Consider the following 70,728-nt stretch of genomic DNA (forward strand, 5'->3'; position numbering starts at 1 on the left):
CAGACCGGGGCACGAACCCGTGTCCCCTGCATCGGCAGGCGGACTCCCAACCACTGCGCCACCAGGGAAGCCCCGTATATGGTTTTTATTATGCTGAAGTAGTTTCCTTCTATTCCTAGTTTGTTGAGTGTTTTTAAAAGGGCGTTGAGGGCTTCCCTGGTGGCGCAGTGGTTGAAAGTCCGCCTGCCGATGCAGGGGACAGGGGTTCGTGCCCGGTTCCGGGAAGATCCCACATTGCCGCAGAGTGGCTAGGCGCGTGAGCCATGGCCGCTGAGCCTGTGCGTCCGGAGCCTGTGCTCAACGACGGAAGAGGCCACAACAGTGAGAGGCCCGCGTACGGCAAAAAAAAAAAAAAAAAAAAAAAAAAAAAGGGCGTTGAATTCCGTTGAATGCTTTGTGTGCATCATTTGAGATGATCATGTGATGTATTACACTGATCAATTTTCACATATTGAACTATCCTTGCATTCCAGGAGTAAATCTGACTTGGCCATGGTGTATAACCCTTTTGATATGCTGCTAAATTTAGTTTGCTAATATTTTATTGTGAGTTTTTGCATTAATGTTCATAAGGGATATGAATCTGTAGTTTTCTTGTAGTGTCATTGGCTTTTTTTTCCTGGCTATTCTTGCAATATTATCCTCTCTTATGAATTTAGAATCAGTGTCTAGTTTCCAAAAGTATCTTTTTTTGTTGTTATTGTTGCTTTGATTTTGTATTAGCTATAGGGTGATCTTTATTTGTCATTTCTCCTCAAATTAGGGAAAGATTATGCTTAAGAGAAGTTAGATGGTTCTATTAATTCTGGTTTTTGACTATTAGGTTTGCACGTTAGTTTCTATTTTTTTTTACCATCTTTATTGGAGTATAATTGCTTTACAATGGTGTTAGTTTCTGCTTTATAACAAAGTGAATCAGCTATACATATACATATATCCCCATATCTCCTCCCTCTTGCGTTTCCCTCCCACCCTCCCTATCCCACCCCTCTAGGTGGTCACAAAGTACCGAGCTGATCTCCCCGCGCCATGCGGCTGCTTCCCACTATCTATTTTACATTTAGTAGTATATATAAGTCCATGCCACTCTCTCACTTCATCCCAGCTTACCCTTCCCCCTCCCCGTGTCCTCAAATCCATTCTCTACATCTGTGTCTTTATTCCTGTCCTGCCCCTAGGCTCTTCAGAACCTTTTTTTTTTTTTTTTAGATTCCATATATATGTGTTAAGCATACGGTATTTGTTTTTCTCTTTCTGACGTACTTCATTCTGAATGACAGTCTCTAGGTCCATCCACCTCACTACAAATAACTCAATTTTGTTTCTTTTTGTGGCTGAGTAATATTCCATTGTATATATGTCACATCTTCTTTATCCATTCATCTGTCGATGGATGCTTAGGTTGCTTCCATGTCCTGGCTATTTTAAACAGAGCTGCAATGAACCTTGTGGTACATGACTCTTTTTGAATTATGGTTTTCTCAGGGTATATGCCCAGTAGTGGGATTGCTGGGTTGTATGGTAGTTCTATTTGTAGTTTTTTAAGGAACCTCCATACTGTTCTCCATAGTGGCTGTATCAATTTACATTCCCACCAACAGTGCAAGCCAAAAGTACCTTAGTGATACTTTTATTGGGAAATTTATAGCTTAATTTAGTAATAATTTTGTCAATGAGTTGAAAACTCAACCTAAAAATCCTGGTTTTCAGGCTTCCCTGGTGGCGCAGTGGTTGAGAGTCCGCCTGCCGATGCAGGGGATGCAGGTTCGTGCCCCGGTCCGGGAAGATCCTACATGCCGCGGAGCGGCTGGGCCCGTGAGCCATGGCCGCTGAGCCTGCGCGTCCAGAGCCTGTGCTCCGCAACAGGAGAGGCCACAACAGTGAGAGGTCCGCGTACCGAAAAAAAAAAAAAATCCTGGTTTTCATATATACTACTAAAATAATAAAGGTCATTATAAAAATTAAATTAATACATAAGTATGTAAAGGCTAAAAATTAAGAAGGTCCTCTTAAAATATTTCCTTATCATCACCGCCTCCTAACTTCCCTTCACTGAGGCAATTTTTACAAACAGTTTGATAGTATGCTTTCATAATTAGCCATACATTTACAAGCTTTTATGTGTACATCCACACGCAGGGTTTTTCTGGTTTTGTTTTGTATGTATATGGGATCATTAGTAATAAAGGAGCCATAATACATACTCAGTGTATATCAATGTATTGTAATTCTCTATGGATGCACATTCACATTGTTTCTTTTTTTCTTCCACTAATAAAGCTTGATCAAAGTCTCGTGCATACTTTTCCACATTTGTTTATTTAAGTAGAATTTCTAGAAAGGAATTGCCAGCGAGAATGTAATGAATGCATAATTTAAAAATTTGAAGATACCAAGTTATCTTCAGAGAACAGCAGTGATACTCCCAACAACGATACAGGATGGGACTTTTTTCACACGCTCTCCTAAGTACTAAACGCACAAATCTTTTTAATTTTTGCCACTCTGTATATATGAGATAACATCTAGTTCACAGTATGTCTGTAAGGGTCACACATGTTAAAGGATCTCTCACGTTGCCTGGCTTACTGTCAGCATTCTTTTTTTTTTTTTTTTTTAAAGCAGCCCAATCTGACAGTAAAATACATGCTAGGGCAATAAAATGTCTGGGAATCTTAATGAACACAATTTACCATCAGACTTCGTTGAGGCCGTAAAGAAAAAAATCCCCAACCCCAATATTGCAAGGACAACATTTCCAACGTGTATGGTCTGAAGGGATGGATCAGCTCTAATGATAACTGGGTGTTGAGTTCTGAAGAAGTGGGGTGTTCCCTTTTAAAAATAGTCTTCCCCCCAACCCACTCCCCAAAAAAACAACCGAACTGCGTTCCCCAGCCTGCCTTTGTCTCCGGAGCCACGCCGAGCTCCCGACAGCTCCCGCCGCGGAAGGCCCCTTACGGACTTCCTTGTTTCCTCTTCACATGGGTAAGGTGGGCTTCTTTCTGCCGTCGGAGGCGCCGGGGCCGGTGTACCTAAGGGTTCGGGCTCTCCGTCCGAGCGTGCACCTGGGAGCCCGGGAGCCGCACGGACCTTGCTCTTTTCTGACATTGTCCCACCGAAGTCCGCAACTCTTCCACGTTTCCCATTCTGTTCATTGGAAGACTGGTTCTGGAGACTGCAGGCTTATTTGACCTGCGGCACGGAATGCGGAGCGAAGTGCCAGACTTCTCAGTCCCCAGCCCTTGGAGACGCCGCCACCGGGACTGGACGTGGCGCGGTGTCGGACCCAACTGCCGTCACATGGATGGCATTTTCGGTTCAGCGTCTTTAGCCTGGATTTTGGCTTAATTCAACCTAAACAGCGTCTTGGAATTTTATTTTTTTCCAAAGCCTACGAGGTCCCGCGAAGGGAATTCGCGTTGGAGAGGGAGCCCGGTGTCACCGAAGAGGGAGCCGGGCGCCGTGAGGGTGGGGAAATCCTTCAGGTCCAGCCAGCGGTGGGACACTACCTCACGCACTCGCCTCTCACCTAGCTTAGACCTCAGGCAGTCGTAGTTGTGACTGGTGGAATGAGGCGGAAAACCCGCTGGTCTCCACCACAGCGGGTCTGGATTGGCTTCGGCACACAGTCGCTTTTCTGTAGTCCAATCCTAGAGTCGCTTAGTGATAAATCCCGCTTTAAAAGGCATTTGATAACAGTGTTACGTGTTGTAAGGCATACGGTGATTGGCTGCAGGGCTCACGGATTCGCTCGGTAGTAAACACAGCGAGGCTCCTGGGACCGCGGATTGGTCAATGTTCCCGGGGCCGAATAAATTCCGCCGGATTCCGCGCGCTGGCTGGCGGCACATCTACCCTGGCCCCGCCGCTTCCGCTTCTGATTGGCTGTAGCGCGGCCGGAGGGGAGGAGAAAAGCCGCGGAGTAGGCGATCTCGTGTTGCGTCACTTCCGTTTACTGTGGGCAGCTGCCGTGGTATTCTCAGAGAGCGGCGGCGAACGGGCTGAAGCAGCCGGAGGACGAGAGGCGGGGTGGGCGGAAGGGGGAGGAAATCCCATCACTGGGGCGCCAGCCTGGACGTTCCCGCCTCCTCCGACACTGTCGGGTCCGATCGGAGAAGGGTCACCGCCTCCTCCAGCGAGAAGGGGGGCGGAGTCCGGCTCAGGTGAGGCAACCCTGTCAGTGCGAGGCGTGGTGGCGCGCGCGGGCGCGCTCACGTGGAGACAGTTGGGCTCTGGGGGAGCTGCATGGGCGGCGCGAGCAGGGTCTAGTCCAGGCGTCGGGGCGCGCGCAGACGCGTACCGGTTCCCCTCCATCCCCCCACCCCCGCCTACCTTGTCAGTCTTTCTGAGGTGGTATTGTTACCCTCGGAACGGAGGGGCCAGGCGGGTGGAAGGCGTGTTCTTCTGCGCAGGCGTCCCCCGTGTCCTGACGCCAGGCTGTCGGTCCAGCCGGTGGGGCGGGGCTCTTGCCCCCTCGGATCTGCGGGCCGGCGACGTTGGTTACTGGGATCGGGTGGGGAAGGCTTGGGACCAACAGCCTGGCGGGGTGAATAGAGGATCTGCGGGATGGGGTCGGGTGGCTCTCTCGCCCCCATCCTGGGTCTGTTTGAGCGACGAGGTTTCATTTACACCAGAGCAAGGCCGAGGCGGTCTGGAATCGGGAACTGGAGGCTGACCCTTGGAGGGGTGGAGCCAGTGTTTTGGAATGCCCCAACTTATCAGAGGACTACCGTGTTTATAGGCTATTATTGAATGGCCTCTGCTTCCAGGCTTCGTGCTAGGAGCTGTGGGGGATGCAGTGGTAAGAACAGCCTTCTGTCCTCCTCCCCTTGTTTGGAGGACACGCAGATTTATACTTAAATACTAACCTTAGGCAGTGAGTTAAGGGGGGTCGAAGGTTAGTTTTTCTTCTCTTCCAAAAAAGGTCGTTTGTTATTAAGTCAGTGTGCATTCTGGCATCGTGGAGGGTACTGTGGAAGCTAATTTCTGAATAGGACACAAATCCTAAATATTTAGTTTGGAGGAAAAATTTTAGGTAAAGGCGCAGTGAAATCTTGAGTACTAAGTAGTATGGTTGGGTTCTGGTTAATTTTAATGAATTGAAGTAAGAAACCCTTCACCTTCAAGAACTGAAGCAGAAATATTTCCGAAATATGTTCATACACTTTTCAGTTGTAGAAGGTAGAAGATATTACATACATTAGGATCTTTCTTTAGAGGTTGAAGAGAATGCTGTGCCTTAGACATCACTGATGATTTGTTATCCTTGTAGGGGCTGTTGTGCCTTAGATAATTTAAAAAAGGTGGGCTAGGTGCCTCACCGTTTTCTGTAGAAAGTGCATTCAGTGTTGTGATTTTGGTGGTGAGGTTGATAAGCTAAAGGATTAGCGGAGGGGGAAAAAGACCAGGTTGGGAGAGGAGAGAGAGAATTTTAGAGAAAAGCCCCTAAACCAAGGGAAGGCCTCCTACTATTACTTTAGTCCCCTCTGGAAATCCCAGAAAACTTGGAAGACTGGCCTCACCACCACTGTCAGCTTGGTGACCTGCCAGGTAAGACTAACTCGTTGAGGACCTGTTCGGGCTCTTGCGTTTTGCTAAGTAAATGAACCAGGACTTTTTAAAGAGTCCTGAAGTCAGCATGTTTTCTTGATTTGCTTTTTCTCTCCTAAAAGTTGTGTCAAAACATGGTATAGTTAGCTGGGGATACTGGCAAGCTGTATTCTTCCTATTTGAGGTGTCTAGCAAAATTCTGAAAGAGATAAGATTTGGAAAGAAAAGCATCTAGAGTGGGGTGTTTTCCTAAGCTTAGGGGTCAGTGCTCTCAAAAGAGACTTTGTCGTAAGGCTATCACAAGTAGTTGGTTATTAAAAAAAAATCAGTTGGATACAAAATGCATGTAAATGTTTAGTATTTAAAGTATTTAGCATGAATTATGTTGAACTGGAGTTCTATAGCGTGGGTAAGACTTAAAAATAGCTTGTGTACAGTGAGAAATGACAAAGTTTGCTGTAGTGCTGACAGAATCTTGAATCTGCCTCAGTTTCTCCTTGGAAAGGGAAAAGAAAAACCCAAGGTATTGATTCCATGTTAGTCTTCAACTTTTATTTTTTTAATATAAATTTGTTGTAAACAAATACTTTTCCTGTTTGTCAGTTTTAAGCATATGAGTTCTCTTTGACTGTACTTAACATTTCTCAAATATGGATGTTGTCTAGTAGAGCCAAATTTTGTTAGTGTAGCAGGTGGGATGGAATGTAACACCACACGGCACCTTTTGTCTAAGTATGAGGTGAACTCATGCTAAAAGACCAGCTGTTTCTGAGTGAACTATTGTTCTTACAGTTGTTTTCATCATTGTCATTACTGAACAGTGGCTTTTAATCTCCAGATTCCAATTTTGGGAGGTGCCTTTCATTTGATTAATTATACATCTATTTACTAAAAGCTTTGATTTATCTTTCTGACCGCTCAGATTAGGAATTGTGTTGGAGTACTGACATTTTATTGTAATATAGATAGATTACTGTCTTAGTATCTAAGATTATTTTATCTGTACATAATTTTCCTTGTGATATTCTAACATACTTGAATGATATGTTTAAGGTTCCAGTATTTCCTTGATTCTAAACCACATTTTGTTCACATTTTAATCTTGAGGACAGGATGCCATAAGTAAGCATTATACCATAGCTTAACTGGCATTGTTTTTCCCCCCCAATGTTACATGAGATAATGTTGCACTTGATAATCACTGGCATCTTAGATTTAATGAAACTTGGTGCAATTAAAAGACTTTTGTATCCAACTAATTTGTTGTTAATTGTAAGCAATTAATTTTCCAAATCTGCACTCTGAAGAAAGTTTGCTATTGAAAGGAATCCTACTGGAAGTAATATTTTTTCCTTATTGAGAGGGGAATTAACGAACTGTTTTGTTTCTTTGACAAATTTTAAAGGATGATTGAGTGCTGGGTCTGCTTTTTGGAAACTGTACTTGGTGTTTTGTTACTTTGTATACTTGATAACAGTTTACAAATGCTTTATTTCCAGCTTAAGTTTAAAATGATTAGGGTGAATTGTTCCCCCCTTTCTTCCATACATGATATTGTTAACTTGGTGTAATTGATTTTTCAGTACATCTAAATTAGTTATAATTTAAAATCTACTCAGCTGTCTTCCTCTAAAAATATAAGACCTTCAATTTTAAAGGTCTTTGAAATACAAGTCCTTCTGTTTTAGTCTACAGAGAGGATTTGAGGAAGGAGGACAGGGAGAAGAAAACCCACTGTTCTGGGGTTCAGTTTTGAGAGGAATGTACAGATGGTACAAAAATCTAAACACATGTAGTAACATACACTGTATTTTATTTTGAGTAGAATGTCAAAAGCAACTTAGCAGGTGAAGTATCAGTCACTTGCGGAACACTATTGATTTGACAAATGATTCAGAGGTGAAGGAATATACTACTTTGAAGGTAAACTAGGTATAAGAAATGAATTAAATCCATTTTTCATCTTCTCTTCTGGAAAGGCACCATCAGTAATTGTGTCTCCAATGCTTCAGCATGGCTTTCTTCTTGATAGAAGTTTAGTTTTTTTCCTTAAGAAATACGTACCTTGATCTGTCAGGGGTGCAAGGCAATAAAAGCTATTTTAAAAAATTGCTGAAAAGGTTGTGTGTGGTGGAGGCAACTGGGATGTGTGTCAGGCAGCATTTTCTAAATAATAGAGGGAAAATATATTTAGACTTTTAAAACATGTTAAAATATAGTCTCAAATATATAAACAGCTAAAAGAAGCCATTGATGGATGGTTTCTATAGATTTTTGGGTACCTTTGTGAAGTTTGTATGCTCTTTAGAGCGTTAAGTGGCTACAGATGTTCTTTTATCTGGACAGTCAGCTGGCTGGCTAGTCATTTTAAGTTTTAGGAAAATGTAGTACCCGAGACAGGGAAATTTCTAGAACAGTTACAGTGCAAGTGTAAAGTTCTAAATAGGATAAAGCACTGAAGTTTGTCATAAATTATTATTATTTTTTTTTTTTTGCGGTACGCGGGCCTCTCACTGTTGTGGCCTCTCCCATTGCGGAGCACAGGCTCCGGACGCGCAGGCTCAGCGGCCATGGCTCACGGGCCTAGCCACTGCGCGGCACGTGGGATCTTCCTGGACCGGGGCACGAACCCGTGTCCCCTGCATTGGCAGGCAGACTCTCAACCACTGCACCACCAGGGAAGCCCCTGTCATAAATTATTTTGAAGTTGAAGTGCAGTGCTGTCAGACTGTCATGTAACTGACTGTCTTGGGCATGCCCATCTATCAGACAGCATTCTGCCGGTGGGCCACCACCTTGGCTGACCACCTCCCTGACAGGTTTGGGCACACCAAGATCTTCCCCTTATTACAGGTGATCCTGCCACCAGGAATGCATTCTGTCACCCAGCCCCTCTTCTCCCCAAGGCTCTGCTCCCTGATTCTTGTTTGGCACCAGCCTCATGGAAGGCAGGGTTGGGAGGAGCCAGTGGTAAGGAGCAGTGGGAGGAGAAGGCAAAGCTTATCTTGCATCCTGCTGACCTTCTAAACTGGGGTCTGTTAGCACTGGTGAGGGCTTGGCGGTGTGGTCTGTGGTGGTGGTGGCAGTGGCATGTAGCATTGGTAATAAGGGAGGATTTGAGGAAGAAAAGAGATGAAAAGCCCCTCCTGCCAGCTCTTCCAGAATCCTTGCTCTAATTTTCACTCCCTTAGCTGTTATTTTACACACCTGTCTTTTCACTCAGTTCCAATCCTTGACCCTGACCCTGCTTTTCAGCTTCATCCCCTCACTCCCTCCAATTGCCTGATCCTTATTCCTAGCCTTTGCTCACACTAGTAATTGCTTACTGTCTCTCCACTGAATATCCTTTCATCAGCCACCGGGCCCATGTCTTCCTGGGGGCTACTCCCATTACTGCAAAGTGAAGTTTTGTGGATGGACCTAGGATCATATCTCTTATCCTTCACTTGTTGTACTAGTTGGGTGATGTTGGCCCTAGGCATGGGGAAGACAGTCCCTGCTTGATCATCATCCATAAGAGAGAATATATGTAAAATACCTACAGGACCTCGCTCTTAGTAGGCATTCAACCCTTTCATCCAACTAATCGAAGTATAGTGGTAAGTGTGGTGCAGTGTTACTTACACTGCACAGGTGCTTTGACCTGTTTGCTAACATAGTAACAGGTTAAAGGCATACTTTGTGAGTGGTCTTGGAAGGTAATATTGCTGAGAAAATGCTAAGTGATTTATTTTGCACACTTGAGTAGCACAGTGTATGTATAAATCAAAGGCTGCCTTTACGCTAAAGTCCCATTTATCCTATATTTTTAAAGAATGAGATTGCAGGGAATTCCCTGGTGATCCAGTGTTTAGGACTCCGTGCTTTCACTGCCGAGGGCCCATGTTCAGTCCCTGGTTGGGAAACTAAGATCCTGCAAGCCATGCAGTGCGGCCAAAAACAAACAAAAAACAACCACCCCCCGAAACTGAAACAAAACAAAAAAAGAAAGAGATTCCACATACATGCGCTTTCTATATATGTAAAAATTTAGGGCTAATAGCCCCAGTATGTGCTGCTGGGCCCCTTTTTTCCCTTAGTGCATCAGCTGTCTCTTTGCAGCTTAATTAATTAATAAAAAATAATTATTAAAAAAAGACTATGTGAGGGCTTGAGGTACTTCCCTATGAGGAAATCTTTCATACATAGGCTTTGACCTTTATTTTGGATATTCTGAGACTTTTTCTTTCTGGCTTTTGGCTGATTGTAGGGATAGTTGTGACTCTCAGAAAAATAACTGTTGGGTAATACGGTGTTACATTTCACCTAAATACAAAATTCATTCAAGATAATTTACTGAGTTGTATATCAGGCACTTTGGAAGAGAGAGAGAAATTATAGTCCCTGGAGTCAACAAGAAGTTTTAGTAGAAGCATTTTGACTTTGCACTAGAATATAAGTAGGTCACTAATAACTTTTCTTATTCAAGCTGAATTATGAAGTTTTAGGTCAGCTAATCCCTAGGAATTTTTTTAAAGAAATTTATGTATTTATTTATTTTTGGCTGTGTTGGGTCTTCGTTGCTGTGCACGGGCTTCCTCTAGTTGCGGCAAGCAGGCCTCTCATTGCTGTGGCTTCTCTTGTTGTGGAGCATGGGTTCTAGGCGCACGGGCTTCAGTAGTTGTGGCACACGGGCTCAGCAGTTGTGGCTCGTGGGCTCTAGAGCACAGGCTCAGTAGCTGTGGCACACAGGCTTAGTTGCTCCACGGCATATGGGATCTTCCTGGACCAGGGCTCAAACCTGTGTCCACTGCATTGGCAGGCGGATTCTTAACCACTGCAACACCAGGGAAGTCCAGCCCTAGGAATTTTGAACTGGAAAACAAGCTGGTAAAGTGGGAGAGCTGGAGGGTAGGGTGAGATGGTAAGGGCTTCTGGCATTAGCTTGACATCCCCAGTCATGCTCACTTTTAGTCATTGATGGATTTCCTTTTTTTTTTTTAAAGATTTATTATTTATTTATATTATTTACTTTTGGCTGTGTCGGGTCTTAGTTACGGCACGCAGGATCTTTTGTTGTGGCACGTGGGCTTCTCTCTTGTTGTGGCGTGCAGGTTTTCTTTCTCTAGTTGTGGCGTGCAGGCTCCAGGGCACCGTGGGCTCTGTAGTTCTGGTGTGCAGGTTCCAGGTCATGTGGGCTCTCTAGTTGAGGTGCTCGAGCTCAGTAGTTGTGGCTCGTGGGCTTAGTTGCCCCGCAGCATGTGGGATCTTATTTCCCTGACCAGGGATCAAACCTGCGTTACCTGCATTGTAAGGCAGATTCTTTACCGCTGGACCACCAGGGAAGTCCTGATTTCCTTTTTAGTACACTTAATCTGTCCAATTTCTGAGCTGCCCTGACACAGAAGAACCAGAGAGACTATAAAATTAGTCATGCTGACAGATGTGGTAGCTGGGGTTAACCTTGGACGCCTGTGTGCCTACCTAGTCCCACTTAGTTGATCAGACCAGAATATGGATGAATGTTCTAGGACTCCAGGACTTGTAACCCCATCAAAAATCCTAGCCTGCTTGACTGGGACCTTGCCTAGTTTTGTTCTCTTATATTTATTTTCACTTATGTCATCTCTACAAGTGGAGGCAAAGTTCTGTTTAGTTATTTTTCTGCTAGGGTTTTATCTAGATTAGGGATATTGAACGTTAAGAGTTCTTAGAATGTTAAGATGCTTCTTGCAGGTGTAGCCTTGGCAGGTCCTGCCTGGCAGACCAGCAGCAAATCACTTGATATGTTGTAGATGATGTTTGAGTATGGGTGTACATTTCTTTATGAACTAAGTATATTATTGAAAAGCATGTGGGTAGGTCAATATATAAGTCAAACAGTTTAAAATGTGCTATTAACTGGCTTGTTCCCCTAGAACACAAATGAACTTTTTTATTAGTCTAAGTAAAGCACTATTAGGAAAGTAAATCTTTTGAGAAAAGTCAACTCTTGATTATTCATGTTAATGTAATAAGCAGTGGTATAAGTGTATTTTCTTAATTATATTTAGTTTGCAAATTTCTAAAACTCTGTTCCTGCATAAAAAATATTGTAGTGTACACTTGCTTTGGGTCAAAGTTACAAATTGATAGATTACTTGCTGGATATTAAATAGCTTCTCTTAAAAGTCAGTCAGTATACTGACAGCAGTAGGTTGCCCTTCACTATATATAACTTATCCTTACCAGTCCATTCAGAAAGATTGGTCAATATTTATTTATTTTCCCCGCCGCACCGTGTGGCATGCGTGATCCTAGTTCGCCCACCAGGGATCAAACCCATGCCCCCTGCATTGGGAGCACCGAGTCTTAACCACTGGACCACCAGAGAAGTCCCAATATTTACAGTATTTAATTGCATTGCCTGGCATGTGATATAATAGCTATTTATCAATATTTAAAATTGCATTATAGGAAGCTTTCTATCCTAAAATGGTTTAAATAATATAGGAATTATCTTTTCCATAGCATTCAATAGATATTTCCTGTAAAACTACTTGGTGCTGGTGCCTCTTCAGGGGAGAAGTAATTCTTTGGCAGCTCTTTCTAATTGTGTGTGTGGCGGTGGGGACCAGTTATGGTCTGTTCAAGCTCTCTTTTTAGATTTTTAAAAACAAATTTTACCAAAGATATATATGTAGTTTGCTAAGTACACATCACTTAAGGAATCAAATAGTTCCACAGATTTTTTTTTTCTTTTTTTTTTTTAGTTCCACAGATTTTTAAGATGAATACTAGGCCCTGGCCTCCCTGCTCCCCATTTCTCTTCCTCAAGACTCCCACTTTCAACTCTTTCTTTTTTTTTTTTTGCGGTACGTGGGCCTCTCACTGTTGTGGCCTCTCCCGTTGCGGAGCACAGGCTCAGCGGCCATGGCTCACGGGCCCAGCCGCTCCGCGGCATGTGGGATCTTCCCGGACCGGGACACGAACCCGTGTCCCCTGCGTCGGCAGGCGGACTCTCAACCACTGCGCCACCAGGGAAGCCCCCACTTTCAACTCTTAACTAATTCCTTTGATATTTATATACATATGTAAAAAGCCATGCTTGGAGCTTCTTAATTTTTCAGTTTAGGCATTATCTATTGACTTCCCCTTGGTTAGAGATAAGAATTTTGTTTTTTATGAGTTTGTTAATTTCTCCTTATGATTGTACTGGTTTTGCTCTGTGCATTTCAATGCACACTCCACATTCCTCCATCCCCCAGTAGAGTTAGAATTTTCATTAGATCAGCTATTCTCAAAGTATAGTCCAAGGACCCTTAGGGACCTCTGAGAGTTTTTCAAGGAGTCTATGAGGTCAAAGCTATTTTCATATTGATATAAAGACTTATTTACTTTTTTCACTTAATTCTTTCACGAGTGTACACTCGTGTATGATATTGCAAAATCCTGAATGCAGAAGCAAGTATGAGAATCCAGCTATCTTCTGTTAATGCAAAAATGTAAAACAGTGCCACTCTTCTCATTATTTTTTTCCGGGGAGGGGGGTATAGTTATTTTTCATAAAAGTTAACATGTAATTGTTTATTTTTATTCTATTTTTAAAAAATTTTTGGCTGCGTTGGGTCTTTTTTTAAAAATTGATGATTTATTTTTGGCTGCGTTGGGTCTTTGTTGCTGCACGCAGGCTTTCTCTAGTTGCTTTGAGTGGGAGCTACTCTTGTTGCGGTGTGTGGGCTTCTCATCGTGGTGGCTTCTCTTGTTGCAGAGTACGGGCTCTAGGCGTGTGGGCTCAGCAGTGTGGTGCACGGGCTTAGTTGTTCCATGGCATGTTGCATCTTCTCAGACCAGGGCTCGAACCCATGTCACCTGCATTGGCAGGCAGATTCTTAACCACTGCGCCACCAGGGAAATCCCTGTCATTGTTTATTTTTATTTAAAAATTAATTAACAAATAAGTGTTTTTAAATGTTCTGTTTTAAATTCCCTAGAGCTTTTAAAAATTTACCCTAGTTCCTCATCACAGCCTACGGAAGGGCTCAATAAATGCTAGTTGAAGATGTCTGCACTGCCAGTGCACGTGTACTACAATACTAGATCTTTGGCCTTCTGTTATTTTGGTTCTCTCTTTCACTTTCGGGACGATCACCTCTTGCCCAAAAAAGCTATGCATTTCCAAAAGCCATTTACCCCATCACATACATGGGGAGGGGCTCTAACTGTCAGAGGAATGTTACAGTGGCTGTTTGTCACTGGCAGCTGTCCAGCCTTTTGAACACCCCCACGTTTCCATTTGGAGAGCCTGCAAATTGTGTGTCCCATTTCCCAAGGTAGAATCATCATTACAGGGCAGATGTGAGAACTAGGTTCCCTTGGTCGTAGGTACCTGAGTGGGGTCTGGATGCAGATGTGAGCAATATGGAATAATACTGAGCATTTAGAACTACTCTGTCCAATCCAGTAGACATTAAATTAATTAAAATTAAATAAAATTAAAAGTTCATTTCCTCAGTCACACTAGCCACATTTCAAGTGCTCAGTAAACACATGTGACTAGTGGACAGCATAACAACTATGCTGTTGATTTCTGTCATTGTAGAAGTTGTATTGGACTGTGCTGGTGTAGAAGGTGCAATGGCAGCTCTCTTCTGGGCAGCTAATCCAGAGCAGGATCCATGGAAAATAGAGGTAGTAGTGGCAGTAATGATTTCCACGATGTGCTTGGGTGCTCTGGGGCATTCCTGTATCACTCTCCCACCCTCCTGGAGATTTTGTGAGCTTCCTAACATCTTTTTACCATAAATCCCTTCCTCCTTAAATCAGTTGAGCGGACTGATTGTATCCAGTTAAGGGCTCTGACTTACCCTGAAGTGTTTTCTGACACTCTGGATATATTGGAAGGAGCAGTTGAATAATCTAATTGGCCAGTTTTATGGCTAAAATTAGCTTTATATTAGTGGATTTGATTTCTATTGCTAATCTAAATGATCATAAATTGATTAAATGATATTAAGATGAAAGAATATTGCCGTTAAGGAGAAATTAGTTTGGAGTTATGTCTAAACAGATAATTCAACACAGTTACTAACTTAGAGAATAAGTGTTTCTCCAGGTTTTGATGATCATCTCTAATGTCACCATTTAGTTTCACAACTTCCAGGCCCCCATAAGAAGAAAGGAATCCTTAGCCTTTGTACTGCCCTGATGAAGGCCTGACAATAAGGCATAGCGGGACATTCCAGGCATCCCTAAAGTGTTTGGAGAAGAGCCTGGAGAACTTGAGTTGATCTCAAGGACTGTGTCAGGGCATCTAGTGTAGGGCTGACAATCTCTAGGATGACAGGAAGTTATATGAACTGTTTACCTATTTTGCAACATTATTTAAACCTCTGTTTTCATTGGGGTCATGTTTAGCTACCTCAGTAGTCTCTTCTCATAGGTTTCTGGGCCCTGGGAATCTCCTCAAAATGGTGCTTTTGAGACCACAATTTCCTTGCTACTTATGCCCTTTCAATAGAAAGGGGGATTGAATATTAGGAGTTTGACATTTTAGTGAATGACCTTTTGTGGAAAAGAGTGGTAGTTTCTCTTATACTCAAGATAACTGACATTACAAAAAATAAGGAGGCTGTTTTTCTTCAGATGATCATATTTCTGCTGCTTGTTGAAGAAGAAGGACATTAGACAGAATGCCCATTTAATGCTCCATTAAAATACCATTTATTTGGGAAGTTAGTCTTTTATGTTCCCCTCATCTGTTAAGTCAGAATAGTAAGCCCTACCTGACAAGGTTGTTTTGGAGATTAGAGATAATATAAATAAAAAGTACGTAACACAATGACTAGCACATAGAAGACTCTCTAACAGTAGTCACTATTGTTTTATTATTACTACTACTGTCAGCACTGCAACAGTTCTACAACATTGGTTCCAGTCTCCACAGTAGGAGAGAAAGCAATAAACTCAGTGCCTGGTGCTGCTTGCTTTAACCTAACAAGGCTCCAGTTGACATGGTCTCTTAGTTCTCAGAGTGACTCTGAGGCTGGTACAGCTTCCTGAGACAACTCCTTGTTTTATTTCTTTTGTTTCTTGAACCAGAATGTTTCTTCCCTGTTACCGCTATAAAATAATCGCCTCCTTGGAACTTGACACTTACTACTATACGTGTTTACTTTCCAAGTCAGGAGCTATAGACTTGTGAGCAATAATTGCATTTTGTCTAATCTCCCCAAAGCCTTGAGCTCTGTGGTCCCTGGTTGATTGGGTGGGGTCAGGGGCGCATGTGCTGCTGCTTGCCATTGTTGGCCCTTCACTCCTATCAGGGAATCTTGATAAAGCAAGAAGGGGGCAGCAGGAAAGTACGTGTTTTAGTGATGTATTTGTTGTTGGAAACTCTTCAAAAGCTGAAAAAACACAGGATGTAAAAGAATAGGCCAACACGTGGCCCCTGCTTTGAGGCATTTTACCATCCATTTGTAACTTTCCAGGTGCAGCAAAGGCCTGTGCTTAATACTCTGTTAGCACTGTAGACCTTTGGTTTTTATGGATTTAGAGTTTGTCATTTTTGTTATTTCCCAGGGATCTTGAAGGCGTGTGTCCTGTGGTCACTTGTCATTTCACTCAGTCATTACTTGGCCTGCTCTGTAGGGCTGGGCCACTAAAGCAAGTGGGCAAGCCTGGTGTGCAGCTTGGCATCCATGTGGCCTTCTGCTTGCAGTAATCCTTGTGAAGTGCCATAATGGTACTTGTGAATTTGGAGATGTGCAAAGATCTCAGGGTATATGCCTTTAGAATGTCAAGGATCTACCATGTTTTGTTTTGTTTTTTTTGAGGTACACAGGCCTCTCACTGTTGTGGCCTCTCCCGTTGCGGACCACAGGCTCCAGACGCACAGGCTTAGCGGCCATGGCTCACGGGCCCAGCTGCTCCGCGGCATGTGGGATCTTCCCGGACCGAGACACGAACCCGTGTCCCCTGCATCGGCAGGCAGACTCTCAACCACTGCGCCATCAGGGAAGCCCTACCATGTTTTTTAAAATTTCATTTAATGTTGGGAATTCCCTGGCGGTCCAGTGGTTAGGACTTTGTGCTTTTACTGCTGAGGGCGTGGGTTGAATCCCTGGTCAGGGAACTAAGATCCCACAAGCCATGTGGTGTGGCAAAAAAAAAAAAAAAAAAACAACCCAAAAATTATTTTATAAAAGTTAAATATATGTATGTATTTATATTTTAGAAGCCACATAGTTCCATTAGGTTTAGAGCTAAAAAAATAGCAGTCTTCTGTCCCCCGTTTTTCCCCTCCAAATTCCCCCTCCTTAGAGGCAGCCATTTTCACTTTAGTTGTTTCGTCTGCTACTGCTTTCTGTATTTCCAAACAGCGTTCTTATATTACTATTTCTTGAGGTAGTATTTAAGACAGCATTTCTTGACTAATAGGGAAGATGAGAATTTAACTTTCTTACACCACTTCTCCTCTGCCTCCCCCTCCACACGTATTGGCCTTCCCTTACCCTTCCAGTATCTCAAATTTGGCTGTGTTCACATTATTATGACTCTGTAAACAAAACACATAGGGTACAGCAACTAAACAACCATGTATTCTTCCTGGAGTTAATAACTGTCCCATTTAAAATTCTTCTTGGGCTTCCCTGGTGGTGCAGTGGTTGAGAGTCCGCCTGCCGATGCAGGGGACATGGGTTCGTGCCCCGGTCCGGGAGGATCCCACATGCCGCGGAGCGGCTAGGCCCGTGAGCCATGGCCACTGAGCCTGCGCGTCCGGAGCCTATGTGCCGCAACGGGAGAGGACAAAACAGTGAGAGGTCCGCGTACCGCAAAGAAATAAAATAAAATTCTTCTTGTTTTTTTATGACCTATCTTCACATTTTCATGGAACTGTTAACTTCTTAGCGCTCTCAACTATATCATGTGATCTCTCCATTCCTTTTTTCCCTTGGGGAACTCCTTGGAGTCCCTCATATTCCTGCTCCAGTCTGCTCCCCAGTCCTGCTGCCTAGCTCTCATTTCGGGCTTCAGCATCATCTTTCAAATTCTCTTTGCCTGTTTTCTAGGATGTGTGTGCAATTCCTATATTCTTCATCTTCCTTTTCTTGGTTTATTCCCAGCTTCCTGAAGCACAAGGTTTAATAGCTTCCTGAGAAGGGATATGTGGGAGGTAGACTTCTGCGTTCTTGCTTGTCTGGAAAATGCCGTAGTCTCCCCTTACAATTGATGTTTGGCTGGGTATGGTCTAAGTTGGAAGTAATTTTCTCGGAGAATTTTAAAGAACCTTTTACCTTCCAGTATTGCTTTTGAGAAGTCTAATGCCAGTTTTATTCCTGATTCTTTGTTAACTCCCCCCAATTCAAACTTCCCAGATCTTTATCCCAGGTGTTTTAAAATGTCACTGTAATGAGCCAGGTGTGGGGATTTGTTCATTCATATTGCTGAGCACTTGGTGGACCTTTTTAGTGTGAATAAGTAACTTCTTCAGTTCTGAGAATTATTCTTTGTTATCATTCTCCCCATTTTCTGTCTTTTCTCTTTTTGTATTCAGACTTTGGGCTTCATTAGTTAATTCTTTTTTTCTCTTGTTCATTCACTTTTATTTCTCCTTTGCCTTGTCTGTGACATTTCCTCAGCCATATTATTATCTTCCAACCCTTCTAGTAACTTAAAATTTTTTTTACAATTTTAAACTTCCAATACTTTTTGTTTCTGGAATATTTCTTTTCAAAAAAAATTAAAAACATTCCTTGTTTCATGGATATCGTATCTTAGCTCTCTGAGGATGTTAATTATAGGTGTTTTTCGCCCTTAGTTCTGTTTCTTCCAGATGCTTTTTGTTTGTTTAGGGCTCTGTCTTTCATGTTGCCAAAATCTTGGCTGTCTGTGCACAGATGCTGTACAGAAATTCTGAGACAGTTATGGAGGAGAAAGAAAGAGTGCCTTTATTTCTTTGCCAGGCGAAGAGGGAACACAGTAGGCTAGCACCTCAAGAACTGTGCTCCCCTCCCTGGGGAATAGGGAGAGGTCTTATAGTCGGGGCTCATGGTCAGGGGTATGCAATAAGGACGAAGGCAGTAACAGTCTTGCATTCTTCTTCTGTAGAGTTTCAAAAGGATGGGGTTGCTGACAAGATTAGGATGTGTGCAGGGTCTGACGGTCTCCTAATCTTCTCTAATCCCTTTAATCTTGCCTCAGGTTGTTTCTTACCTGCTCCTCCCTTGATTAGCAACTGTTCGAATCTGCCCTTTGGAACTCAGGGAAGGTCATGGAGGCTGGAGTTTTGCCTACAAGAAATGGGGGACAAAAAAGCCTCCGTGCCTGGGAGCCCCATAGGGCCACACTCGGTTTCAATGTTAGGGATTTTCCCCCTCCAGTTTGTGGTGCTTCTACCTGACTGATTGGAAGCTGAGTGAATCGGCCTTGAGGACTGGTGGGCTTCACTGTAGGGAAGTTTGATGGGGACCCAAGTGGTCTGTTGGAGGGATTCCCTGGGTATTTGAACCCTGGGCTGCTAGTCTTCTATTGGTGGGTGGAATGTCTTACCTTCTAGTGCGGACTTTAACTTCATGCTCCAGCTGTGGGTTGTAGCAGCTCGTCCCAGCCTCGCGTCCTGAGTACAGAGTTTCTCTGGTTCAGCCACCAGAGCCCAGCAGGGGACTGCTGGCTTCTTTCCCGAAGAGGCTTTCCACACCCCCTCCACCAACCCGTCAGAGGCAGGCGCCCTTTCTTTGTCTCCTGTAGCACCTTGTACTTCCTACCACAGCACTTGTAATACTTTATTGTATTTGAACGTTGATTAGTCTGTCACCCCTGAGGGCAGAGATGGATCTGTCTTGTTGATCATTTTATCTCTAGTGCCAGGCACGACTGTCTGCATGTGTTTGTATCCTGGGGTGTAACCATTAGATTCTGCCTCCCTCCCTCCCAGAGGACCAGAGGTTCCTTCGCTGGAGAGGATAAAACAGGGTTTTAAACTTTGTGGCTCCTTCAGCTTCTACAGTCTGTGGGCAGAAGGCACAGAGCAGCGGCACTTTGGGGGTTATTGACCCTGTTTTCTAACCATACAATGAGAGTGTGTCATGAGCACTAGTCAAGGAGTTTGACTTTGAATCAGCAGTCCTGTAGTTCCTAGGAAGTGTAGCAGTTTCTTAGGAGAGGACAAGCAAGTTCTTGTTGCTGATGAGTCCAAGAGATGAAAATGTACATATGTAATGATTCCACACTCAGCTTTGGAAAGTGATCCACCCATAGTCCATGCGGTCTCTTCTTTATTCCCTTTTTTAATTTTAACATTTATAAAAAATTTCAAATGTACAAAAAATAAGCTTTTGAAGCAAACGCTAGACATCATGTCATTTCATCTGTATTTCAGTATGTTATCTCTTTAAAAACTACTCTTTTGAAAAAAAAAAATCAATGCCATTATCACATCTAAGGGGGAGAAAAACCTAGTAATTCTGTTAGTATCATCAAAGATACATGTGATGTTCTAAGCAGTTGGTTGGGTTGGATGTATAGAAGCCCTACAGGTGAAAATGGAGTCTGAGCAGATGGTTTTGGAGCTTGTTCATCTCTTGTTTTTCTTTCTTCTTTTTTTTTTGAAGTTTAATTTATTGAGCTTTATTGAGGTCTATGTACATACCATAAAATTCCTTGTTTTAAGTGTACAGTTCAAATATTTTTAGAGAATTTGATGTGTAATCATCATACCCCAATTTTAGAACATTTCCATCATGCCCCCAGAAGTCCCTCTTCCCACTTGCGTCCTGCCCCGAGCCCAACCCCGGTCCCAGAAAACCACTAATCTACTCTCTGTCTCTATAGCTTTACCTTTTCTGTGCCACAGGTGTGGAACGTCCATTAGATTATTTTTTTATCGAATAGACTTCCAGCCAGTCCCCTTGTCTTGACATCATCTTCACTCCACTTCCCCTGGCACCTTGGCAGCCAGTTCTGAGCCTCTGGGTGGGTGGGGGTTTATATATGTCAGGTTGTTTTAGCCACTGCCAGTTTAGGATTCAGCTTTCTGGGCATGCTAAGTCAGTCAGCATGTATTCGTTTACCTGCTTACCAGCTTCCAAAATGCTATTGATATTTCTTTCCCATTCTTTTTTCCCTTGTGGGTTTTTACCTTTAAAACAACAAAACCAAAAAACTTTAAGGGTGGAGAGGGTAAATGCATGAGTGCAATCTACTACCATCTATAACTGGAAATCTTCCCCACTAATATTGATATGCCCTTTTTATTTATTTAAGGTTGCTAAAAGACTGTTTATAATTTCTTGGAGTTTATTTATTGTCCTCAGGGAGTGCAGAACTCTGACTTCTCAGGTATAGATAGATGTTGCATCACCCACACACTGGTCTTTTCTAACATGGACCCTAAGTGTTAAAAGTGGGTCATGTAAGGGTGAAGCGGAGGCTGTAAACAGCCCGTAGCTGATCTGTGTGTGTGTGCAGGCTTCCAGGGCTGTTAGCCGAATCAGCATTTGCTCCTTATTGGACAGGTGTTTAGTCTGCGTGCCCACCATCAGAAACATCACGAGCTTTGAAAGGTCCAAGCTTGGTCATTCATGCCTCCCTCTTTTTTTTAAGATTTTTTTTTTTTTGATGTGGACCATTTTTTGTGTTTATTGAATTTGTTACATTGCTTCTGTTTTTTGTTTTGGTTTGTTGGATGCGAGGCATGTGGGATCTTAGCTCCCCGACCAGGGATCAAACCCGCACCCGCTGCATTGGAAGGCGAAGTCTTAACCACTGGACCACCAGGGAAGTCCCCATGCCTCTCTTGTCGTCGCACCCTCTGTGCCCTTTGACTTAAGCTCTTCTGTGTCTTAACACTTTCTTTTTTTTATAGGATCATGGATTTTCCTGGCCACTTTGAACAGATCTTCCAGCAGCTGAACTACCAGAGACTTCACGGCCAGCTCTGTGATTGTGTCATTGTAGTGGGGAACAGACATTTCAAAGCCCACCGCTCGGTCCTAGCAGCATGCAGTACACATTTCCGAGCCCTGTTCTCTGTGGCAGAGGGAGATCAGACCATGAACATGATCCAGTTGGATAGCGAGGTAGTGACAGCGGAGGCCTTTGCCGCACTGATTGACATGATGTATACCTCCACCCTCATGCTGGGGGAGAGCAATGTTATGGATGTCTTATTGGCAGCCTCTCACCTGCACTTGAACTCTGTTGTTAAGGCATGTAAACATTACCTAACGACAAGGACGCTGCCCATGTCTCCCCCCACCGAGCGCGTTCAGGAGCAGAGCGCCCGCATGCAGCGCTCCTTTATGCTGCAGCAGCTGGGACTGAGCATCGTGAGCTCAGCCCTCAATTCCAGCCAGAGTGGTGAGGAGCAGCCGGCCCCCATGAGCTCTTCGATGCGCAGTAACCTGGACCAGCGGACACCCTTCCCCATGAGACGCCTGCATAAGCGCAAGCAGTCTGCAGAGGAGCGGGCCAGACAGCGGCTCCGACCCACCCTGGATGAGTCTGCCATCTCCGACGTTACGCCAGAGAATGGGCCGGGGGTTCATTCTCGGGAGGAGTTCTTTTCACCAGATTCTCTGAAGATTGTGGATAACCCTAAAGCTGACGGGATGACCGACACCCAGGACGACAGCGCCATCATATTTGACCGGCCCTTTGGTGCTCAAGAAGATGCCCAGGTGCCCAGCCAGTCCGACAACAGCACCGGCAACGTGACCCAGCTCTCCATGGCCTCCCGCGCCACTCAGGTCGAGGCTAGTTTTGAGCAGGAAGCCACACCTGAGAAAAGTGGTTTTCAGTGTGAAAACCCTGAGGCTGGCCTTGGTGAGAAGGAGCATATGAGAGTGGTGGTTAAATCTGAGCCCCTGAGCTCTCCTGAGCCTCAGGATGAAGTGAGCGACGTGACCTCCCAAGCGGAAGGCAGCGAATCGGTGGAGGTGGAGGGAGTGGTGGTCAGTGCCGAGAAGATAGACCTCAGCCCTGAGAGCAGCGACCGGAGTTTTTCAGATCCCCAGTCTAGCACTGACCGGGTAGGAGACATCCATATTTTGGAAGTCACAAATAACCTAGAACATAAATCCACTTTTAGCATTTCAAATTTTCTTAACAAGAGCAGAGGAAGTAACTTTAGTGCAAATCAGAACAATGACGATAATATCCCAAACACCACTAGTGACTGCAGGCTGGAGGGGGAGGCCCCTTATTTGTTGAGTCCAGAGGCTGGGCCTGCAGGCGGGCCCTCCTCAGCCCCTGGCTCTCACATGGAGAACCCGTTCAGCGAGCCCACAGATGCTCACTTCGTCAGGCCTATGCAGGAAGTGATGGGCCTGCCATGTGTGCAGACCTCAGGCTACCAAGGAGGAGAACAGTTTGGGATGGATTTTTCCAGGTCTGGTTTGGGGTTGCATTCCTCCTTCTCCAGGGTAATGATGAGCTCCCCTAGAGGTGGAGCCAGTAACTTTCCATACTACCGCCGCATAGCTCCCAAAATGCCAGTGGTAACGTCAGTCAGGAGCTCACAGATCCCAGAGAACTCTGCCAGTTCCCAGCTAATGATGAACGCGGCCACATCCTCATTTGAAAACGGCCACCCTTCGCAGCCCGGCCCCCCGCAGTTGACGAGGGCATCTGCTGACGTCCTGTCAAAGTGCAAGAAGGCCTTATCGGAGCACAACGTCTTAGTCGTAGAGGGGGCTCGCAAGTATGCCTGCAAAATCTGCTGCAAGACTTTCCTGACCTTGACAGATTGCAAGAAGCACATCCGTGTTCACACAGGTGAAAAACCCTACGCCTGCCTCAAGTGCGGCAAGAGGTTCAGTCAGTCCAGCCACCTGTACAAACACTCGAAGACCACCTGCCTGCGCTGGCAGAGCAGCAACCTTCCCAGCACTTTGCTCTAACCCGACCTCTTGAGATAATGCTGAGGCCAGTATCAGGACCTAAACTACAGTCTCTTTTGGTTGGTGGTTAATGCCGTTGGGTTTGAGGCTTCAGGCTGCGAATGGCTCATGCAAATTTCGATGACTAATAAATGGAGAATAAATAGGTGTAGTGCTTGTACTGCTACATTTCTGAGTGAAATGTACGCTTTGAGAAGGGATCCAATCCCTGAAACCAAGTTCTTCCTTAGGGTTGAGTAATGCAGTCAAAGTAGTTTGGAATCGATGTCATTAAAAGTGGCACATTTGACAATTAAAAATTGAAGTGCAAAGGTTTTTTTTTAGCAATTTTTGTAAAACTCTGAAGCATTTAAATTTCCTATATACCTTCTGATGAGATTATATACCTGCACAGTGATGCAAGATAAACTTAAGTGTAACCAGTGGCAACTTTGTGCCTGTCTAAAAGGAAGGCCCTTGAGGACATACCTGTCTGCCAAAAATGCTTTCAAGTTTATCATGAGCTAGTCCTAGGCTTCAGAAAATACTGTATTTTTTATTTTTGTCTGATTTGCAGTCACAGACACTGCACTTTCATGGTGCTGACACTGGGTCCAGAGCGAGCATTCTCTGGACTATTAGGTGTATATATACTTTGGAAAACATCACTGTTTGTTACATAGATGTTTTAACAATTTTTCCTGGTTTTAAAAACAAAGTTGTAAAAGGAATATGTACTTATAGGGAGCAGCAAGTAAGGTATTGTTTCTGTATGTGCTGTTTTAGCAGTATTTTAACCAACTTGTAATATATATGTTACAGTTCCATGTTTGGAAGTCAGAAAAGAGCTAGTGTTTGTCTTTGTTCTGATGGTGTGGAGTCCTGTTTAGTGAGATCTTTTATGGCGCATTTACCCTTTGTTCCGTGCAGATTTCGGGGGCTGGTGCAGCCTGACACATCTCACCCAACGACAAACCCGTTGTCTGCTTCACTTCTTCACATTCATGCCACATATGGCATCTTTCCCGGGCCTAGATTACTGTTTTCAGGTAAAAACTAACCAAAAGTGAAATCAACCCCCCTCCATCATGGGTTTTATTACTGTTCAATACTATCGTTTTAAAGTACAGACCCTGAACTTTTGTTGTTGCCCCAACCCAATACTGAATGTGTGAAATCCAAATGCAGCAGTATTCATGGGTAAATTAAATGGGTTGGGCAGCCCAGAGCACAGAAGTCACCAAGCAGCATCTGAGACAGTTTGAGGAGACATCTGGGTGACTGCCCTGGGCCTCCCTGGACCCCACTGCTTCTCTTCCCCAGCCCCACCTGTGGTCTTCTGACCCTGTGCCATTGGGGCTCTTGGTAGCAGCTGTCAGGCTGAGCCCTGGCTCATGAGCTTCCAGGGGAAAAGCACAGGTTAATGTGTCTCTATAGAGCTCATGAAGTCAGTTTAATTCATGCATGAACATGAGTCCATTTTTTATACAGCTTTTTTAGACACAAGCCATTGTGCATAATTGAGTGAAATCCTTCAGTTCTTACCTTTGTTTAGAAAGAAAGGTAATCAGCGAGTGTTTTCTCCTCTTAAGCTAGCGTACGCAGTTACACATCTGTCTGTGGATAAACTTACAATGTTCATTGCTTAGCATCTCCTATGAACTGATTCCCAGGGAGGAAAACCAAAAGGGAAACCTCTGATTCCTCTCCTTTCAGATGTGGGGGAGACGGCTGGAGGCTGTGGGATCACCTGTGAGGTTCAGCTGTGTGTGGCGAATTGTTAGCAGTCATGCTCTGACTTGATGTGAGGAGGCTCCACATCCACCCCTCTGTGGGGACCAGTGACTCGTGAGATTAACCCTGGGAGGCAGGTGGGTCAGCGTGGAGAACGAGAGAGGCCCTGCCTGGCTTGGGAAGAGGAATCGGTGGCACCCGGAGAGCAGTGGCAGCCCTCCTCCCCTTCCACCTTGAGGAGGAGGTGCCAGGAAGCCGCCCCCTCACCTGAGCTCCAGCTTAAGTGGACTTGCTTTGGGGCCTATCTCTGACACAGCGGCTGGCGCCCTGCCTCTCCACTGCTAAGTGGAATCTGGAATCTCTCATCTACCTCTTAGTCAATCAGTTCCTACATGTGAGAAGCCAGCCTGTGAGCCAGGTCCTCGTACATGCTGTAGCACTTAAAAAATAATTCAGAGGTTCCCTGGAAAACCAGTCCCAGGGTTCCCACAAATTGGTAGTTTCTACCTGAATTTTAACTGGTATTGGGTACCTGGATTTGATTGGTTAGCCTTAATTATAGCTTGGCATAATCATTTCTGGTGACCAAATTATAAGGTTCTATCAGGGCACCTGTGTCAGTGGTGCTATGCTGGTCAAAATTTGAGACTTTGAAATAAAAAATTTGTCGTATTCATGCCTCTAACTAATTATGTGTTCTTTTTCTTCGCCTTAGGTTTTTAAGGTTGAAATAAAAAAATGAAGTAGTATTGCTTTCTCTGCTAACCCTGCTGTGACCAGTACTTTTTTTTAAAACCAAACTTCCTAGAAAATTCTCTCATGCTGTGGTTAATAACAATTATCGGTCATCAGTCCCTCGTGCTTTCCCTGAGCTTTGTCTCTGAGCTGTGGACAAGGGTGATGTGTTGTTCTCACCGCAGTTTTACTCCTAGTGGGCCTGCCAAATCTTGCGCTTTCTGCCGCTCCCTTACGTGCCTCCCAGGGTGAAGACTCCACTCTCCAGTATGGCTCAGCTGCGGGGAAGAACTGGAGCCCAGGTCCCTCAGCAGGAGCAGGGCTTTGGCAGTGCTGGTGGCCTGGCCTTAGGAGGACTGAGGTGATTAGAAAAGGGCATTCACCTGGGGAGTGAGGAGATGGACACGAGGGACAAAATATGAAGGTGCTGAAACTAATTTTAAAATAAAAATTAAGAAACCCACCTACCTTGATAAGTCTTGACCAAAAAATGAGTATTGTGACCATACCTAGTTCTTTTTGCCATGTGTGTTTAATTTGTCCGATGGTCTAGGGAGCAGGTCCAGTTGCCACGGTCACCACTGGGCTGTGGTTGTTCTGTCCTCAGTGAGGGACACTTGAAGGCATTTTAGCAGAGGATGAGGGGTAAGGTGGTTTGGACAGGGTCTAACAATTAAAATGCGTGGGGATGGGGGTGGGAAGCAGAACCTGCGGTCACTAGAGGCCCTGATTTAGAAAATGTAAGCAGATGCTCTTGTCCTCAGTTACACGCCCAGGTGGTCTCTCAGAGAATTATTTAATAGAATTACACACTTTGGGCTCAGATGCTTCCAACCACAAAAGTGGGAGCACATCTATGAGCACCAGTCTTCCCTCCATAGAATCAGTACACATCAGACTTTTTTCTTTGGCTCCCATCCTGTGGGTCCAATCAAGCCTGGGCGCATCTGACAGAATCCCGGGGCCGTTTGCCTCCTAGCCTCAGTGTCTCCCGTGTGGCTACAGCTTGAGTTCACTGGGCATCGGCTCCCCTCTCAGGCCAGCCAGCAAGTTGTTAGCTGCCAACAAGGACATGGTGTTTCGGGTTCTATGGGTGGCACTGCCAATGTGGGGCAGGATCACTGGAAAGGAGAGGAAGAAAGGGAAATGAGGAGGGTGATTCAGGAGCCTTAACTCGGGCCCTTTTTTCATGGCTAGGATGTGCCAATAAAAAGATTTGCCTTCCCTCCTCTCACTAAGCACTCTATTTCCCCAGGGCTACCGAAACCCAGATGCAAGGGTGACAAGAATTACGTATCCTGAACACAAGAATGTCAGGGCTAGAAGGAGTCTTGGAGCCTGTCTAGACGCAGCCCTTCAAATATCAGATGGTGAAACTAGGTGACGCCCTGGGCTTCTGATCTCCCGAAATAACTAGATGAAAGGCTGGACAGCACAGCTGCTTCTGGCCCCACTGCAGAACAAGTGAGGTCACTCGTCCCTAAAGCACACCTTTCAAAAGCAGTACCCAGGGCACCGAGCTAAAGGCCCAGGGCTTGGGGGGATGGGAGATTTCCCAGCTCCGGGCAACAGCCTGGCCATCACAGCCAGTGTTCCTCTCAGACGGGCACGGGGGCGGGGATGGTAGAGCTTCCAAGGGCTCCAATAATGGGAGCATTCACTGTGGGGAAGGCAGCTACGGCATTTCTCTTTGGTTTTCCCTTCCAGAATGTAAGTAAAGGACAGGGACTGGCCCAGACAACCTGAGGCCCCTTCGACTCGGTTATATATTAGACTGGAGGCAGAAACCACGTCAGCTAGCTGAACAGAGAGACCGTAATATAAAGAACTGTTAGCGGTAACTGAGGAGTCTAAAGAGGAATGCTAAGTAAGTGGTTCTCACAGTGCTCCCCGGCCAACGGGCAGCAGCAGCGTGGGAGACATTAGGAGCACATTCTCAGGCCTCATCCCTGAGGCAGAAGCATGGGGGGGCCCGGCACCGTGTGTTTGATCAGTCCCTCCAGGTGACCGATGAACAAAAAAGTTTGAGAACCACTGCACTAAGGTGTCACGGGATGAGATGCCAGACGCATCTACCTCCCTGGGGGCTAGGGGACAGGGAAAAGGGTATGACTTAAAACTTAGCCTGAGAAAGGGCGTTTGGAGCTGCGACTCCCACCTCTGGCGGCTGTGGCTTGTGTCTCTGGGGGCACGGTGCTTAACCCGAGTGTTGGGAGAACTGCAAGCCGGCTTCACAAGCCGTGGCGGGAAGGAACCAGGGCCGGGTGAAGTGTTGCTGGTAAAGCACAGTTCTTACCGCAGTTTTTCAGGGTCAGGAGAGGGTGGTTTGTAGGCAGTGGTTCCGGGGTTGTCACATCCAGTCCAGCAGCTGCAATCTGACCACTGGCCAGGGCCTGGTACAGGTCGTCCTGGTCCACCACTTCTCCCCTGAGAATGACAGTGATGTGGGTGCCCCAAAGCTCCCTCTACCCAGGTCGCCTTTAGGGCAGAACCACCCAGAGAATGAATTTTCCCATCAACCTGGCACTTGGCACTAACTTTCAAAGCAGTAAGCCTTATAGTATACTTATTTATAGTTTGTACAGTAATACAGAGAACCCCAGCCTGCCACTTTCGAGCTGTGTGACCTTGGGCAAGTGTCTCAAATTCTCTGTGCCTCAGGGTCCTCCTCTGTATGATAGGGAGAATACTACCTAACTCCCAGGAGTGCTAGGAGGATCAAAGCTTACTTACACGCACCACTACATGAACGGGACCCAGAGCCTGCATGTGTGTTGGGATCCTGACCACCGGCTGACAAGCACTGCAGCAAGTGTCAGGCACCTGCCCAACTGCAGGCAGAGACCTGAGGATACACCCAACTACATCCATCCAAGTGAGCAGACATCCTTCCCATCAATGAACCACTGGAGTAGAGATCTGGTTTGCTAAAGACTTCACATCGTGCACTCAACGGTACTCGTGCAGCAATAACCCAGTGCCCTGAAGTACTGGGTACATGACGGAAGCAACGACACTGTTGGCATCAGTGCGAGCCCTGTGTTCCTGCATGTTCACTCCACCCCAAAGGCACCCCCTTTGCAGCTAAACGTCAGTAACTACAGGCACCTCTGGGGTGGATGAGCCCTTGGAGTCCCCTCCCATTGCCCATCTTTGCCTCCAAATTGATTTAAGTGGGTTCAAAGGGCACTAGCTAAGAAGGGGTTGGAGTGGCAGAGAGGGAAGGTCTGCCCCCATAACATGTTCAGTGGCCTAAAGGCACCCTGGGGACATTCTGAGGACCCAAGACAACCTGGGTTTTGGGTCTGTCTGCCCAGGAGCATGAGGGTTCAAGCTGTCATTGACTCACACAGACAGACCCAGGCTCAGCACCATGAAGGTCGGCCTCCAAAGGGCTGGAAAGAACATTAAGGCCACCCCTTTGTGGTTAGAGGTACAGGGTTACCTGGTAACTTGCTGCCACGGTGCCTTCACTTCCTGAGCAAGGCCAAGGGTACTGCTGGGAACCAGACAGGCCAGGCCCTGCTCTGAGCACCTGGGACATGCTCTGGGGCCTTTACTGTATTTCTGAGTTGTCTGGTTGATTGGTTTATCAAGGGCAGTAAGCTCAGCCTGAGTCTCACTGACAGCCCATGGGGAAGAAAAACCTCAGGTCACAGCAACAGGGACAGCCCCTCTCTAGGCTTGCCTGGTGACCCAGGGTACCTGCTGATGTTGACAAACACGGCCGTTTTCTTCATCTGCTGGAAGAAGTCCTTGTTGCAGAGCCCCCTGGTTGCAGGTGTTAAGGAGCAGGCCACGACGATGAAATCAGACTCAGCGGCCAGCTGCTGGGTGGACACTGGGGGAGGGCAGGGCTCCATCAGGTTCTGTGTCCCAGGTTAGAGACAGCAAGAGGGTGGGAACCTTGACCATTCCTCCCTCCGTCCATAATGGAAACTCCCAAGATGCTTCCTGAAGGTCTTGTCTCTACGTGGAGAACTCTAATAACCACACAAAGTCAACAGACACTCGTGGGATCCTGGTGTGTTACATCATTCAGCCAGCCCCCTGCTCTAAAGGTGGGGAACTGAGGCCAGACAGGGGCAGGAGCTTATTCAAGGTCACACAATGGGATCTGGACCACTCTGGCTTTCACCACCTTCGAGGCCCAATGTGCCAAGGGGGTGGAGTGGCTGAAATCCAGCCTGCCCCCCGCTCAACACGCTGTGCGCCTGCCAGGGAGCTGGATCCACCCGGACACAAGGCTGGCGGGTAAGTGCTCACCAGTTTATTAAGAAAACTGCGTGCAAGTTCCCAGCAATTCCTTATATGTGTCACCATCCCTGCTGCTCTGTTTGTACATGGACAATGGTGATAAAAGACCCTGCAAGACAGGAGACTTGGAGTCCCTCTGGCATTGAGGGTACTCACTGTGTGGCCTGGGTGAGGCCCTTTGCTCCCTGAATGGGCCTCTGCGTGCAGGGGCAGGGAGGTCAGACAACACCTAAGGCACACCACAGACACCACGGAGCTCCTGCAGCCTGCCCCAAAGTGCTGCCATTACAGCAAACACGGAGAACCATCCAGCCGAGCACAGGTGGGGTTCCTGTGGAAACCGAGGTTTTACTTACCAAACTCTGCCTGGAGTTCCTCTGCTTCCTGAGGCCTGGGCTGGCGCCCTGTGTAAAGCAATCTCTGGACACCAAATGGTTTCAGACACCGAGCAATGGCCTGGCCTGGAGGCAAGGAGTCAGAGTCAGCGCTTGTTCCCAGTCCCTCAGAGGGCAGGGCAGCGCCCAGCAGCTCCAGAGAGCGGGAGCCCCTGGGGGAAGGGTGGGGGTGGGGAGGCCCTTCCCAACATTAACCACTCCTGCCACACTGTACCCAGCCCCCTGCCAGCCCACACTGCCCTCAGGGGTCCGTGTGATAGTCCTTCAGGGATCTGAAGGCAGCACCACAGCTCCTGTGTGGCTGTGACTGACGTGCCGTCCTCACACGGTGCTGGCCATCTTGAGGGCCATCTACTAGCCTTCCCTGAGCACTGGATCTGGCAGCCCAGCAGAGGTCTGAGCACACGGTCCCCTTCCTCCTTCTGGACCCTCTGCTTCTGGTGGTGCACCAACAGACCCCACCCGACTTTCTGGTGGCGCTGCCCAACTGCCGACTCACCCCGACCCTGACCCTTTGCAGGGCCAACTGCCGGGACGGGCTTGGGCAGCTGGATTTTCAGACGCAGAGCACGTCCCAAAGCTGCTGGCTTCTTCCAAGCAGCCCTCTAGTGTGGGAGGCAGGGCTGCTAGCTGGCCGGACAATTTATGCACCCCTCCCGTCCTCACCCTCACCTCTGCACCAGGCAGGGTGCCAGAGAGCCACCGGCCTATGGCAGGCTTCTCCAGCGCTGGGGGCCACTGGAAGAAAAGTAGCTCTGCCCCGCCTCAGAATCACAGGTAAGCTCTGTCCGCTGGACCCTCTGGTTCCTGAATTAAGGCTTTAGGAGTCAGATGCCTTCCAGAACCCAGGCCTGGGGCAGCGTGGGCTCTCCCACAGTAAACCCCTCCTAAAAGTCCCGACCCTGCAGCCATCATCGCTTTCATCTGTCCTGTATGCAGCTATAGTCATAAAGAACCCTGGCTCTTACAACTTGCTTCTATCATCTGATGAGTTCTTAAGGAACTCCTTATTTTATTTTTTGGCCTGTGTTTTACAATGCTGTGTCTTCTCGCTAGAGGTATCCCTACTGCACCCAGGTACGGTGACTCTTTCCAAAGAAGTATTGTCAGCATCTGGACACGGGTGCCAGAGACTCAAACCAAGACGTGAGAGCCAGGGTGCCAATCTGGGTAGATGGGAGCCTCACCTATGCGCCCCAGCCCAATGATGCCAACGGTGCTCTGTGTGAGGCCGTAGCCACACATCCACAGGGGCTTCCACGAGGTCCAGCCGCCACTGCAGGGAGAGAGAGGGACGGGTTAGAGGCTCTGGTCTCAGGCAAAGATGAGGGCCGCTGCGCAGACCCCGTGGTGCAAGGGACAGGCCCAGCCCTCCAGTCAAGGATTGAGAGGAGCATGCGTTACCCCTACAGCCACTGGGTGTTGCCGATAAGCAGCGTGACTGACTCTTCCTTTAAAGCCACTGGGGACACAGAGTCCGGAGGCTGGAAGGGGCCTTACAGGTTCTCCCCCCATTTTGCAGACGGGAAAACTGAGACAAGAAAGGGCAATCTATGTGAGGTCACACAGCCAGGGAAGAGCAGCAGGATGTAGGATTCCCAAAGCAGTATTCTCGGCGCTCCAGGGAAGCCACAGGCCCACCCCTTTGCCTTGGGTGGACAGGGGAACAGAGCCTGTCTTCAGTCACCTCCAATGAAGGGACCAACCCCCTCGACAGAAGGGTGAGAGTGTCTAGTCAGCCCCATGCAGCCTCTGTCCCTGCCACATCCCCACCTCAAATCCCCTCTCCCAGTACACATTCTCTGAGAGCCTGCATCTGCACGCCTCCTGGCCTTTGCTCGAGCCAGTCCCCGCACCTGGAGTACGTTTCCCAACTCTGGATGTACAGACTCACATCTCTGATCTGAAACCCTCAGGCCAGAATTTTTAAATTTTCAGATTTTAGGAAGGTGTTAAGGTACATATGCTATATTCTACATAACACCCTCAACAGCATCTGGGGTAGCACCCGTATCAAGCTGCTGGGTGGACAAGTATCAAGCACATTGGTGTATCTGCAGCGAAATGAAACAACCTTCAGTTTCCAGAGACTTTTGGATTCCCACATGATGGTGCACAGGGCCCTCTAAGGGCTCAGGAGGACGCCCACCGGCTACCACTTCCACGCAGCCTTCCCTGATCCACGCTCCTCCCCCACAATTTCCCTTCACACCCTGTTTATTTCAGCTCTGCTGTGCATTGCAGTATTGTGCCTGAGTCTGTCCCCCCTCATTAGTTGGGGCACAGCCGGGGACAGGATCACCTCTGGTCCAGGGTGACACCGGGTGCTCAAGTACCAGCTGCTGAGCAGAGTCGACTTCCCTGCCAAGTGTTCACTCACTTCTTCACCTCCTCGATGGCCTCAGGCAACCGGCGACAGGTGGTGAGCAGCAGGGAGACGGCGAGTTCGGCCGTGGCATCTGTCAGGACATCTGGGGTGTAGCCCACACGGATCCCACTACGAATCAAAGATTTGGTGGTAACACTGGCCTCAAGCACCTTCACCAATTTCTACTGCTGGGACATTGCCGTGATACAGCTTTGTTCACTCTTTGCGCTGCCTGTCAGGAAGCTCAGAGCTGTAAGTGAGCACTCAGGAATGGCCAGCCCTCATTCCCATCTTGATTATCTCCCATTTTGAGAAGGATATAAGATGGAAGATTGGGGTCCAAAGTCTGGAGCCAGTAACTACTTAACTTTTCTGAACTTCCTCATCTAAAGAGGGAAATAATAATACTTGCCTTTTCTACTTGAAGGGGTTGTTGTGGGGGTCAAAAAAAAGAATGAATGTGAAAGGGTGTCACCTGGATACTGTTACCCACTGCTTCTGACTGCTCGGCCTTACCTTAACTGATGTGTGCACACATGAGCAGATTTTATTATCAGCTACCTTACATTTTCATTGAATGGTCAAAGAATATGAAGAAAAAAATACTCAGCTCCTCTTTTTCCCTCTCTGGTAGTCACCCCTCACTCCAGGCCCTGCTTCCAGAGCCCAAGCTGCATTTACCGCTTCTTGATTTCATCCAAAGCCAAGTGGTCGACACCCACGGACATTGTGCTGATGACTTTGAGATTGGCTCCTGTTGGGCAGAAAAAGCATTGTTTGTATCTTTCCTCAGGGGATTCAAGGCCCTCCTACATACTATAGACAGGTCCAGAAAAGGCAGGGCCCTGCTCAAGGTCATAAAGCAAGGCTGAGCAGAGCTGGACGAGGGCCTGGGGCCCTGGCTCTCCTCCACACCATGGTCTTTGCCCTCCTAAGGCCTCCCTCTGGGGACTCACCACCAGGAGAGAGGGGCAAAGTGTGTGCCATTTGGAACTGCACACAACTGCTCCCTCTGGCCCAGGTCTGCAGTGAATGCCCTCAGAGCTCAGAGAGGTCACTGAAGACCCGCTCGGGAACCAGCAGCAGCAGGCTGATACGTCCACCAGGGCCAAGACACTCTTGGGACCCTCCCCGGGCCTGCCCAGTGCACACACCTGCGGCGTCCAGGAGCTTCTTGTCTATGCGGTCAGAGAGGAGGCAGAGCAGGCCATGGGCCCCGGCCACGCCCCGTTCCAGGTCCTTGCTGGGGATGGGCTCATCGGAATCCCACTGCTCCACCTCACAGCTGAAGGCAAAGGAAAGACCGCTCAGAAGTGCGGGAGCCCCGCAGGTGTCCCCGGGCCCCCAAAGCCCCTCCAGCCCCCTGCAGACCCCTCTCAGAGTGGGAAACATTGTCTTCTGCTTGCTCTGGCCTCAAGCTGCCTGGGGCTGGCTGAGGCGAGTCAAGGTCAGGCGTGGGTGGCCTCAGAACTGTCCTGAGGGTGAAGGGCTGTCACAGACCACAGCTCTCTGACAAGGACCGAAAGGGGCCTAAAGTGAAAGGAGAAAGTCACGGGGACGGCTCTCAGCTCAACACAAGGAAGCGCTTTCTTACCCCTACAGGAGGCCTCACAGGTAGTGAGCTCCCGGGCCTGGGCTGCCTATTGTTGGGAAGGCCAGTGGGGGGAAATCAGATGGGGCTTGATTTCCCTGTCCAGTTGCACATCCTCTCCTATGAGTCCATGAAATGAAAAACTCTTGTTCTTGACTTTGTACTTGGACAAGATCAAAGCAGTTCAACATGGAGGAGTTTCAGGGGGCACTTCCATGGTGGCCGGTGGGCACGGGGCATGTTTCCCTGTGGTGCTGCCCAACCTCCCAGCCCTTGACATTTAATTCTGTGCAGCCAACACGTACGGAGCATCTACATGCGCAAGACACAGAGCTGCTGGCACTTCCCAGAATTCCCCGCTGCGGCACCTCCATGCCTAAGCCCCAGGCACAGGCTTCCTTTCACCCTCCTTTGATGGTGGCACAGCGCTATAGCAGTGTGAGCTGCCGCCATTAGTGCCCTTGTTGTTTTTGCCCTCCCCTCTTCCCCCCTCAATGCTTGGTACATGGCAAGTCCTCAGCAAAGGTTTCATTGCATTGAATGAAATGAACAAATCTCTTTCCCCTTGCACTGGTCTCTGAGGCTGGGTTCCACCTTCTCCCTGCCTGATATGGGCAGTGCAAACCTGCATAATGCAGGGCTCAGACTGCAGCTGACAGAGCAAAGTTCACATCCCAGCTGTGCCACACACAGTCATTGGGGAAGGTACTTAACCTGACCCAGTTTTCTCTGTAAAGTGGGAATTACTGTACCGACTTCACAGTACTGAAGGATTAAGAGTTTACGTATATGAAGCACCTGGCAAAGCTGACCTGCAGGGTTCAATTTAAGAAATGCTACCAGAGGCCCCCTGCCAACTGTCCAAAGGGACCAGGTAATCCAGTGACTGCTAAGGTCCCTGACCTGGCCAAGTGACCACAGAGGGTAAAAGATTAACAGCCTGTCCCTTGAGTCATGGGCTGTCTTCCCTCTCCCCAGGGCCATGGCTGGGGAGGGCTCCAGCCGTTTCCCCCACCCACACTGCAAGGGCCAGGGGAGCTGCGGGTCCCAGCGTCACTGCAACGGGCCTGGAGAAAGCTGGGCCCCAGAGAACTTTCTCTAAGCTTCCCCAAACTCCAAGACAGTCCTGGCCAGGCACAGGTTGGAAAGTTCGGCCAAGGTCCAAGCGCAGGATCCCGGATTTGACGCCACGGACCGAGCCGTCCGCCCCACCAAAAATAACTAACTGGGCCTCGGGAGGCCTACCCCGACCCGCCCGGAGACGCTGAGTCAGCCAGCGTACTGGGTGCCCGAGGTCCCGGAGCGGCGCCTGGGGCTCTGCAGCCCCTTCCCGCGACGCCACCCGCAGAACTCGCGCCCGGAGGGCGGGGACTCGGCGCGCGGAGCGCTGCAGGGGCGCGGGGCTCTTACTCTGCGGCCCGGGCGAGCGCGGCGCTGCCCTCGGGGGGGATCCTGCGCGTCACAAACACCTTCATAAGTCGCACAGGCCTCATTCACCTTCCAGCCGCCGGATACTGAGCCGGACCCCGCGGGCGGAAGCAGTCTGGGAAGGGGGCGGGTCCTCGGGAGGGCCGGGCCCGGAGCAGGAGGGGCGGGGGCAGAGTGGGGGCGTGTGGGGTTCCAGCTGTGCAGTGAGCTAGTGGCACTGACGGTGTGTCTGTGTGGGGGTAACTGGGGCTCCGCGTGTACGCCTTGTACCTGTGTGTGTGTGTGTGTGTGTGTGTGTGTGTGTGTGTGTGTGTGAGAGAGATCAAGCCTTAATGAAACAGACTGGTTCTGGGGCTGGTGCCAGGCTCGTATCCTTGGCCTGCTACCTCTGAGTACCCACTGCCCCAGAGCATCAGGACCGGCAGGCGTGACTTGGGGGTTGCGTTGGGTAAAAGGGCATCCAGGAGAGAGTCCTGTGTGAATGTGTGTGGATGCCTGTAAAGGTGCCTACTGTGCTGGGGGAGGGGGCTGCAGTCAAGGACCATCCCCATTCCCAGGGCATGAGTGCATTGACCATCTTCTCTAGGTCTGTCTCTTCATGGTCACACTGTTCCAGGCAGGGGTCTTTGGTCACACAGACTGAGCTCTGAGCCTGGCCTATTGTGCATACAGAGGAGCCTGGATGAGGGCGGTCTGAATCCCAGAATGACCTCTTTAATACTTGGTGCAGTTCCCCATAGGAAGCCCACAGTTGTGAGAGGGAGTTTGATTGGTTGTGGGCCACCCAGTTTGCTGAACACTTGCTGACCGGCTGGAGGCAGGTCATGCATAGGGCCAGGGCCAAGATGCTAGAGACATGTGGGGTCATGGGGTCATGGTCAGAGCCCGGGTTTGCAGTCAGGTGGACTGGGTCTGAATCCCAGCTCTGCCACTTAACAAGCTGTGTGATCTTGGTCGGTTCACATCCTCTTCCTAAGCCTCAGTTTCTTCAGCTACAGGATGGGGTTATTAGAACTTACCTTTAAGGGTTGTTGTGATTATTAAGCAAGCAACATTTGCATGGGCCCTGGGCCATGTTAGGTATTTACCAAGTACCAAGGCCATGAAGGAAAGAGTTGAGGAGTTCAGGCTCAGGAGCCAGACTGCCTGGGTTTAAATCACAGCTCTGCCACCCACTAAGGACAAGTTGTTAAACTTCTGCATGCCTCAGTTTCCTCATCTGTAAAATGGGGACAATAGTGATACCTCCCTCACAGCTTGTTGAGAGGATGACTATATATAGTACTTACAACAGCAGGTATGTTGGGCTGCACCCTGCAGGCCTGCAAGCCTTGTAGTTGTCCAGCCTCGAGACCCAAGAAAGAGCCTGGAGACAGTGACGAAGACATCAGTGGCTTATTGGACAGGGATCGTACACAAAGGGTCCTGGAGCAACACCCCACCATGCAGATGGCGGGCAGGATATGGCAGCAGTCTTTACTGCCCGAGGGAGAGGGAGGCTACCATTTATAGGGGGAATTGATGTCAGGTGGGCTCATCAGTTACCAGGGACTAGTTAAGCCCTGTAATTAAGAGGATTGGATAGTCATGTGAGTGAAGCAGGGACTAGTAGAGCAGGGGATATACAGAGAGCAACAGAACAGCCATCTTGAATGGACTAACCATACAAGGTAACACACATCGTAGGTGCTTGATAAATAGTAACACATCCAAGGAAACACATACCCCAGGGATAGCAGCTGGTCAGAGACGCAGATGCTGAAGCAAGACTCAGTACAAGTGGGAGGGGCCCAGACCTGTCCCTGAGCTCTGCCGGCTTCATCTCTGCCAGAGCCTGTTCAGGTACTTGCTCCCAGGCTTGGGAGGACCTAGAAGGCAAAAGCCCTACCTGGTGGTCTCTTCTCTGAGGATTTTATCTGAATCCATTCTGCCCCATCAAGGCCCAGCTAGGAAAGAGAGACAGGCACAGAGACGTGACATCTCCAGCCTGGGGTCACACAGCAAGTCGCTGGAGGGGCCAGAGCTGGCTCTTTGGGCCACCTGGGTCCCTGGCCAGTGCTCTGTCCTGCCATCTCTCCCTGTAAGTAACACATTAATAAATGTCTTACCCACAGACCGCTATCTGCACTGCTAGGACACCTTGGGGACGATTTCTGAAGTACCTCAACTATTGACACAACAAGGTGTTTTTCTGTCCCCAGGCCAGGGCTTCTGGGGACAGCACAGCCCAGTGGCTCCATCCTGTTAATCAGTGGTGACACCTGGGCCTAGCTCCTCCCCCACACAAGGACAGGCAAGGACACTGGGCAAGTCTGTCCACCAGGGGCAGGAGGGGGTGTGACACATCAATGGGCCCCCTCCCCCAAGGCAAAGCACCCAGATGGTGCTCAATAGTGCTACTAGATGGTGGCCATGGAGCCAGAGGATGGAGCCAGCTGAGAGCCCTTGAGGAGGATCAGGTGAAGTGGTTGGGAGAGGAAGGATCCAAACTGGAGAGGGATCAGAGGCCTGACCTGGGCTTCACTGGTAAAACAAATCAATAAGCAGCTGAGATTTATGGAGCTCTTAGTAAGTTCCAGGCAATGGCAGCCTGGGAGACCCCTGGGTGACTGACTGAGGGTCAGGGCCACAGCTCCAGCAGGGGGATGGAAATTTGGAACATGCAAAAATTCAAAATGACAGTAAGAAAGGAAGTTTCTGTAGGACTGTTATAAATTCTCTTTTGCATTTAAATCTTGAATCTATTTGGAACATTTTGTATATACAGTTTGAGGTGGGGGGTTCTCCTTAATGTTTTTCCAAATGGTTAACCAGTTATTCAAGTACTATTTTTAAATAAGTATTTTTTTTAGTTTTGGAATAGATAATAAATGTACAAGATACAAATTCCCAAAGGTACACAAGGGTATAAGGTGAAAATCACCACTCCTACCCTGCCCCCCACCACTCAGATCCTCTCCGCAGAAGCAGTCACATCTTTCCAGAGATGTTTAATATATATAATAATATGCATATAGTTTTCACATAAATGGTAGCATATACACTCTGCATCACCCCATTTTTTTTCACTCAACAGTGTATCCTGGAGATCACTGCACATCCTTACACACAGAGGTGCCTCTTTCTTTTTATGGATGCAGAGTATTTCACTGTAGGAGTGAACCACAAATGATGAACAGTCCCCTACTAATGGACATTTAGGATGTTTCCCATCTTTATTATTACAATGCCACAACAAAGAGCCTTTCACAAATGTCATTTTGTGCGTGGGTAAATACATCTGTAAGATAAATTCCTAGAAGCAGAATTGTTGGGTCAAAAAATATGTGCACTGTAAAAGTTTGATAGATACTGATAAAACGCTTTTCAGAGAAGTTGTTCAATTTACACTCCTATCAGTAATGTATGAAAGCGTCTATTTCTCCTGTGTATTTTTGTTTTTAATGATATCTTATTGTAATTTTAATTTACAGTTCTCTTTTGAGCCAAGTTGAGCACTTTTCATACGTTTCAGAACCATTTCCTTCTATAACCTATGGATATCCTTTGCCTATTCAGATGAGCTGGGCATCTTTGTCTTAATGATTTGTAGGTACTATTCATACAATAAGGAAATTAGCCCTTTGTAATATGAGTCGCAAATATGGTCTTTCTCTGAGTTTGCTGTCATATGGTTTTTTTTTAAATAAATTTATTTAGGCTGTGTTGGGTCTTCGTTGCTGCACGCGGGCTTTCTCTAGTTGCGGCAAGCGGGGGCTACTCTTCATTGCGGTGTGTGGGCTTCTCACTGCGGTGGCTTCTCTTGTTGCGGAGCATGGGCTCTGGCACACGGGCTGCAGTAGTTGTGGCTCGCGGGCTCCAGAGCGCAGGCTCAGTAGTTGTGGCCCATGGGCTTAGTTGCTCTGTGGCATGTGGGATCTTCCCGGACCAGGGATCGAACCCGTGTCCCCTGCATTGGCAGGCGGATTCTTAACCACTGCGCCACCAGGGAAGCCCTTGTCTTGTGGTTTTGTTAATTATTTTTAATGCAGACATTTTTTATTCTTATGGCTTCTAGGTTTTGTCATACAGAGTGTATCATAGTGCATCTACTGCTGCATAATAAATTATCCCAAAACGTAGTGGCTTAAAGCAATAGCAATCCTTCCACTATTCTCTCTGATGGTTCTGGAAGTTGGCTGGGCTCGGCAAGAGGGTCTCATTCAGGCTCCTTCATGCCGTGTAGTCGGATGGTGGTTGGGTTCCAGGCAGCTGAAGGCTTCCTCACTCAAGTGTCTGGTTGTCAAGGCTGGCCGTCAGCTGGGCCCTCTGCTGGGCTGCTGGCCTGGACACCTACACAGGCCCCCTGCCTGTGGCCTGGACTGCCTCACAGCCTGGAGCCTGGGCCATTCCAAGAGACAGAACGGGAAGCTCTCAGGCTCTTAAGGCCTCAGCCTGGAAATGGTGTGCATCACTTCTGCCATATTCTATTGGTTCCACAGTCACTAAGCCCAGATTCCAGGAGAGGACAGAGACCCCACCTCTTGATGGAAAGAGTATGGAAGAGTTCGGGGGGAGGGAGAATGTTTTAACATCACTTTTTCATGTAAAAAGCCTTTCTCGCATTGGGTTTCATTTTTAAAATATCATTCTTTCTAGGCCTGGTACCTTTATGGTTTAATTTTTTACTGAAATTTTGATCCATATATTTTTAAAGATAGCAAGTTGTTCAACACCTTTTATGAAACAATCCACCTTTTTCTCACTGTCGTATACTAAATGTGGGTCTTTTAGGGTCTATTTCTAAACCTGATCTCCTGTTCTGTCAAGTCGCATATGACTGGTCATCTGTGAGATAGTAAAGGGGTGCTGTTGGAAGCCGCTAGGTTCGTGGTCATTTGTTATGTGGCCTCGTACAAGAGGGTAGGTGAGGACACACCTGAGGGCCTCTTTAGAAGCATAAAGTTAGGTACTTGTGGCTTATGTCATTTCCAAGGCTCTGTGAGAACAAGGCTGGCTCAGAAGATCTGCCTTGGCCACAAACTGGTGGCATCAGGCAAAGCACTTCTGTTTGATCCTTGGTTTCCAAACCATAGAATGGGGACAATTATTCCCTGTCATGGTGGTTGGTATGTGCTGAGCCCAGGGCCGGGGCCTTGGGGGTGCTCAGGAAATGTGGACAGAATGGTATTGACTTGCACCCTCACTCTTTGGGGGAGAAAATGGCCCAGCCATGTCCATGCTGGGCACTGCCTGTCTCCCTGTCCCCTCTGGCTTCGCTCCCCACAGCGTGGCACTTGCCCCTGCAGCCCCTGCCCTGCTCCAGGCCCTGGACCCCTCCCGTCCTTGATCAGGGGGTTCAGAGAGCTCAGGGATCTTGGATTAGGCCTGCTTGGCCCTTGGGCCTCTGTTCTGGTAATCTGGCTTCTGCCCGATCTCTGAGACTTCTGGAGTCTGGAACCTTAAGGGTTGGGCCAACCCCACAGTCTTCCTGAGCCCTGACCAGCTGACCTGGGGGCCTGCCGCCCTCTCTTCTCCACTGTTCCCCTCAGCCCTGGTTAAAGACCAGCCTTGCTCCTCTGGGCTGGGGTCCCACCGTAGCACCCCGGGGCTGACCTTGTAACCTAGCCCTCCCCACAGCCACTCAGGCATAGAGTGACTCAGCTCGGCATGCCTCCCAGAGACACCCGAAGATCAAACAGCCCGGGGACAGCTGCAGGCTGGGAGGCAGGGAGAGTATGGCTGCCTCGTGGGCCGTAGTGAGGGGCTGCAAGAGGCAGCATATAGAAGAGTGCCCACCCGTACTGGGCACTGTGCAGTGTCCACAAATGCTGGTCAGTCTCTCAGAATTATGTGCCACCCGGCTGTTCATTCAACAAATGATTAGTAATAACATTATTCCAACATGCTATGAGAGCTAACATTTACTGAGCGCCAGCTGTGCGTCCGTGGCTACCCTTTACATGTATTGTCTCATTTAATTTTCACAGCAACCCTCTCTGGTGGGTGCCGTCATTATTCCCATTTTGCAGATGAGGAAACAGGCTCAGAATTGTTAAGAAACTTGCCCAAGTTCTCACAGCTAATAAGTGGCTGAGCTGATATTTAAATCTAAGTATGAAGGACTGTGGGTTGTGCTCTTATCTCCTCTGTTCCCCATTCAGCAGGTGAGAAAAGATAGAGAAATGGAGTTCCTGATCTTGAGAAAAGTTCAAGTTTCAAGGTGCTGCAAGGAGGCAGAGTAACTAACTTCGCAGAAGCCAAAGAAAGCTTCTCTTAGGAGCAGACTTTGCACTGGGCCCTGAATCGTGGGGAGGATGTGGGGAGGCAGTCGGGAGACAAAGGGAGGGCACCACAATCACTGGCTGGCTATAGCAGGAGCAAAGGTCCTGAGGTGGGAAGCATGGGCCCAAAAGGGGAGCTGCAAGCTGTTCTGGGCAGCTGGCGCATGCAGGAAGGGGCTGGGGCAGGCTAAGCTTGGCCCTCAAGCATGAGGACGGTGGGAATTGTGGATGGGGCTGAGCAGGGGAGAGCTGCTCTGAGCTGCATCCCCAGCCAGAGTCCAGGCCTTGACCACTGTCTTCTCTGCTGCCCCCTATTGGTACCCACACCCCCACCAGCACCAAGCCCCCTAAACTCCTACTGGAGACACAGCAGGGAAGTATTGATACTTGGTGACTTGAGATTGGTCTCAACTGCCGGCCTGGCCCAAAGCCTCAGAGCACCCGACAGGTCAGGACCCCTCACTCTGCAGGTGGGTTAGGAGCAGGAAAGACTCCTTCCCGCTCCCTACACTGACCCCTCTGAAGCCCTCTCCTTTCTTCAGGAGCCTAGGGTCCCCTCCCTTCTCAGGAAAAGGCTAATATCAGTCATGCACGCTCTAGTAAAAGGAACCCAGTTTCTGTGGGTACCCACATCTCATTCTGGGCTCCAAACTAGCTTCATCTGAAATGGAAATTTCATTGCAATGTCTTGATTACATCATAAATCAGTTACAAACCTTTTCCAATGAGGCTATCACTCCAAACCCAGAAAAGGCAAAGGCGATTCAACTGCCCAAACCAGAGGCTGTGCAAACAGGACCTTGAGTGGGACATGGAAATAAAAGCAGGGCTCCTAAAAAAAAAAAAAAAAAAAAAAAAAAGCAGGGCTCCTATGAGCCTTGACAAGATACTGCCCCTCTCTGGGCCCTGATTCCTCATTCAATGAGGTTGAACTAGGGCAGGGATCAGCAAACTTTTTCTGCAAAGGGCCCGACAGTAAATATTTTAGTCTTCATGGGCCATATAGTCGCTGTTGCACTACTCAGCTCTGCCATTATAGCCCGAAAGCAGCCACAGACAATACATAAGTGAACGGGCATGTCTGTTTCGGTACAACTTTATGTATGGACATTGAAATTTGAAGAACATGTAATTTTCATGTGTCATAAAATTCCTAGATTTCTTTTTTTGAGCAAGAGCCAGTCTTGCATGGGCATCACGCAAAAAAATAGGTGGTCAGATTGGGCCAACGGCTATGGGTCACCCCCAGGCACCTGGCTGGAGCAGAGCTTCTCACTTTAACGTGCCCACCCGTACTGGGCACTGTGCCCAGTGGGGATCTTGTTAAAATGCAGATTCTGATTCAGTAGACTTGGGGCAGACCTGAGAATCTGCATTTCCTGTAAGCTCCCAAGTGATGCTGATGCTGTTTGTCCACAGAGCGCACTGTGAACAAGGGGCCAGCGAATGTTCCAGCTCAGCCACTCTGAGATCCTAAGTGATGCTTTGATTACAGATCCTGCTGTTCACTGACGAAATGCTAACTCAGAGGTCTGGACACAAGCAGGCCCCGGTGTTTTCTGTACAGCCTTCACCTCTGTCCTGGTTTTTCTTGTTTTATTTCCTTATTTTTTGTGTTTCTTCTCTCTCACCTTCTGCCACTAGAACATAAGCTTCTTGAGAGCAGGGACTTTGTTGCTTTGTTTGCCACTGTCGTCCTACATCTTGCACATGGCAGGTGTTCAGAAAATATTTGTTGAAGAAATGAATGAATGACGCAGGCGGTGCCTGGTTGGCCTCTCTTATTGCTCATCCCCGCTGGGACTTTGTCGTTCTATCACCACCTAGTGGGCACTTTTGTGTACTGCAGGGCGGGGGAGAAAAATGCTCTACATGTATGACTGACCCAGGCAGGAGGTAGAGGAGGCCGCTGTGGGCAGAGAACTGCCCCTTCGGATGCCCCTGTTATCTGTGTTCTTGTCTGCTGGCACAGAGCTCCTTGGAGGAGGGTCTTCCTGGAGGAGGTGGCATTTGAGCTGAACAATGAAAGCAATAAGATTGGGAATGGTGGGAATGAGACGGAGGAATGGCATTCCTGGTAGGAGCAGCATGAGCAGAGGCCTGGGCGCTGGAAAGCGTGGGCGTGTGCCAAAGGGAAGAGAAGTACAGGCAGCTGAGATGGGCAGTGGAAGGTGAGGCCAGATAATGACGTAGGAGGAGGGGAAGAGGCCCCAAGGAAAAGGAACTTCCACTTAGTGTTTGATCGGTGCCAGGCACTTCACATGCACCAGGTCATTTAACCCCTGCAAAGGCCAGTGAGGCAGATTTTAGGACCCCCATTTTACATATAAGGAAACTGAGGCACAGATTGGTGAAGTGACTTGTCCAAGGTCACACAGCTGACAAAGGGCAAAACTGGATTTGAATTGAGCTCATCTGATTCTCTCCTCCCTGATGGGAGTACTTGCCCCTGGTTTGTGCTTGAAGGGGGTGCATGTTGGTGGGGCATATGCAGGAAACTAGGAGCTGGGGTCCAAGACACCCAGAGGCCTGAGTGTCTTCCTCCACACTGTCTCAGGGCCTGACAGCTTCGTGACCTGGGAGCCTCCCTCTGCTCACCGTCATGGTCCTAGAGCCCTGGCCTGAGGGGCAGGATGGCTGGGTTCTAGTCTGGGCTCCCTTCACCTCTCTGAGCCACAGAGTACAATGGCTATAATGATTTGTAAAGGGACCTCAGAGATCTCTTACTTGCCTTTTATATAGATATGGAAACTGAGGTCCAGAGAGGGAAAAGAACACCCTTGATGATGCACAACAAGCTAGGCTTAGTGCGGCCTTCATCTTGGCCTATGCCTGGGTTTGCATCTGATGGCTGGAAGCTGATGCTGCCATACAGAGGGACGCAGAGGCTAGCAGAGGGCCCAGTTGGGCCCCCTTGGACAGCCCAGGCCCTTGGATAATGTGTTCAAGTTTCAGTTCCCAGTGAGGTGTGTCCCAGGGATGGGGTGAGTGTGTGGAACTGCAGGCTGGGGGGAAGGGAGGGACGCTTAGCAGGACCTGCCCCACAGGCTTTCTGGAGGCTGGACTCACCAGAGCAGAGGGGTCTGCAGGCTCCAAGCAGAGCAGTGACCTGTCCAAGCCTCTTGCTAGACTGTCTAGACTCAGGTTCCCCCCATGGGCCAATTTGGCCTCGAAGCTCCCCCAGCAGCTGTGGAAAGTCCTACGCGTGGATCCGAAAGCAGGCACCATTGCCCAGATGCTGTGACCCCACTGGCATGCAAACACCTGAATGTGCTTGGGCAGAGACGAGCAGAAGGTTACCACAGTCCAATCTGCAGGGCTCCCTGCGGCAGGAGCGTGCTATTTCCGCTGGGGATTTTTACCAGAACCCTTTCTGTAATCCTCAGGCCGTGGCTGGGGTTTAGTAATGAACTGTAACAGTCGGAGAACTTGGTTCTGTGAGCTGAGAACAGCTGCTCATTCTCAAAAGAGTCCTCTTTTCCTGATGACTGAGTTCAGCTGTAGCAAAGGGGTCGGGGTAGGGAGCAGGGATCCAGGACAAGAACAGCAGCAGTGCTCACACAGGGCCAGAGCCCAGCACCGCCTTTATATAGATGGAGCCTCGGAGGCCCAGGGCGGCTGTGAGGTTGGGGGCAGCACAATGCCATATGCAGACTGGACTGTGGGTATGGCAGAGCTGAACAAGGGGTTCCCCAGAAGCAGGCTCTTACCTGAGGATTCATGTACAAGTGATTTATCCAGGAAGTGCTCCCAGAATGAGCCAGGAAAGGAGTGGGGCACAGGAGGGATGGGGGTGGGGAGGGGGGAGGGGAGAGGATAAATGGCGCCATCTCTGGCCTGGTCCTGCAGAGGGTAGCTTCAGTCTGATCCTGAGGGGGGCTCTGGAGTGTAAGTTACATCTCAGGGTTGTCAAAACCCCGGGCAAGGGAGCTGGGCTTCCATATTCCCTGCCCCCATCAGTCAGCACCACCCAAGGTGCTGAGTACAAGGGGATCTGAGTACAGCTTCCCAGAGGAGTGGCCTTGCGCTGTGATGCAGAGCAGGATGTGCAGTTTCTGCCGAGGAGAAGGGTCTGAGCAGGACCCAAGGGAGGAGCTCAGGCACGCGGCCGGAAGGCCAAGGTGGCCATATTTAGGACAGGCCAAGGAGGAGCATGGAGCTCGGAGGGATGGCTCAGCTCCCTGCAGGTTGCAGGTGAAGTGCACTCAACTATTTCAGCAAAGGTCCCAGAAACCACCTCCGGAAACCCCTCTCTCATTTGCCGCTGTTTGTGGCCAAAACCCTGAACTGTGACGAGGAGGGTCAAAGAGCTCAGGTGGGAGGTAGAACAGTCTTATTCAGACAAAACCGTTCAGAAATGAGTCACTGGCCTGACCTGGGCCCCAAGAGGCTCTGCCAACACGAGCTCGGGGGCCCCAGGCGAGATGGGCATCAGGCTTGGGCCCAAAGTGTAGAGCCACTAGTTGGCAGCCCAGGGAGATGGATCTGTGTTAGTGGGAACTCCTGTCCCTTTACTTGACCCCACTTCCCTTCTCTCCATCCCTCCAGAGAGGCCCCACCTGACCTCCTGGCCTCTAGCCTCCTCTCCTCCAATCCAGTCTCCTGGAGTTGCCAGAAGGTCCCCTCTAAAAAGCAAATCTGGTCCTGTCCCTTCCCTGCCTGCCACCTTCCCTGGCTCCCCACTGCGCTCAGGAGAAAGACCAGAGCCCCGGTGCTCTCCCAAGTCTTCTCCTGTGATGATGAGGCTTAGCCCGCAGGGACTGAGATCAGCAAACTTGGGGCAGAAATCAGGAGTCTCAGCAGCTTCCCAGAGCCCGCAGGCCAGGGCGGCACTGGCTTCAGCCCAGCTATCCGGGAAGAGGGAAGGGCAGCCCCGGACCCGCCCCAGGGCCTCGCTCTCCGCTTTGCCTCTGTAATTAATTTATGGAAAGCATCTAAACTGGGAGCCAACACAGTCCTGCAAACCTCGTCTAACCCCTGCCTCCACCGGAGGGAGCAGCGCCCTTGGGGTGGAGCTTTTCTTACAGTGATTACATTTGGTTTTATTTCTGGAAAAAAACAAAACAAAACAAAAACGAAGCATTTAAGGTCTAATTTCCCCAATCACCTGCGTAATGAGGAGGCTTCCAAGGGGTGTTTGGTGAGGCCACAGGGAGCCTTGCGGTCCTGCAGCCCCAGGAGGGCTTTGGGGGCTCAGAGTCTAGCTCATCAGAAGCTCCTCTTGGCTCTACCTTTGAGCACAGCCAGAATCTGACCTCCTCTCTCCCTCTGCTGCCTCCACCCTGCTGAGCCACGGTCACCTCTGCAATGGCCCCCTGGCCATCTCCCTTTCTCTGCCTTGCCGTGCTCCAGTCTCTGCTCCCAGGCAGCCACAGCCAAGCCCATTGCTCCTCTGAGAAGCTCTCCCAGGGCTCCCCGCTCCCTGGGGTGATGCAGGAGTCCTGCCAGGCTCATTACAGCCACAAAATGCCCTCCGACCTCACTGCCTCCCTGGAATCCCTTGATGTTGCACACTCTGCCTACCAGCACCCCTGCACTAGGTGTTCCCCCTGCCTGGAACGTCCTTCCCGAGATCCGATATCTGCAAAGTCTGCACCCTCGTTTCCTACAGGTCTCACTCAAAAGTTTGCCCTTCACAGCTTCCCTGATTGTACTCATGCCCCCGTTCATTCTCTATTCTCCTCACTCTGCTGTATTTACCCTCTTACCACTCATCACCTGAAATATCCTTATTTTCTGACTTATTGTCTTGTTTCCCTCTATTCTCCACCAGAATGTCAGCTCTGAGAGCAAGGGATTTGTTTTTGTTTCAACAGTGAAAAATTTTATGTTTAGAATTAGCCAGCTGGACTCAGTTTTGACGATCTCAATTTTGTTGGCAACATCCAAAGCATCATAGTCAGGAACCAGTCAAACATATGCCTTCTTCTCTCCACCGGGCCTGGTCAGGGTGTTGACCTTAGTTACGTCAGTGTCACAGAGCTTCTTCACAGCCTGTTTAATCTGGTGCTTGTTGGCCTTGACGTCCACAATGAACACCAGTGTGCTGTTGTCTTCTATTTTCTTCGTGGCTGACTCGGTGGTGAGGGGGAATGTGCTCTGATGGCATAGTGGTCAAGCTCTTTTCTCCCAGGGGACGCCCTTCCGAGGCTATCTGGGCTGCCTCCTGAGCCGCAGTGTTTTGGGCCGTTGGAAGGTGGGTGACGTCCGGATCTTCTTTGTGTGTGGCTGTGGACAGACGCCTTTCAACGCTGCTTTCTTGGCCTTCAAAGCCTTGGCTTTGGCTTCCACTTTGGGAGGGGCAGGGGCTTCCTTCTTCGCCTTCGGCACCATCTTCGTGAGAAGGCGCAAGGGATTTGTTTTGTTCGCTGACACATCTCCAGTACTGAGACAAGTGCCTGGCACATAGCCGATGCTCAATAAACATTAATCAAATGAATGAATGAAATGCATCTGTCATGTGACAGAGGGGGTGGGCAGAGATCTCTGAGATGTTCTGGGGGCATCCTCTCTGGGTGCGTGGAGTCAGCCTGACCTTACCTCCTGCAGGAAGTCTTCTGTCCTGGTTCTAAATGAAGTTCTGGCTGCAGGTGGCAGCTCTGATCACTCAATAGGACTGATTTTCCTTTGGTGCACACATCACCTCTTCCAGGGAGCCCTCCCAGAACCCGTTCCAACCCTCAGGGAAAGTTTGTCCTGCCCACCCCTGGCCTGACACTTTCTCCCTTGTGGTCTGTTTTGGGTGTTGGTGTCAGGCTGAGGTCCCTGGCAGGCACCTGACTCATATCCAGAGAACACCTGGAGGGCCACTTCAGCTCACGCTTTACAGGGCCTCTCGTGGGGCCTAAGTCACACCTTCTCCTCACTCAAGCCTCAGAATAACCCTCTAAGGTAGTTATTATTATCCCCATTTTACAGATGAGGAAACTGCGGTCAGAGGCCACAGAAGTGACTTACCCAAGTCCCACAGCTGTGTCACAAGGTGGAGTGCAGCCGTGCTCCGTGGCCTCAAGGCCAGCCCCACTGCCTTCAGCATGGTGCTCAAAAAGGGTCTGGGGAAAGAAGGGAAGGACAGACCTGAGTTCTGGGTCTCCTGAGTGAGCGATGAAGATGCTGTAAACACAGCATGCCACTGCTGGGCTGGTCCGTGTGGCCCATCCTTGCTCGGCCAAGCCCTCCTGGTGTTCTGTGCAGGGAAAGAAAAGGTAGTAACTCTCTCTTCCAGAGGGCCCCACGGTGGGTGTGGGGATGTAAAGAAGTTGCATAACCCCACCCAGTGCCCATCCCTCATCCTCAGCCTCTCCCTGGTGCAAAGACAAGGCCCAGAAGAGTTGACTGATGAGCCAAAAATTAGGGACAGAGCCGGGACCAATGACTCTTGACATCAGTCCTGTCTTTTTCTCTGATTCCACCTGCTGTGTCTGCAATGCCTATATCCCTAGGACCCAGACCTCAGTTTCCTCATTTGTAAAGTGGGAAAATTGTACCTATCTAATAGGATCAAAGATTAAATGAGGTAACACAGGAAAGTGCCCGGCACAGTGCCCGGCAGAAAGTAAATTCTTAACAATCAGTGCATATAGTTATTAGCTGGTTCCAAGAGAAGCGCCTATGTTGCATTATCTCCTCCTTCCCTGCCTTACAAATGGTTCTCACAGGCCTACAGCTGCAAACTTGGTTGTTAGAAGAAGACCTATTTCTTTAGGAAAAATAAAATAAAATAAAATAGAAGTGCCCCATTGTGGAGATGGTATGACAAAACTAGGCCTACAGCTGCAAACTTGGTTGTTAGAAGAAGACCTATTTCTTTAGGAAAAATAAAATAAAATAAAATAGAAGTGCCCCATTGTGGAGATGGTATGACAAAACTAGCACAGCGTGGCTGCATTTTGTGAACATTTTAAATATGCAAGGTAAGTATCTTATGAATGTTAAATATTAATAAAGTCTCATTTTGTCTGAATTCTCCCACCTTTTAAAATGTATGTCAAGAAACAAATAACTTCAAAGCTGTCCAGTTAAGCGAGCTGTCAACTGGATTTACAATATTGCCACGTAGGGCATTTTTTAAACTGGTAAACAAATGTTAAGTGTCTCCTCTCGTCTTTTGTCAAGATTAGTCTCAAATTCGGAGAATTTTGAATTATGCCCCGGCAGGACTAGACCCTTCCTGGAATAAGGTGCAGTGGTCCTACACACACCTGTATGTCACCGGGGCCAACCATTTGGAAATGGCACTTTGACAAAACCCATCAAGAACCATAAGAACCATTTATATACTTTGACCAGTTATTTACTAAGGAATTTATCCTAGTGAAATAATTTCAAAAAATCAAAGCAAAATGTAAGCACATGAAGATGTTAACTGCAGTGTTGTTTACAGTTGAGGAAAATGGTAAACACACTCAATCTACAACAAGAGTGGAATGATTTAGTAAATTATGCTTGAGCCCTTGATGGTTCTTCAGCCAATAAAAATGATCATTTTGAAGACTATGTAACAACATAGATAATGTTTATGTTCAAAGGTTTCATATCAAAGGAGAAAATGCAGAACTGCATTGAGACTCTGGTCCCTACTGTCAGGGCAACTTTCTTTCCTTGTTGTCTGGTCCTCACAACAGCCCTCTCAGGTAGACAAAACAGGGTCACTATTTATACTCCTATTATCCAGGGGAGGAGAGACCACAGGGACTCAGATTCTGAACTGGGACACCTCCTAACACAGAACCTAGTGCTGCCTCAGAGGAGCGTGTCCCTGACTGCGGGCCCAGCAGCAAGCCCCCAGCTCCTGAGTGAGGACAGTGTAAGACAAAGCCCAATTCTCACATACCCTCCCATCTCATCCAGGAGGGGTGGCCCCTGGGGCTGCCTCTTCTTCCTTCTCAGGCTGGGATTTCCCCTCTTGGGCAATTTGGAAGAACCCCAGGCCCGGGTCCCACCTTGCTCTGAGCTGGGCTTATAGGAAGCCCCTTGTGCACAGCTGACCCATGAGGTCATGTGGGAAAACCCTTAGAAACTCTAGTACGTGCTGCAGGTGCTGCTGTTCCGATTATTAAAAACAAGTGTTAATGTGAAATTTTTCCATCATGCAGACACTGTTGGTAATAATATAATCAGCGCTCCCCTCTCCATTGCCACCTTAGGAAATAAAACCTTACGGGGACACTTGAAGCTTCCTGGGTGCGCCTTCCTGATCCCACCCTCCACCTCTGTCACAAAGGTAACCCAAAACATAAAGGGATGTTTATCTATAAATATTAAGTAGTATTGTTTTGCATGCTTTTAAACTTTCAATATGTGGCTTCATATTGTCTTCTATTCATTCAACAAATTCACTTGGCAAATATTTATTGAGCGCCTACTGTATATGAGGCACCCTGGGAATATCAGTGAACAAAACAGACAAGATCACTACTCTTGTGGTGTGTACATTCCCATGGGGTGAGCCAAACGATAAGCAAAATTTATGAATTAGAGATAAACTGTATGTTAGAATGTGAGAGGTGCAAAGGGGGAAAACAAGCCAGAGAGGCGGGGGTGGAATGTTGCAATTTTAAGTAGGATCATATCCTTCTATATCTTGCTTATTTACTCCATATTATCTTTTTCTTTTTTATGAATGTACCATCTTTATTCGTTGTCTTGTCAATGAACATTTAAGATTTCTTTTTTTTTTTTTTGGTCATTATAAACAATATTACCATAAGCATTCTTGTAAAAGTCTCTTTGAGTACACTCAGAAGAGGTTTTGGGGGTATAGGTTTGCTGGGTCTAGGGCATCTTCGACTTAACTGAGATAGATGGTACAAATGGCTCTAACTAAGGTGGTTGTACCAATGATTCCCACAAGCAGCGTATGAAGGGTCTAGTAGAGGAACTAGTTCCTCTACCTCTTCTCTAACACTTGGTGGTGTCAGATTTTTTAAAATACCTGCTAATCTGACAAGTATAAAATACTATATCTTTGTTTAAATCTGAAGTTCCCAGTTAACTACAAAGGTTGAGCATATTTTCATAAGTTTATTCATCACCTGTGTTTTTTCTTTAATGACTAGGAATTTCATTGACTTTTGCCTATTGGTTTTACACCCAGTAATCTTGCTAACTAATAACTGGTCTGTAGATTCCTTTGGGTTTTCTAAATAGACAATCGTATCATCTGCAAACAATGACAGTTTATCTCTTTCTTTTCAAATGTATGCCATTGATTTATTTTCTTTATTAATTTATTTAAAAACTTCTACCACTAAATGTATTAATTTATTTAAGAAAAATAAGTTCAAAAGTACAATGCTGAACAAAAAATGTTATAGTGGGCATCCTTATCTTTTCCTGATTTTAAAGGAAACGTTACTATTGTTCGCACAAGTAATATTTCCTTTAGAAGTTTTTATAGATATCCTTTATCAGTTTAAGGAAATTCCCCTTTATTTCCAATCTGCTTGGAAGGTTATCATCAATCATTATATACCTTTATCAAACACCTTTTCTGTGTCTGCTTAGATGATCATATGTTTTTCTTCTTTAATCTATTAATGTGATAAATTAGCTCTATAGATTTTCTAATATTAAGCCATCTTTGTATTCTTGGAATAAGCTCAACTTGGTTATGGTACATTATCTTTTTTTTTTTTTTAAAGAAGACGTTGGGGGTAGAAGTTTATTAATTAATTTATTTATTTTTGCTGTGTTGGGTCTTCATTTCTGTGCGAGGGCTTTCTCTAGTTGTGGCAAGCGGGGGCCACTCTTCATGGTGGTGTGCGGGCCTGTCACTATTGCGGCCTCGCTTGTTGCGGAGCACGGGCTCCAGACGCACAGGCTCAGTAGTTGTGGCTCACGGGCCTAGTTGCTCCACGGCATGTGGGACCTTCCCGGACCAGGGCTCGAACCTGTGTCCCCTGCATCGGCAGGCAGATTCTCAACCACTGCGCCACTAGGGAAGCCCGGTACATTATCTTTTTTATATACAGTTGAATTATTTTAATAACATGTTACTTAGGATTATTACATCTAAATGTATGAGTGAAATGGGCCTGCAATTTTCCTTTCCTATGCTATACTTGTTTACATTTTTAATTTAGTTAATTATTTATTTATTTTTGGCTGCCTTGGGGTCTCCGTTGCTGCACACGGGCTTTCTCTAGCTGTGGCGAGCAGGAGCTACTCTTCGTTGTGGTGTGCGGGCTTCTCATTGCAGTAGCTTCTCTTGTTGCGGAGCACAGGCTCTAGGCGCGCAGGTGGGCTCAGTAGTTGTGGCTCGAGGGCTCTAGAGCGCAGGCTCAGTAGTTGTGGCGCATGGGCTTAGTTGCTCCATGGCATGTGTGATCCTCCTGGACCAGGGCTTGAACCCGTGTGCCCTGCACTGGCAGGCGGATTCTTAACCACTGCACCACCAGGGAAGCCCTGTTTAATTTTTACATTAAGATTATACTGTCCTCGGGCTTCCCTGGTGGCGCAGTGGTTAAGTGTCTGCTTGCCAATGCAGGGGACACGGGTTCGTGCCCTGGTCTGGGAGGATCCCGCATGCTGCGGAGCGGCTGGCCCCATGAGCCACGGCCGCTGAGCCTGCGCGTCCGGAGCCTGTGCTCTGCAACGGGAGAGGCCACAGCAGTGAGAGGCCCGCATACCGCAAAAAAAAAAAAAAAAAAAAAATTATACTGTCCTTAAAGAATGAATTTGGGAATATTCCTTATTTTTCTATTCCCTGGAAGAATTCATATAAGATTGGCTTATCTATTCTTGAAATGTTGGTATAATTCACCTAAAGCCATCTGGGCCTTGAATTTTCTTTGTGGGAATGTTTTCAATTATTGCTTCAAATTCTTTGTTTTAGGTCTATTCAGAATATCTTTTGTTTTTCAGTTTTGGTAGGAATTTATGTATTTCTATAATAGAAATATATATAAAAATATATAAAAGACTTCAAATTTGTTGGCATAATGTTGTCGACAGCATTCCCTTATTATGTTTTTTCTCAGTAATCTTTTATTTGCAAATACAGCCACATGAAGATAAAACCTCCAGATGGTTGTGTTTTTATCATATTATCTTTTAAACCTGTTTTAACTATAGTTATGTTACTCTTTTCATGTATAATGTCATTTATTTGTATATTTTCTTTTTTTTCCCCTGATCCATCTTCCCAGGGATTTTTCTATTCTGTCTTTTCAAAGAATCAACTCTTAGTTTTATTGGTCTTCATTGCGTTTTTATTTTCTATTTTGTTGGTTTCCACTTTGTTTTTTGTCTCTTTACTTATATTGTTTTGGGGTTTATTGTGTTTTTTTAAACTTCTTAGATTTGACACTAAGGTCATTAATTTGCCCTGAGGGCATCTGTCTGCCAGCTGAACTGAGCTGAGCAACAGCTGTTTTGAGAGGACTCTGGGACGAGGGGGACAGATGTGGAGGCCCAGGACCCAGTGGGGGGAGGAAGAGTCTAATCAAGACCCTCCACAGGGAAGCAGGACTCTACACCTAACTTTGGTGCAATGCTGCTTTCTCTCCAAACTATAGCAAACTGTTTAAAAAAGAAAAAACCCACAAGGAGGAGGATAATAGAGGAGTCATCAGCAACAGCATTTTGGTAGTTGGAAAGTAGATGGACTTAACAGGCCCAAGAAAGCCATATCCCAAAGATGAAAAAGAAGCCTGATTTATACTGCAGAACCATAAAGAGGTCTCAAACCAGGCTCACCAGGCATCTCAGGACTGGGGTTAGTATGGGGTGCGTGGACAGAGAAAAGATCCTACGTGTTTGCAGAGAAAAAGTAGGTATATATAGAGAATTATGGCTGAGAATGGTGTTGGATTTTAAAAACAGCATCAGTGGAAGCCAGAACACAGTGGAGTAACAAGTTCAAAATTCTGAAAGAGAGTTTGTGGTTCAATTGATGATAAAAATGAGCAAATTAAGCCGATGATTAAAACAAGTCAGTTATTTACTCCAGGGAAAACAATATGTTGTGCAGGAAAAGAAAATGATAGTGTTCTGCACAGCTCATTTGACAATAGATTTACAGCCAGAATAAGGCAAATAATGAATATTGATCCAATCAGAATGACAAATAACAATATTGGGAGGCTGATGACCAGGGGATATGTGTGGGTGTGTGTGGGTGGAGTATGTGCATGTGTTTTATAGGGGTTGTGTTTGGGGGAGAGGGTTGGTAAGAGAGCTAAATCCTCTCTTCATGATGAGAAATTATTAGATGATGCCCAAACCTGAAAATTCAAGAAGTAACAATATAAGCATGTTATTTAAAGAAAATACGGTAAATATCAGAAAGATTGAAACCTGTAACTCTGGGACTGAGAAAGAGGGGTTAGGGTGGTGATAGGGTTGGGGGTTGAGGGGAAGGGGCTTCAGGGAATTGCTGATTTTCATAAGAAACCATGTAAATTTTTCAACTTTTAAAATTATGTGCATGTTTAACTTTGATAAAAATAAAACTGAAATTTAAAAAATTCCAGAAGTGGGATGGCTGGGTCAACAGGCATGCATGTTTTTAAGATCTTACCCACAGCGCTGAACAGTGAGCCCATTTCACCCTCTTCCAGAAGTGAAAGAGTCTCTAATTCCCAGTCCTTGCAGCACCATTGTCAATTTTCAGACCTCTGCCAGTTTTATGATTAAAAAATATATATCCTATTGTGGTTTTAATCTGCATTTCTTTGACTACCAAAGAGTTTTACATAGTTAACATATTTAACCATTTTTAGTTCTTTTTTGATTCATTTCCTGTTACAGTTCTTTGTCCATTTTTATCTTGGAATCTTCATCTTTTTCACCGTTGGTGTATAAGGGCTTTTAAAAATAGTAAGCCTACTAATTCTTGATCTACTACACGTTACAAATATTTCCACATCCCCCTCCCATGGGTCCTTCTGCTTTTAATTTTTTTTTTTTTTTTTGCCACACAGCATGTGGGATCTTAGCTCCCCGACCAGGGATATCGAACCCTTGCCCCCTGTAGTGGAAGTGTGGAGTCTTAACCACTGGACTGCCAGGGAAGTCCCTAATTTCCTTTTTTTGATGTGAGGGATTTTTTATTTTTATGTGGTTCAGTCTATCTTTTATGCTTTTTGCCTTGGGATCATGCCTGGAAAAGCCTTGCTCGTTCGTCCATGGGCTTTTACAAATACAGCATTTCTTATTTCGTCTGGTATTCATAAGCAGTATTTCATCGAGTCTAAGTTTTCACATTTTAAATCTCTGAAACTGGGATGTGTTTATAATCACTGGTGCTCAGGTGGCCGTCATTGCCTGCATGCCCCACATCAAAGTGTGCAGAAAGTAAGATAATAGTGAAGCACTCTTTAAGGAATGCTGCATTATCACCTGTCTCCTTTTCCTCCGGGCACAAAGCTAGAACACTCTTCCTAGCACCGCTGCAGTCCTGTGTGGCCCTGTGACTGGGTTCTAGCCTTTGGATGGTAGGTGGAAATGACATAAGTGGCTTTCCTGCTTGGCCTGTGAAACTCCCATACCACCCTCTCCTCTCTCTGTCTGCTGTCAGAGGATCTAGCAGCAGTTCTAGGTGATGGCAGGACCAGAGGCAGAGGAGTTTAGGTCCATGAAAAGCCTAATGAGAGGTGCTCGTTGACCAGGGGTCCTCATTGTTATTTGGGTGAATAAGGAATAAACTGTTATTGTGTTAAGCTATTGAGATTTGGGGTTTTGTTTGTTAGAGCCGCTAGCATTGCTGATACCTAACTGACATCCTTGTCTTAATTCTGACTCAAATGTGAATCCCTCTAGACTAGAGTTGAGTGTTTTATCATTGAGTATGATGTTGGCTTCTGATTTTAGGTGAACGTACTTTATCTGATGCTTTTTTAAAAAAAAAATTAAGTCTTGGTATTGGAGTTATTCTAAGTGTATAAAATTAACTGGAAATTTTAAAACTTTTTTAAGCTCTGGAAAAGGTTAAATAGCATAGGAATTAATTGTTATGTGAAACCTTGACAAGATTCATCCTGAGGACGGCCTGTATCCTTTTGCAAGAGTAGTGCTTGAACAAGCTTTACTTTCTTTTTCTTTTTCAAATTAACTTTTTAAAGTTATTTTTTTTAGAGAAGTTTTAGATTTACAACAAAATTGAGAGGAAGGTACAGAGATTTCTCACATATCCCCTGCCATCACACATGCATAGCCTCCCCCATTATTAACATCCCCACTAGTATGGTACATTTTTAACCAAGGATGAACCTACATTAACATATTGTTATCACCCAAAGTCCATAGTTAACCTTAGGGTTCATCTTGGTGTTATACATTGTATGGGTTTGGACAAATGTACGATGACATTTATCCATCATTATAATAACATACATCTTAAAAATCCTAAGTGCCCCACCTATTTATCTTTCTATCACTCCCACCAACCCTTGTCAACCACTGATCTTTTTACTGTCTCCATAGTTTTTCCTTTTCTAGAATGTCTTATAGTTGGAATCATACAGTATATAGCCTTTTCAGATTGGCTTCTTTCCCCTACTAATATGTATTTAAGATTCTTTCAGGTCCTTGACACCATAAAAGTCTTAGTAGAGAACACAGGCAAAACATCTTCTGACACAAATTGTGCCAATGTTTTCTTAGGTCAGCCTCTCAAGGCAATAGAAATAAAAGCAAAAATAAACAAATGGGACCTAATCAAACTTACAAGCTTTTGACCAGCAAAGGAAACCATAAAGAAAATGAAAAGACAACCTACAAACTGGGAGAAAATATTTGCAAATGATGCAACTGACAAGTTTTCAAAATATACAAACAGCTCATACAACTCATTAACAACAAAAAAACAACCCAATCAAAAAATGGGCAGAAGACCTAAATAGGCATTTCTTTAAAGAAGACATACACATGGTCAACAGGCACATGAAAGATGCTCAGCATCGCTAATTATCAGAGAAATGCAAATCAAAACTACAGTGAGGCACCACCTCACACTGGTCAGCATGGCCATCATTAAAAAGTCTACAAATAACAAATGCTGGAGAGGGTGTGGAGAAAAAGGAACCCTTCTACACTGTTGGTGGGAATGTAAATTGATACAGCCACTATGAAGAACAGTAAGGAGGTTCCTTAAAAAACTAAAAATAGAGTTGCCATATGATCCTGCAATCCCACTCCTGGGCATACATCTGGAGAAAACTATAATTTGAAAAGATACAGGTACCCCAGTGTCCATTGCAGAACTATTTACAATAGCCAAGACATGGAAACAATCTAAATGTCCACTGACAGATGAATGGACAAAGATGTGGTGTATATATATGTGTGTGTATGTGTATATATATATATATATATATATATATATATATATATATACACATACACACACAATGGAATACTACTCAGCATAAAAAAGAATGAAATAATGCCATTTGCAACACTATGGATGGACCTAGAGATTATCATACTAAGTACGTCAGTCAGAAAGAGAAAGACAAATACCATATGATATCATTTATGTATGGAATCTAAAATATGACACAAATGAACTTATCTACAAAACAGACTCACAGACATAGAGAACAAATTTGTGGTTGCCAGTGGGGAGGTGGGTGGGGGAGGGATGGAGTGGGAGTCTGGGATTAGTAGGTGCAAACTATTATATATAGAATGGATAAACAACAAGGTCCTACTATATATCACGGGGAACTATATTCAATATCCTGTGATAAACCATAGTGGAAAAGAATATGAAAAAGAATGTATATATGTATAACTGAGTCATTTTGCTGTACAGCAGAAATTAAACACAACATTGTAAATCAACTATACTTCAATAAAGTAAATTTTTAAAAAGATTCCTTCATGTCTTTTCATGGCTTGATACCACAGTTCAGACATTCGCCTACTTGAAGGACATCTTAGTTGCTTTCAAGTTTTGGCAATTATGAATAAAGCTGCTATACATATCTGTGTGCAGGTTTTTGTGTGGACTAAGTTTTCAACTCCTTTGGGTAAATACCAAGGCATACGACTGCTAGATCCTATTGTAAGAGTATGTTTACTTTTCTAAGAAACTGCCAAACTGATGAAACTTCCAAAGTATCTGTACCATTTGCATTCCCACCAGCAACGTATCAGAGTCCTGTTACTCCACGTCACCAGCAGCATTTGATGTTGTCAGTGTTCCAGATTTTGGCCATTCTAATATGCGTGTAGTGGTATCTCATTGTTTCTTTAATCCGTATTTTTCCCGATGACATATGATGTGGAGCATCTTTTCATATGCTTATTTGCCAACTGTTTATCACCTTTGGTGAGGTGTCTGTTAAGATCTTTGGCCCATTTTTTAACCAGGTAGTTTTTTTATCATTGAATTTCAAGAGTTCTTTGTATATTTTGGATACAAGTCCTTTATCAGGTGTGTCTTTTACACATATTCTTTTTCAGTCTATGGCTTGTTTTCTGACTCTTTTGATATTGTGTTTTGCAGAGCAGAAGTCTTTAATTTTAATGAAGTCCAGCTTATCGATTACTTCTTTCCTGGATTGTGTCTTTGGTGGTGTATCTGAAAAGGCATCACATCACCATACCCAAGCTCATCTAGGTTTCTCTTCAAATTAATTTTTTTCTTAGTGTAAAATACAAATAATAGAAAAGAGAAAGTCACCCATAGTTCTACTTCCCAGGGATAAACACTGAGAGAATTTTGGTGTATATCCTTTCAAATACACACTCACATTCACACATTTACTTACATAAATGGGGTCATTCTCTACATATACTGATTTGCAATCTGTTTTTTTACACCTAACAATATATTGTACATATTTTCCACAATAATATATCTATTTAATTTTTATATATTTATCTTTCAGATTCCAAAAGTAACATATGTTCATTTATAGTTCAAGTATTACAGAAATATACAATGTAGAAAGTGAAAGTTTTCCAATTTCTTATATGGCCTCTTTTTGAGTTGACCTTGTAAATGTTTATTTTCATATAAAATTATTCATTTTGTAAACCTTTCAAACTTAATAGTTTACAGCTACAGTCTTAAAAGAAAATCTCTACCGCATTTAAGATCTATCACCTCTCACCAGACAGAACCATTCAAGGAGCTTTTCACCCAGTTCCCCCCAGCTCCTCCAACTTCCAACATCTACCTGTTTTTCAAAGTTCTGCTATAATGTGGCTCCTCCAAGGAAACTTCCAGCTTCCTAAGTCAGAATCAGTCTCCCCCATCCCTGCCCCTAGACACTTCTTCCTGCAGCACGAGCTTTTTACATCTCCACACGCATTTAAATGCCAGTAGAGGCAGCATGGGTAGTGGAAAGCACGTGGACAGAGCTGGGCTTTAGTCTGAGCCTCACCACTTTCTAGCTGGGACCTTGGGCCCCTCATTTAACCTCTCTGAACATCAGGACTCTCATCTGTAAAGTGGGATAATGATCATACCTACCTCCCAGGTCCCAGGTGCTTATTACCCTATTTGATATGTGAATGCTTCCCCTGCTGGCTCCCAAGGGCAGGGTCCAGAGCAAGGGTCTTGGAAATCCCAGGAAACATTGACTTGAAATCCCCAGAGGAAGCCCTGAGAGGCCGTGTACAGAACCTGGCGGGTGGGTGCAAATCACCCCACAGTCAGTTTTCCCTTTCTCTGGAGAAGCCCTAAACTGTTTTCTCATGCTCTCATTTGCTGCCTGGCTTGGCCTCCAGCCTGAGGAGTGGAAGAAGGCCAGAGGAGTAATAAGTAAAAGCTGCTTCTGCTCAAAAAATTAAAAATAGAATTACCATCTGATCCAGCAATCCCACTTCTTGAGTATATACCCAGAAGAGTTGAAAGCAGGGACTTGAAGAGACACTTCTGTTCACAGCAGCAGTATTCACAATAGCCAAAATATGGAAGCAACCCAAGTATCCCTCAGTGGATGAATGGATAAACAACATGTGGTGTATACACACAATAGAATATTATTCAACCTTAAAAAGGAAGGAAATTCTGGGGGAATTCCCTGGTGGCCTAGTGGTTAGGATTCCGGGCGTTCACTGCCATGGCCAGGGTTCAATCCCTGGTCAAGGAACTGAGATTCTCGCCCCCCCCCCAAAAGGAAGGAAATTCTGACATATGCTAACATACTATAACATGGATGAACCTTGAGGGCATTACACTAAGTGAAATAAGCCAGGCACAATAAGCCAGGGATTTCCAAGCCACCATCTAGAGAACAGTGTCCCGTGGGTGGCACAGAGCCCTCACCTCTGAATCCCCAGCAGACTTTGCCCACTGCCTTCTCCACACAGCAGATGCCAAGCAGGAGGTGGGAGTGCATGATGTCCCAGCTCCCTCCTAGCTCTGATGAGCTGAGAATTAGAGAGGATGGAAACGTGGGATTTTAAAAAGTAGATAGAGAATTAAAAATACAATTGAAAATAATGCTCACTATTCCAAGATTAAAAGCATTCTTTAGAAACTGGGCTTTATTAGAGGACATGCTTCCTGCCTTGTGCAGGAGAGAGGGAACTGGGTCACCCGTGCTCTCCGTAGGGGGCAATCAGGTGAAATGATTATGAAGTATGTCAAATAAATGGTCCTTTTTTCTCCCAAGGAGATAAGGAAAGGTAATTTGGTCTGTCAGTCGCACACACAGAAGACGTCATGGTCAACTGCATTAATACTGAATACTTTGTCCAGAGTCACACAGCTAAAAGAAATTACAGAATCTTTCTCCTGTGAATTCTGGCATGACTCTCAGCAGACCCTTCCCCACCTGAATTCACAAGAGAGAGGAATAATAAAAGGCAGGGTCTACAGTGGGACCCAGAGCTTGCCGGGCTGCTCCAGGCGTGGTGGCCAGAGCCGGTGCTTTCCTCGCACACCTGTGACCCATTGTCCCAGCCCTTCCTGGGTCCTGTTTCAGCCAGATAAAATTCTAGCTGTTTCCTGGGGATCCCTGTGCCTCCCTGCCTGGGGCCACTCTTCCTGTTCCTCCCTCATCTGCACTGTCAAAGCCCACCCACCCATCCTCGCTGGATCCCGGTTGCCTTCCCCTCCTCTGACTGCACTACGGGCACCCTTGCCTTTTTCTCCAGTTGTTATGGGGATTTTGTGTCTGTATCTTCCTTCCCTAACCTCCCAGACCTCCCAGAGGAGAGACTCAGTCAGGCAGAATAGTGGATTTTTTTCTTTTCTTTCTTTCCTTTTTGGAATTGGTGGTGGTGAAGGGGTGCTGTTAAGGCTGGGGTGGGCATTGGGATGCTCTCTAAATTCATCGTCAAGTTGTTGCGTTTCAAAAGACAGTCTTTACCTCCACCCCCTCTAGCAGGGGGGTCAGGGAGTCCCGCACCCAGAGCCCTTAGCCAGTGGCTGGACAAAGCCTCTTCCCTTCTCTGTTTTTGGGGACTTTTTCGGTCTCTGGAACAATTAAACCTCTTTTCAATGCAGTTATATTCCCTCATGTAATAAGTACTGCATTATTTTTAGGCTGTTTTACCCAATTAATTTTATTTTCAGTTAATTATGTATTAACAGTTTAAGAAAATTAATACTTTCTCAGTTCCTTAAACTAAGCCATTAAATATGTATTTATTCCTTTTTTAAAATGCACGTCCGTTATCTCCTGCAGATGGAGAAGACCGGTTTGGAGCCATCTGGGCCTCTGAAACAGACCCTTATACAAAGGTGCCTTCTTGGCTGTATGGGCTGGGCTCACGGGGGCTGGGAAGGACCTGGCACGTGAGGACCACGGCATGTGGTGGAGATCTGGGCCTCATAGGTGAGAGGGGAAGGTCATTGTCAGACTGTCACAGCTTGGCGGCATTTGGGGTTAAGGGAGGTGGGTGCAGCTGAGAGTCAAGTGTGTGAGGATGTGTGAAGGTGAAACCAGCACCTGGAGGATTGTGGCTAAAGGAATAAACCTCCTCTGGGTGGTTTGGTGAAAACCTCCCGGATGACAGCACAGCGGGTCCCATGGGACCCAGACTCGCCAAGGTGTGTGACCTTGGGCCAGTCAGCAAGCTTAAGCAGCCTCAGCTCCCTGGGTCTGTGGTAAGTACAGCTGTGCTGTGTCCTTCTTGCTCTGACATGCTGCGAGCCTGTGGATCACCGGAGGTTGCCCCAAATCTCCTATTCACATAGCGAGGGCAGGTGAAGGCCAAGGCTGCTCTACCAGGTGACAGCCCTTCCAGCTCCAAGACCCAAAGTCAGGGGAGAGATGCAACTTTGTCCCACTGCTCCCTGTGGATGGAGGCGCCCAGTGACCGTCTATACCAGGAATCAGCAAACTGAGGCCTGTTGGCCAGATCCTGCCAGGTGTATATTTCTGCATGACTTGAGAGCTAAGAATGATTTTTCCATTGTGAAATAGTTGGGAAAAAATCAAAAGGAGAATACTATTGTGTGACACGTGGAAATTATATGAAATTACAGTGTTTGTAAATAAAGTTTTATAGGTATGCAGCCAGGTTCATTTGTTTACTCATTGTGGTGCTTTTGTGCTACAACAGGAGAAATGAAAGCCATGACAGAGACAATGTGGCCTGCTAAGCCTAAAATATTTACTGTCTGGCTCTTTACAGAAAAAAGTGTGTCAGCTCCTGATCTATAGTACTTTTCTGTGGCAATTACAAGGAGAATTTTCTTTACAGCAAACTAGATGGGATATTCCAGTTGTTTTTTGTCATGAGATTTGATAATTCACTTGATAAAAATGTAAGCACATTCTCGGTTGGGTCACTGAGGAAAAAGAGATAAATCAGATCTAGTCCCTACAAGGGAGCTCCCAGTCTGATAGGGAGACAGGCAGGTGTGTATGTATGTAAATTGCAATATAGAGGGATTAGCTCCACAGTGTATATTTTTCACAAGATTCTTGGAAGCATAGAGGAGGGAATGACTAACTGCTGGGGAAATCAAAGAGGGCTTCTGAGAGGAGGTGATGATTGAGCACCCTACTACTTTCAGCTGAACAGAATGTGTATTATATAAGTCTAGGATGCCCCCTATGGTTACATAGTGCATACCTGCACAACTGAAGAGGGAAGCCCTGCTGAATGGATCTTGAAGGACTCTTGGTTGCAAGTGAGAAGTACCTAACTCACTTGAACCTAGGCAATCATGGAATTCATTGGCTCCTGAAAGGTAGAAGTCTGGGTGCAACCAGGCATGGCTTATGTGGGGGCTCAGGCAGTCAGGGCCTTGTCTCTCCCCATCTTTTGGCTCTCCTTGGCTTTCTTCTTTCCATGAGTTAGGAAACACGGTGCTGGGCAGCCCAGATATACAACCTCCCAGCAAGACAAGGCTATCCAGAGGAAGCCCTCTTTCTCCCAGGGACTATGCAACAATCCCAGGAAAGAATTCTGATTGGCTGCTTGAGTCACATGCCCACTCCCGAACCAACCACTGTGCTGAGGGGTGGGGTGGAGTGGTCCTTGAGATCACCTGCCTCAGAAAGCCTGGGATGGAGGGTGGAGCCATCATAACTGACAGCCTCCTGGAGTCGAGGAGGCGTGGCTCTCCCAAAGAAACTTGCAAACAAAACCACATATCCAGCACAAAGTGTCAGAAAGACCTCTTCCAGCAGACTAGGCAGGAAAAGTCTGCAGTCAGGACACTGCCAGTTCTATCCCCAGGGTCTCTACAATGCATGAGGCCACCATGAGCAGCGGCCCTTGAGAAGTACCGCTGGGCAGCCCTGCCCATTCCAGTCTGGGAGGACTGTTGACCTCTGAACCCAGTTGGGGAAGAAAAAGCAAGCATCCCCCTCCCCACCTCTTCTCTAGGCTGTTAGAACTCAAAGCATGGTTGGAGTTCACTTATTTGATCCATGGAGCTCTTTAAAATAATAACAAGACCATCCACTGACTGGGAGATACTATTTACCAAAGACATATCTGATAAAGGACTGCTATTCAAAATATACAAAGAACTCTTAAAACTCAACAAGAAAACAAATTACTGGTTAAAAAATGGGCCAAGGACCTTAACAGACGCCTCATCAAAGAAGATAAACAGATGACAAATAAGCATATCAAATGATGCTCTTAGGGCTTCCCTGGCGGCGCAGTGGTTGAGAGTCCGCCTGCCGATGCAGGGGACACGGGTTCGTGCCCCAGTCCGGGAAGATCCCACATGCTGCGGAGTGGCTGGGCCCGTGAGCCATGGCCGCTGAGCCTGCACGTCCGGAGCCTGTGCTCCGCAACAGGAGAGGCCACAACAGTGAGAGGCCTGTGTACCACACACAAAAAAAAAAAAAATATATATATATATATATATATAATAAAAATATTGTCTTAAAAAAAAGGGTAACAAGAGCTCATGAGTTAAAATACACCACCTTTCTTTTAAAAGCTCTTTTGCTCAGCCACAAACCATGGGAATTAAATTTTGTAGTGCATTTAACAGACAATGAACATCGAGCAAGGTCACAAATACATGTTGAGATTACAAGACAAGACACCGAACAGAAACCAGCAATCATCGGCAGTCTTGTGATGGCTGCCTGGCCTGAAGACACACATCTAACATCACCCTTGCATGTGCCAGCCGGCACCTCTCTCACTGTCCCCTCTGCTCTTTACATGGCACCATTTCTTAAACGGGGGTCACTGCAGGGCAGGAAGAATGATACACGTGTGCCTTGTGTGTTTCTTATGTATTTAAAAATACAGGTAAGAAGGATGTCACTGGCATCTTTTTGGCTTTTAGATCTGAGTGACATCATTTGAGAAACACCGTTCTTGTCCAATCCTCCAACCATTTAGTCCGACCGTCTAGTTTTATAGATGGTGAAACCGAGGCCCAGAGATCCACAGGGACTCTTGAAAGTGATTTCAACAGCCAGGACTGGCTCTGAGAATCCTGGTCTGGCACATTTGAATTCAGTCAAATGAGGAACGTAGGAAGGTGTGCAGGCGGTGCTGCTTCTAAGGGGCCTTGGGAACATTCTGGCTCAATCCTCTTGGTTAAGGGTGGGAAACACTGCTTTCCTTGACCTCAAAGATTCAGGCTCTACCAAGTTGTTCACTTAAGCGTTATTTGAGAAAACTTTTAAACAAATTAAATATGGCATGTCCCCATTTAATGGTATGTCTATGAAAAGTGGTACATCTATGAAAAACTCTACTGCCATTAAAAATGAATATTAGGAGCATGGTAGATTGATGACAGTAATTGCTGCTACGATTACTGACCTCCCTGTATCAACACCCTTTACCCTGAAATTTGCAGTCCTTCCCACTCTGACTCTGGGCTGTTTTTGTGATTTGCTTTGACCCACAGAATGTGATGGAGGGTAAGACACGTGGCACAGTCCCCCCTGTTGCCCAGGCAATAGCTGGCCAGTCACAAGACATGTGAATGAGGCCATCTTAGACCCACCAGCTGACCCACCAGCTGACCACAGATGCGTAAACAACCCCAATCAAGACCAGCTGGGCCTGCCCAGATCAGTAGAACTGCCCACTTGACCCACAGACTCATGAGCAATAATAAATCTTGTTTTAAGCCATGAATTTTGAGTTGGATTGTTATAGCAACAGCTGATGGATACAGAGGTATTATTGAGAGGGGAGATGGAAGCATGTGGAAGAAGATAAAAAACGTGCCCAAACAGTATGAGCTATACCATGTGATATGGAGATAAGCCACACAGCAGTAGTCCATGCCCACCCATGCTAATGGAAAATACTGGATAGAAACACACCCAATATCTCAGGATGATATTAAGGGATGGCTGGGGGTAATTTTATTTTTCTTCTTTACTCTTTTCCAAATTTCCTCTGATGGTCTTATGTAACTTTTATAAAATTCCTAAGTGCAGGCTGGTCCCACTCAGGACTCTCATGCTAGAAGTGGCAACGGGCCCAAGAACTTCTTTGGAGGAGTCCACTCGATCACCCATGCCACCACCAGAACAAGCCCCTACTGTGGCCAAAGACCAGCTACTGTCACAGGCAAAAAAAAAAATCCTTTGTTCAGACTTTGACCCCGCATATGAGCAAACCCCGAATCCCTTTCTTCCCTGCCCCGCAGTACTGGGATACTAAGAGACTCACTTTGCGTTCTCACTTGCAGTTCCTTCTGGACCACCGTGCTGGCCTGGCCGGGTCTCCCACCGGTCCTCCTCTGTAACGATTCTCCCTGTCCACCTCAGCATATGCACATCCCCCAACACTGCAGGTTCAGCTCTAGTCCTGCTCCTCCGGGAAGCAGCTCTGGTCTCCCCGCTGGACACTCCATTCTGAGGTTCCAGAACACTTCCCTGGACCACATTCAAGTCTCCTTCCCACCGAGTGGCATTCATACCCATATTTCATCTTTTTGTCCAAACTTTGAGCGCAGTGAGGACAGAGTCACCACATGACCCTGTTCATCTTGGTGTCCCCCAGCCCCACCTCAGGGGCTGCAATAAGGCCAGGAATAAAGGAGACATCAAACAGAGAGAGAAATTTGGAAACAATCTATTCTAACCCTCTTGGTTTATAAATGGGGAGAGTCGAGGTGTGCCTGGTCCACATGTAGTGGCAGAGACAGAACTTGGACTCGCATCTCTTGAGCTGCATCCGGTATTCCTCCCACCAGGCACCCAGCCCCCAGCAAGGTTGGGGACCAGGGTGAGGCCAGCCCATGTGAAGGGTGCAGTTGAAAGAAACACTCCCTGCCGGGGCTGAGCCTGCACTTCCATAGCCAGGAGAGTGAGGGCCTCCGATTCCTCACTTGCCCCCGTGGGCCCGGCCTGCTACGGGCTGAGCACCTGCGTGAGTGTCCTGTGACAGCTGCACTGCCCCGGGTCTGGACTGGCTTCACCACTCTGCAGCAGAAGTGCCATCACGACACCCTTCCCACGGATGTGGAAAGGGCGCTGAGTGAGAACACACGCGGGTTCAACGTCTGGGGCAGCTGCCTTGGGAGGTACAATCGGAGGAGCTGTGGTCACCACCCATTCCCCACTGAAGTGCGATTCGGTTTTATTTGCTGTTGTTGATGACATGACTCCTCTCTGCACACACACACACACACACACACACACACACACACACACACACTATCCCACTGGGTGTACTTAATAAAGGACAGGGAAATTAGGAGTCTTCAGGAATGGATGGTGAAGAGGCAGTCTTCATCCCTTCAGAAACTGAGGTTAGATATTTTAAAGATTTATGAATATCAAAGGAACTTTCAGTCTCATTTGGAAACAGAGCAGAGTAAAATTTCAATTTTAAATCTATGTTACCTCTTTATATGTATAAAATGCCTTCAGAATTTCCCAGGAGGATATACTTATACTTCTGTTTAGAGATTTTTGTTTTGTTTTGTTAGTGGGGGTAATGAACTTAGGAGACTCAGAAAAGCAGGAAGAGGCGTTAGGGACAGTCGAGTCCAGGCTACAGCTGAGAGAGTGAGACCCTCAGGAGAGGGTCCTTGCCCCAGGGCCCCGACCCCCCAGCCAGGAGGGGAGAGCGGGGGAGACACCGGTTCTCGGCCTTCATACGTTCATTCCACAGCTGCCATCGAGTGTCTCCTCTGTGCCAGGCACCTTCTGGGCACCAGGACAGAGCCGGGGACCAGCGGAGGTCCATCCCTGTGGGCTTACCTGCTGGAGGACAGCGGTGAGCACGGTGAAGGAAGTCAAACTCGCGAGGTGAGAGAGAGGGTGCAGGTGGGGGCTTCATGCCAGGTGGTCAGTGAAGATCTCCTCGAGGAGGTGACTGCTGAGCTGAAACCTGTGGGGAGAGAATGAGGGGAGGTGACTCCGAGTTGAGAGGAGGGCAGACGGAAGGCCAGTGTGGCTGGAGGGGCGTGAGGGAGAGAAGCTGCTGCAAGGTGGGTGGGGTGGGCTGAGGTATGGGACTGTATTGCATTCCATGTGCCACAGCCAGCTCATTCCCAACTCTGAGGCCCCTCTCCTCCCAACAGGGTGGCTTGGATGCTCCCAGCCCAGGGGAGTTTCTCAAGAGAAAACGTGCTCTGTGCAGGCAGCAGTGGGAGGGGAGCCCCGGGAGGCGTGTGTACCAGGGGAGCCAACTTCGGGGGACATGGGGCCTGGGGGAGACCTGCCCACAGCACAGAGAGCCCAGCGGGGCTCTCAGGCTCCATCAAGACTCAGCAGGGCCAACCCAGGGCAAAGTGGGCAGATGAGGGATGTGGCCTTGAGGGCAAAGCCAGGGCCTGTGAGGGAAGCTGCAGGGGTGCAGCGTCTAGTGCACGTGAGACAGTTTTCTCAGAGCCATTCATACTGTGGGGAACAGTATGGCACTTCCTGAAAAATGTAAGCAGAGAATTACCATATGATCCAGCAAGCCCACCTCTGGCTATATACCCCAAAAACTGAAAGTAAGGACTTGAAGAGATACGTGCACACGCACGTTCACATCAGCATTATTCACAATAGCCAGAAGGTGCAAACACCCAAATGTCCATCAACAGATACACAGATAAACAAAATGCAGTATATACACACAGTGGAATATTATTCAGCCACAAAAAAGAATGAAGTGCTGGCACAGGTTACAACATGACGAACCTTGAGGACATCACGCTGGGTGAAGTAAGCCAGGCGCAGGAGGACCGGCACTGTGTGATCCTCCTTATATGAGGTGCCGAGAGTAGTCGAATTAATTGAGACAGAAAGTAGAATGGTGGCTGCCAGGGGCTGGGGGAGGAGAGAATGGGGAGTTAGTGTTAACGGGTTTAGAGAGTCAGCTTGGGAAGATAATATAAGTTCTGGAGATGGATGGTGGTGATAGTTATGCAACATTATGAACGTACTTAATGCCACTAAACTGTACACTTTAAAATGGTTGAAATGGTATATTTTATGTATATTTACCACATTAAACAACAAAAAAGCTCTTCACAGTGACTTGGGCTGGCTTGGGAAGCAGTTATCTGTCCACCAGTGGAGGTGTGCAAGAGAGGCTGGACACTTTCTGGATGCTGGGGAGGGAGTATAAAGCCAAGGGAACAGAGTGCAGGTCATCCTGGGATGTGGGTCAGGACATAACACACGAGGGCCGACATGTCTTGAGCCCTTACTGTGTGCGGGCCTGAGATTAGGCTTCATGTACATTATCCCTTTCTGTCCTGGGGCCATGAGGCGGGGTCAGGATTCCCCTCATTGGACAAATGGGATGCAGCTCCAGAGAGTGTCGGTCATTGCTGCCCACCAAGACCCTCTTCCATGGAGGATCAGCTGCCTGGCCTCAGCTGCAGAGACGGGCCCCACCCAGGGTCACACTCCTCCCCAGGCAGCCTGCATCTATGACTCACCTATGTGGGGCTGCTAAGGCCTGGCCGTGTAACTCCAGACACCTTTGACATTCTACCTTCAGGGGTCTCCCCTCTTTATGGAGCCTGCCTAGTAGCTAGCATCTTCCCTCTGCCCTCCCCTGCTTCCTCCCCGCCCTTCCTCAGGTGTTGATCCAAGAACCTCCTCCATAAACTTCCTGCTTGCTGAACTCATCAGGGTCAGCTTCAGGAACCCCACCTGCAGTGTTTGTCAAGGTCACTCAGCTGGGTAATGGGAGGGGAGGCTGGGGCCAGCGAAGGGCATCTGACATTCTCAGAGGGAAGCTCTGCTAACCCTTAGGAGGATAGGTCAGA

General features: G+C 47.1%; 2 protein-coding genes and 1 pseudogene across 6 annotated transcripts; 1 reads left to right on the forward strand and 2 right to left on the reverse strand.

The window, feature by feature from the left end:
* Nucleotides 1-2,044: 2,044 nt before the first annotated feature.
* On the forward strand, nucleotides 2,045-25,796 carry ZBTB5 (zinc finger and BTB domain containing 5). Of its 5 annotated transcripts, XR_004350427.1 has the most exons (4): nucleotides 2,045-4,166; nucleotides 21,377-23,436; nucleotides 24,321-24,439; nucleotides 25,107-25,796. XR_004350427.1 is itself a non-coding variant. In XM_032635477.1 (3 exons), exon 2 carries the CDS (start codon nucleotides 21,381-21,383, stop codon nucleotides 23,409-23,411), a length of 2,031 nt encoding a protein of 676 aa, XP_032491368.1. In that variant the 5' UTR covers nucleotides 2,045-4,166; nucleotides 21,377-21,380; the 3' UTR covers nucleotides 23,412-23,436; nucleotides 24,321-25,796. The 5 variants fall into 5 exon arrangements, 3 of the variants coding, with proteins under 3 accessions (XP_032491368.1, XP_032491366.1, XP_032491367.1); XR_004350426.1 differs by having other exon boundaries at nucleotides 21,377-24,439; XM_032635477.1 differs by having other exon boundaries at nucleotides 24,321-25,796.
* Nucleotides 25,797-26,372: 576 nt separating this feature from the next.
* Nucleotides 26,373-36,012, reverse strand: GRHPR (glyoxylate and hydroxypyruvate reductase). The gene is made up of 9 exons (XM_032635478.1): nucleotides 35,881-36,012; nucleotides 34,034-34,164; nucleotides 33,561-33,633; nucleotides 32,892-33,008; nucleotides 31,699-31,787; nucleotides 30,473-30,577; nucleotides 29,565-29,700; nucleotides 28,156-28,286; nucleotides 26,373-26,980 (listed from the first exon to the last, which is right to left on the reverse strand). The coding sequence occupies exons 1-9, from the start codon at nucleotides 35,961-35,963 to the stop codon at nucleotides 26,859-26,861; spliced, it is 987 nt and encodes a 328-aa protein (XP_032491369.1). The 5' UTR covers nucleotides 35,964-36,012; the 3' UTR covers nucleotides 26,373-26,858.
* Nucleotides 36,013-46,117: 10,105 nt separating this feature from the next.
* LOC116754982 lies at nucleotides 46,118-48,494 on the reverse strand (annotated as a pseudogene).
* Nucleotides 48,495-70,728: the final 22,234 nt, after the last annotated feature.

This window comes from Phocoena sinus, chromosome 6 (genome assembly GCF_008692025.1).
Source record: "Phocoena sinus isolate mPhoSin1 chromosome 6, mPhoSin1.pri, whole genome shotgun sequence".
In the NCBI taxonomy this organism is placed as follows: Eukaryota; Metazoa; Chordata; class Mammalia; order Artiodactyla; family Phocoenidae; genus Phocoena; species Phocoena sinus.

Coding starts and splice junctions, on each gene's coding strand:
- GRHPR (XM_032635478.1), bottom strand. CDS start 35,963: ATGAGGCCTGTGCGACTTATGAAGGTGTTTGTGACGCGCAGGATCCCC. Junction 29,701..30,472: donor GGAACTCCAGGCAGAGTTTG/GTAAGTAAAACC, acceptor GCCCTCCCCCAG/TGTCCACCCAGCAGCTGGCC. Junction 26,981..28,155: donor CCTGACCCTGAAAAACTGCG/GTAAGAACTGTG, acceptor TCTCCTTTCCAG/TGATCCTGCCCCACATTGGC.
- ZBTB5 (XM_032635475.1), top strand. CDS start 21,381: ATGGATTTTCCTGGCCACTTTGAACAGATCTTCCAGCAGCTGAACTAC.